General features: G+C 41.2%; 1 protein-coding gene across 1 annotated transcript; it reads left to right on the top strand.

The window, feature by feature from the left end:
- The first annotated feature begins 33,956 nt into the window (after window positions 1-33,956).
- LOC136875571 (uncharacterized) lies at window positions 33,957-67,583 on the top strand. Its single transcript, XM_068228245.1, has 4 exons — window positions 33,957-33,985; window positions 46,331-46,656; window positions 60,911-61,283; window positions 67,387-67,583. The coding sequence occupies exons 1-4, from the start codon at window positions 33,957-33,959 to the stop codon at window positions 67,517-67,519; spliced, it is 861 nt and encodes a 286-aa protein (XP_068084346.1). The 3' UTR covers window positions 67,520-67,583.
- Window positions 67,584-72,089: the final 4,506 nt, after the last annotated feature.

Raw genomic sequence — 72,089 nt, 5'->3', positions numbered from 1 at the left:
GAAGATTTTCAGCCCTAGAGGTTGCGCCAAGATGTATTCTGGCTGTTGTTTGATTTTTGGCAGAATTTTTTACGACCGGATGCCCTTCCTGACGTCAACCCTCCTCCGTTACCTGGGATTGTGACCAGCAACAACAGTTAATCAGCTACTCAATCCATCCATTAACTGCTGCAGGCGGAGTTATTATTATTATTATTATTATTATTATTATTATTATTATTATTATTATTATTATTGTACCGGGAGGTACACCCCAACGGCACGCATTTATATATTGCGCCTAAAAGAACTCCTCTACTGGAGAAACCGTGAACTTGAAATTAAACCTAGATGTCACCACTGATATCTGATGGAATTTTGTTATTTTGGAGTTTCCTGGACTGTGTGAATTTCTACTTGTTTTGTCAACCATTCATCAAGAAGTTTGCACATTCTTCCCTAGATGTCACTGCTGAAAAACTATGATCATGCACCCAGGTGCGAAGTGAAAGAACTTTTGATTTAAAGTAGTTGTGTATCCATAAGTTTTTTTTACTAATTGATGCTCATTTATTTTTGGGTTGGCAATATTTATCTTTTCTTTCCACCAGTTTTGAATCCAGCCAATCCCAAATTTCTGTCCTTAATTTTGAACCTATCACAGCTGTTGAAGATTATGACCATGTACAAATTAGAGAATTTTACTTTTGTATGTTGACAGTTGATATAGATAATGACGAAACAGTTGACAGTAGATTATTATATTGTATGTTCACGAGACGTAATAAAACATCACGATCAATTAGTTTTGTAATAAACACGCTTTCAATTAACACCCGTAAAATATATCAACAGCCTTCTTCTTCGATTTTGTGTGTAACTTTAAAATCCACCAATAAAATTGAGAGGGTGTGGCTAGTTTATTCGTGAAAGGTCTCAAACTTTCCCCGAGGGTTTATAAACTGCGGATTTTCACATCTCTTGGCCAACTGATCGTCATCTAAGTGTGTGTGTCAAGCAGGTGGCGGGAGGCGCCTCTTTCATCAGACAACAGTACACCGACAAGGTAATGGCCACTTAACATCTTTATTTCTTGCTAGCTCTGCAGTTTAACCCGAGGGAGAGGTCCGAAACTTTAACTACGTAACCTACTTCGCCAAATGTAGGCTAACTTTCTGCCGGCTAATGTAAGACTTCATAAAATCTTTAACTGTAAATCGGGGATAGAGAGTGATGTGCCCTCTCGAGCTCCCCTTCATATTGGTTTGAGGTGATTACGTTTTATAACTGGTTTTCTTCCTTTCCGTAATGTCTTAATTTATTCTTATACGAGTCACCTCCATAGTTTTGGAATAGCCCCTGTTTCATCGGCCTAGCGCCCTTTAGGTTTTCAGAATTTATTTCTAGGAGTGCAAGTACACGCCTCCATTCAATTAGTGTTTCGGGCCATTTACTTAACCCGATTCTTTCCGCAACGGCCCAATAGGTTGGGTATTAGGTACCTCTGTTTCAAATTTGTAGGTTGTGCCTTGATGGCGAGTGATTGTAATTTTCTGATATCGCCTTGAATAGGGTTGGAAAATTAAGAGCACTTCAGCTCTTTTCTAGTGTTATAAAAGTGCCTCTGGGAGGCTTGATATTGTGAGTAGGGAGCAATTACTCCATGTATTGAGGGATTTCTGCTCTTGAGTAAATTTGTGCTTTTTGTAAATTTGAGCTAGGAGCTCAAGAACTGTAAAGCGAAGGGATTGAAGACCAGTTTTTTTTAAACAGTCACTAAATTTTGTATTTCTTGTCTTGTCTAGAATTTGTCAGTGTACCTGACATTTCATTGTTATGAAAATTTTGTTATTTAAGAAAATATAACCTTCAGTTTAAGTTTTAAATTTAAATTCTTTACTTGACATTATAGTTAGACCCATTCATCCCGGCACCTTCTTTCACCTCTGTTGGTCCACGAAAACCCCGCAACAATTATTATTATTATTATTATTATTATTATTATTATTATTATTATTATTATCTGTCAGGTACACTAAAGCGACAGTGTAAATTTGCTACCAGTAGCTAGTGAAAATGTGACGTTTCTGTGTAAATTATTGTTAAATGTTCCTTGGTTTCTTTTTATTTGTGTGTGTACTGAACACTGTTAATAACATAAGTCAAAATTAATTCAATTACAAATGACAAATTTTACTAAATAACAGAAGATATCCTTCTATTTCTTATATGAGAAGTCGGAAGAAAATTTATCTTTATTGAAAAATGGGAAGTTTGCATGGGTTCTGTAGATATTCTTCGGAGTGGGAATTCAACCATGAAAGGTAGAAGACATGAAACTTCGGTTGGATGAGGTCATTCAATGTGGAAGAAGAAATACTTTTGTGATCTATGGGTTGCGGAGGTTCAAAATAAATACCCAGTAGAAATGGTTATAAATGTTGAGCGAGGCTTAGATATTTGCTAGCTGATGTACCCGTGCTTCGCTACGGGATTCTCAGAAAGACTGTCTTTGTGGTTTTCCTAACTACAGTTAACTTAGGCCATTACAAAAACGTCAGTAGTAATGTATGGATTAAAAGCAATGCTATCATATAAAATACTCGCTCAAATGAAAAACCGCACATTTTCTCACTTTTAACGAGCAGTAATGCGATTCCGACCTAACAGTTCAATATGTGTTCCAGTGCTGGAATGACCAGGCCGCAGACAGGCGTGAACACTCCTCTGCCACTGTTCCGCTAAATATACACACTGCTCATTCCAATCAGTGCCTCGGGGTAGGGATTGAATAGCTCGAATGATATGGTGAATCAGTTTGTTACGCACCAGTAGTATCAGAAAATTTATGAACCAGAGGAATGGCATGCTTAAGAAGTTATCTAACTCCCGAGCTACTTCCCGCCAATATTCAGGCAGGCTGTTATACTCGGTACGACCGGGCGAGTTGGCCGTGCGGTTAGGCGCGCGCAGCTGTAAGTTTGCATCCGGGAGGTAATGGGTTCGAAAATCACTGTCGACAGCCCTGATGATGGTTTTCCGTGGTCCCCCATTTTCACACCAGGAAAATGTTGGGGCTGTACCATAATTAACGCCAGGGTCGCTTCCTTTCCACTCCTAGCCCTTTCCTATCCCATCTTCGCCATAAGACCTATCAGTGTCGGTGCGACGTAAAGCAATTTTTTTTAAAATCTCGGTATACAGCAGTAATCGCATCTGTCGGGCATGACTGGCAACAGGAGACGCGAAGCACATCACAACAAACAATGGTGAATGTAATATATGTTGTTCAATGTTATGAGCTTTCTGTATTGTAGGCCTTCACATTTCGTTTTCTTTCGATTCTGTGATATTAGGGCGTCTTACGAAATTATTTATAGCGTAGACTGTAGTTCCTTATTCCCCGACTTTACATAACGATTTTCACTAAATTCTGTTTACCGATTTTCTCGTAACTTGGCGCTGATATGGACTTAGCAACAAAAATCCGAATTCATGAACATCAATGTAATCATAGCCGGTACGGTAAAAATGTGTAAGACATAAATGATCGGAAATTTAATGCTATATAACTTTAGTAATGTAGCATTGGTCGATAGGACCACTAATAACACAAATACCGCATTTGATAATTACATTTTAGGCCTTCCTCTAAACTACCATTCCACTCAGCGTGAATAAAATTGTTTATGGCCTAGATTGTAGCGACTTATTCCCGGACACTACATACCGATTTTCAATAAATTCTCTTCAGCCGTTTTCTCGTGACGCGTGTACAGACAGACAGACAGACAGACAGACAGACAGACAGACAGACAGACAGACAGACATTACGAAAAATTAAAAAGTACATCTCCTTGCTACTATGTACCGAAGAAAAGGTTTTATAAAACAAAAATCTTATCCATGTTAGCACACCAAACGTATTATTTTCTTTATTAAAGTTGAAACAATGTCACAGAAAGCGAAATAAGTTTTCAGAACATCTATATATATAAAATAAGAGTTTTGTCTGTACATTGCTCAGAATTTGAAAATAATGGTATTTCTGTATCGGTCATGTCCATAGTAACAAGAAAATGCATTTTTTACTTTTCCGTAATTTCTGTCTGTCTGTCTGTCTGTCTGTCTGTCTGTCTGTCTGTATGTATGTATGTACACGCATCACGAGAAAACGGTTGAAGAGAATTTAATGAAAATCGGTATGTGAAGTCGGGGGATGAGCCTCTACAATCTAGGCTATAAATCATTTTGCTCACGCTGAGTGAAATGGTAGTTTAGGGGAAGGCCTACAATTGAATTCTCAGCTATTTATGTTATTAGTGGTCTAATGAAAATCGGTACGTGAAGTCGGAGGATGAGCCTCTACAATGTAGGCTATAAATCATTTTACTCACGCTGAGTGAAATGGTAGTTTAGGGGAAGGCCTAAAATTTAATACTAAACTATTTATGTCATTAGTGGTCGTATTTTAAAGAAAATGGGTAGGCAAAGTTGGGGAATAAGTTGCTACAATCTAAGCTATCAATAATTGGATTCACGCTGAGAAAAATGGTAGTTTAGGGGAAGGGCTAAAATTTAATTCTCAAATATTGTTGTTATTAGTAGTTCTATCTTGATGAAAATCGGTATGCAAAGTCAGGAAATAAGTCGCTATAGTCTAGGCTGTAAATTATTTTATTCACGCTGAGTGAAATGGTAGTTTAGGGGAAGGCCTAAAATGTAATTCTCAAATATTTCTTATTAGAGGTGTAATCGATGAATGCTACATAACTAAGGTTATATAGTATTAAATTTCCTATTATTCATGTCTTATACATTGTTACCGTACTGGCTATGATCACAAAGATATTCATGAATTTGGGTTTTTGTTACTAACTCCATATCAGCGCCGAGTAACGAGAAAATGGGTAAACAGTATTTAATGAAAATCGGTATGTAAAGTCGGAGAATAAGAAACTACAGTTTATGGTATAAAATATTTTACAAATCACAGAGTCGAAAGAAAACTAAATGTGAAGGCCTACAATATAGAAAGCTCATAACATTGATCAACAATAACATTACATTGACCATTGTTTGTCGTGATGTGCTTTGTGTCTTCTGTTGCCCCTCATCTCCGGTAGATAGGATTACTGCTACGTACAGAGTATTTTTATTTGATTTACGCTGCACGGACATAGATAGGTTTTGTGGCGACGATGGGATAGGAAAGGGCTAGGAGTGCCTTAGGCCTTAATTAAGGTACAGGCCCAGCATTTGACTGGTGTGAAAGTGGGAAACCACGGAATACCATCTTCAGCGCTGCCGACAATGGGGTTCGAATCCACTATCTCTCGGATGCAAGCTCACAGCTGCGCACCGCTAACCACACGGTCAACTCGCCCAGTCGTACAGAGTGTAACAGCCTGTCTGAATATTGATGGGAAGTAACTGGAGAGTTAGATGACTTTCTTCTTTAGCATGCCATTCCCCTGGTTTATAAATTTTCTGATACTACTGGTACGTAACACACTGGATCATCACTGGTCATCCCAGCTCTGGAACTTTGGACTATTATATTGGCACCGCAATATAACCACAGCACTGTGCGTTAAAAGTGATAAAACGTGCGGCTTTCCATTTGATCGAGTATTTTATATGATAGCATTGCTTTTAATCGCTACATTCATACTTACGTTTTTGTAATGACCTATGTTGATTTCAGCTTAGGAAAACCACAAAGTCAGTCTTTCTGAGAATCCCGTAGCGAAGCACGGGTACATCAGCTAGTAATTTTATAAAATGTAAACACAGAAGATAATGTAAAACTCTGATCAAATATGGTTATAGAGCATACATTGGCGAATCTAGAAAATACTGAAACTAATTTTGATGATGATTGATAATGCTTGTTGTTTAAAGGGGCCTAACATCTACGTCATCAGCCCGTAATGGTACGAAATGAGAAGAAATGCAATGACAATTTAAAAGCCCAAAAGCATCCACTGACCAGAATTCAAAACGTTATGACGAAGAATAAATGCTTGAATATGAATTTTAAACAATCAGTGGATTCGACCCGCAATGCCCCACATTCCCAGAAACCATCGTAAACCAATTAGTATTAGTGACCAAGGGACTGCTTCTAAAGCACAATCCTGAATCGATGATGCTTGTTATCTAAAGGGGGCCAAAATCCAAGTCATCGGCCCCTCATAATGGTACTTATCGCTAGTAAACTAGAATCATGGTATTTGTCATGTTGCGGTACCGATCGTACGTAGAGTAGACTCGCGGTATTCCACACATTATGGTACTACTCACAGGTAATGTAATACGCACATATAACCCACACCTATGGTGTTTCTCACATTGCGGCGCCACTTACAAGTAACGCAAACCTATGATGTTCCTCACATAGGTGTATCCCGTGGTGTTCCTCACATAGCGGGTACTAATCAGGCAACGCAGACCCACGGTGTCACTCATATCATGGTACTAATCACAGGCAACACCCAGACCAGTGGTGTTTCTCGCATAATGGTACTAATTACAGGCAACTTAAGACCGTGTTGTTCTGCATGTAGTGGTACTAATCACGGGTACAGTAAAACCCATCCTGATTCACACACTGTTGCTACTAATCACAAACCTATTGTGTACCTAACACAGCGGTATTACTCGCAAGTAAAGGTGAACCATGGCATTCCCCGCGTGTTGATACTAATTACAAGTAGTCTCACGGTCCTAATCCGATCATCCCTTGGTCGCCCCTTTTAGTCGCCTCTTACGACAGGCAGGGGATACCGTGGGTGTACTCTTCGTCTGCATCCCCCACCCACAGGGGGTTGTGTGTTTGGTCCTCGAGAACTATTTTATTTCGCTCAAGTCCGCTGGCAAGGCGGTTAGGACCCCCCTATCTGCCACCTGGGAGTATCACCTCTCCTCCTGCTACGCCAGCGTAGTAGGTTCACGGTACTGAAATTTCATTAAATGCGGAATGAAGAGAAATATGATTCCAAATTAATTGGCATTTAATGGAACACCATAAATTTAAAGGAAATCCCAGAAAACTGTGCTGAGATTTTAAGATGTTTTCACTCAGACAAAGCATCTTCTTACTTTATTACCAAGGCTAATTGCTAATATATAGTATTAGCGAGTATCGGGAAGCAATTACAAATATTAAACCCAGTATGTCATGTGGACCTTATGGTACACCTGTGCATATATTAAAATGATTTCTAGGGCCGATGACCTAGCTGTTAGGCCCAGTAGCATGCACTGAACTACATCTACCCCAGCGCTGCTGGGGCGAAGAATTTTGTATCTACATTTTCTTATTATTCCTTAGAACGCTTTTTGTCAAGTTTAAAAAGCTGCAAACAGCTAAGTCAAAGTGCAGCTCTTTCTGCAATTGGCTCGCTCTCCTGCCCTGAAGATGGTTTTCCGTGGTTTCCCATGTTCACACCAGGCAAATGCTGGGGCTGTACCTTAATTAAGGCCACGGCCGCTTCCTTCCCACTCCTAGGTCTTTCCTATACCATCGTCGCCATAAGAACTATCTGTGTCCTCGCTCTCCAGCAGTTCAGCGAGCTGGATTTCTTCGCCGGCACGAAAGAGAGCTACCCCAGCGAAATTCAAGTGCTTGTGGACGCATGCGCCTGGTAGCCTCCTTGTCTTGAGGGGTGTGGACTGTGGGCTACTCTCGAGATTCATAACGTCTACTGCAACAGACTAGCTAGCTTGGGAAATGTTAGTTGTATTAGTTAACACTCGAAATGTTCAGGGCCACGCATCAGAGGTTTACGAGAAAAATATAAATAGTTCAACAGTATAGCCACTTGCACATCGTTTTGCTAAAAAATATAGAGCTATTTTATGAAAGCAATTGTAATTTAAGTATATAACTTATTATTATATTCGGCATGCAGTTTTTTTATTATTCATTGATGGCACATGTAGAGGATATGTTTTCAATACGTTCAGGAAAACATTTAGGCTGGCCAGCATGAACATAGAGCCAAGCGCGAAGAACAAGAATTTTCTATTGTGTTTGCTGTGCACCCGTGGGTTTGCCTGTAATGGTGGTAGAGACAGAATATTTTAGTGTTATTCGTATGTTATGGGTGAACCTTCCCTCGTCTGTCGTCGCTGTAGCTACACTCAGTAAGCGAGTCAAACTGTAAAATATCGTCTAACTTCTGCTCACTCACAAGGGAACATCGGCAATGGGTAAGTCGCCGATCGCGATGAAACTTGGAAAACACATGGAGGTACACGTAAAAACGATGTCGGCATGAATTTTGGGTGCCAACATTCATTAGGGCGTTAACTACGGGGCCTAACAGTTGCGACATTTCAAATTCCGTGCGATCAGCGATGAATACCTGCTAGCCAATGCTAAGCTGGCACACTGCGTACCTGGAGACACGCCTCTGCACCTCCTCCCTTCCACGCTCCAATTGGTTCGCCACCGCACGTTTCCCTTCTCCCCGCGCTTGCCGGCTGCGGTGGCGAACCAATTGGTGCGGGGAGGGCAGGAGATGCAGAGGCGTGTCTCCAAGTACGTAGTGTGCCAGCTTAGCATTGGCCAGCAGGTATTCATCGCTGATCGCGCGGAATTTGAAATGTCGCAAATTTAGGCCCCATAGTTAACGTCCTAATGAATGTTGGCACCCAAAATTGATCCCGACATCATTTTTACGTGTACTTCAATGTGTCTTCCAAGTTTCATCGTGATCGGAGACTTACCCATTGCCGATGTTTCCTTGTCAGTATAGGTTAGGATTTTAAGTTTTAAAAAACTCCCGGTACAGTACATTCATGTGAAAAGCATGAGTGTACGATTGCAATGCGTCACTGGCTGTAGTTTGATGATGATGATGATGCTTGTCGTTTTAAGGGGCCTAACATCTAGGTCATCGGTCCCTGATGGTACGAAATGAGACGAAATGCAATGACAAAATAAAAATTCAAAATCCTCCACTGACCAGGATTCAAAGCGTGAGGACGAAAAATGAACGGATGGATATGAAGTAAAAACAATCAGTGGAGATGACCCGCAATGCCTCAGTCTCAGAAACTGACGGAAAACAATAGTAATAGTGACCAAGGGAGTGCTTCTATAGTTCAATACTGAATCGATGATGTTTGCAAGCTAAAGGAGTCCAACATATAGGTCATCGGCCTCTCATAATGGTACTTATCGCTTGGAAAGTAGAGCCATGGTATTTGACATGGTGCGGTGCTAATCAAAAGTATCGTAGACTCGCGGTATACCACACATTATGGTACTACTCACAGGTAATGAAATTCGCACATGTAATACAGACCTATGGTGTTTCACACATAGCGGCGCCATTTACAGGCAACGCAAACCTATGGTTTTCATCACGTAAGTGTACTAACCACAGGGACTCGTACTATCCCGTGGTGTTCCTTATATAGTGGGTACTAATCATAGGAAAGCCAGAACCCTGGTGTCGCTCATATAGTGCCACTAATTTCAGGTACCGTAAAAGCCTGACCGCACGGTGCTCCTGATTGCTACTAATCAAAAACCTATTTGGTACCTAACGTAGTAATACGCGCAAGTAATAGCGACCCATGGTGTTCCCCACGTGGTGGTACTAATCACAAGTAGTTTCAAGGTTCTAATCCAATCATCCCTTGGTCACCCCTTTTAGTCGCCTCTTACGACAGGCAGGGGATACCGTCGGTGTATTCTTCGTCTGCGTACCCCACCCACAGGGGTGCTGTAGTTTGTGTTATGATGCTGCCGCGAACACAAATTTGGAAATAGCAATGTGGTGGAGCTGTGATTTTTTTCCTTTTTCTTTTGCAGCTGGGGTAACGAACATGTTCACCGCACGCCACTGGATAGGCCCCTTTAAACATCAAACATCAAACATCAAATATCAAATATCAAACATCAAAATGATTTCTGATATACTGATGACACCTGTCTTGTACAATATATAATTCAGCAACATTTATAAAGGGTTCTGTAGAAATGATGTTCATGAATGTATTTAATAGGAGCTTTATTGTGTGTTGTCGCAGTTCATTGCCTGTATAGCAAGCTGCCTCTGTGGAGCCCAAGATAGCGGGTTCAAACCCGGATGACGAAGTCGAAATTTTGAAGAGGGGAAATTATTCGCAGGGCACACCATATCGTACGATGTCGGCATGTAAGATATCTTTGGTGACATTAGGTGTTCACGCGGAAAATATTATTAAAATTCAGCCTAGTCGCCAAGAGAGGTTCGGGTCTCTTCCATCTAGCAGGTGTAGAGCAAAACGGAATGTTGAAAGTGACGATTAGACAGCCAGAAGGCGTAAAATTAAATTGTCTGCACACGATAGATGAGACCATTCTTCTTCTTCTTCTTCTTCTTCTTCTTCTTCTTCTTCTTCTTATTATTATTATTATTATTATTATTATTATTATTATTATTATTATTTATAGAAGAAGCCGGCAGATGTTTCACTTACACCAATACTATCAGACGTATTTCTGAGTTCTGTCACAGCTTCATATGGCCCATATAACTTACTTTCATTCGTCATAAATACATTAATGTATGAAAGGAACTTGGGTCTGTGTCGTTGCAGTTCATTACCTCAGCCAGGTCCGACTCGTTGGCTGAACGGTCAGTGTACTGGCCTTCAGTTCAGAGGGTCCCGGGTTCGATTCCAGGCCGGGTCGGGGATTTTAACCTTAATTGGTTAATTCCAATGGCACGGGGGCTGGGTGTATGTGTTGTCTTCATCATAATTTCATCCTCATCACAACGCGCAGGTCACCTACGGGTGTCAAATAGAAAGACCTGCACCTGGCGAGCCGAACCCGTCCTGGGATATCCCGGCACTAAAAGCCATACGACATTTCATTTTACCTCAGCCAGTTTAGATCATCTCTCTGTTACATCATCCTTACTATAATTATTACCTTGTGACACATCATTTCGAAGTATGTACGATATAATTTGATAAGATGTGTGCTATTTTACTAGGCTAGGGATTTGGGAAAATTTGGAGCCTAAACCTCATTCTCTCCATCCATCTATCGGATAACACGTCATTTCAGATTTTCCGGGCACCGGTTGCAGAGTGGATAAATGCTCTATTCCGTATGAATCAACATTCTGTTACGGGATTCAGTTTTCTGGGCTCAGGAGAAAAAAAAACATTCCGAAATATGATTAAATGTGGATTTACGTAGACCGCAATGCCAAAATGTAAGGAAATATTAGGATTTTGACTGGACATCACAGCCCAAATCATAACATCCATGGGGTTGTCACTTATTGCTCAGAATTGTTCGATTTCTGGCTGGGAACTAGAAGACTTGGAACTGCAAACTTTCAAATGCTTGCTGTTTTATGACAGGGTACACAGCAATATTATGGAACCCGGTATTGCCAAATGTACTGTTGTGTGGTACCCTTTAGTCCATTCACACTGTTCCCTGTGTTTCAAGCTGCCTACACTTGCTATTCACCTTCTTCTTCCTGGGATTTTCTAAGTTACCATGGACCGGAAATTTTTATGGATTCGGTCGAATTTTTGACGGCCGGATACCTTTTCTGACGCCAACCTTGTGTGGAGGGTTGTATTCACTATCGTTTAATATAATAATAATTTCGTGTGGCTATTACTAGCCGAGTGCAGCCCTTGTAAGGCAGATCCTCCGATGAGGATGGGGGGCATGTGCCATGTGTGGGTAACTGCGTGTTATTGTGGTGGAGGATAGTGTTGTGTGTGGTGTGTGAGTTGCAGGGATGTTTGGGACAGCACAAACACCCAGCCCTCGGACCATTGGAATTAACCAATGAAGGTTAAAATCCCCGACCCGGCCGGGAATCGAACCCGGGATCCTCTGAACTGAAGGCCAGTACGCTGACCATTCAGCCAACGAGTCGGACATCTTTTAATGATGATGACGACATCGATTTCAACATATGTGTGGGACAATTCGCCGAACACTGAAAGGAAAAGTAAGAGAAGATACTCAAATTCTATAAGACTATGGCTGTACCGACTTTGTTGGTATGGAAGTGAGACATGGGTGGACGAAACAAGCTATAGGAATAAAATACAATCATCTGAAATGTGATTCCTAAGATCAGTGAAAGGATACTCCCTAAATGATAAAATACGAAATGAAGAGAGTAGACAACAATTAAATATATTCTCAGTGAATGAAATAATATTACAAAACAGGATAAATTGGAAAAACCACGTCCTGAGGATAGATAACAACAGAATCCCTAAACTTGCCGTGGAATACCATCCTACGGAAAGAAGAGATATTGGTCGTCCTATGAAGAGATGGAATGAAATCTGAGATCGGAACAGGCTATTAGCCTAATCCATGAAGAGGAAGTAAGTAAGTAAGCTTCTTTCTGTGGTGCTTTGTATTCTGATGATGAAGATGTGTATTGAGTCAAACATACCATTCAGTCCTCTAATCTAAAGAATTAACTATACGCAGTCTAAATACTCGATCAAGTCGCGAATGTAGCCCACAGCCTTCTGAATTGAGGGCCAGTACGCTGAAAATTAATCCAAGGAGGCGGGCGAACAACAATTGTTATATTAGGTAAGTAATGTATATAATTTTTCGACAGTCGAGTAGTGGCGAACAAGTAGACAATCACCAGCCTGGCTTCCTAATTCGGCTCAGTTACGAGAATCGAAATTTATTAATGTCTGAAGATATTTCAGTTTGGAAACCACAGCTGGTTATTTAATGTTGAAACATACTAGCGTTGTAATCCACATTTTGTTTTGTGACATGTGTACATCGATATATACTGTAGAAGCGGTAGCGGGGGGAGGGGGGGGGGTAAAGGACTTTTTGCGAGCCAAAATAGACTCTCTTCATAATACATGAAGTTTACTCTGTTCATAAAATATATATTTGTTTTATAGAGACATTAATAAAGTACGCATTCGTCTTGCAATAAAGGATATTAAAAGATATTTATCTCTGCTTTTTAGGTGCAGGTATCGAATTTTCATTTAAAGGTTTATAAATTGTTCCATTATCATAAATTCCCTACTACTTCAGCTGAGAATGAATAATCTGAATGCATTGCGTATTGATTTCCATTTTCTCTGATGGAGGGATGGTTGAGAGCTGAAAGTTCAGACCAACTGGGGCTTTCATAGGGGAAAGAATCCATAGAACAAAGGGATGTATTCCATATTTGGGATAAGTGTTGTTCTGTTATTACTAGCAGTCGTGAACTGTGAGCGAAGTGTCATAGTGCCAGCCGGACTCGTTGAATCAGTGCAGAATAAATTCAACGCTAAATGCTTGTTCATCGTTTACGATAGCGAGGAGAGCAACGAACTGACAGCACATCACAGCTTATGGAAGTCGCTTTCTTCTCACTTTCTTATCTTGTCATTTTTGCCATATTATTCGTTCCTTCACCAGCGATGGACTATCTCGTGCATTCACAGACCACTCTATGTTTTACTAGAAAGCTTCCGCTCGTATTCTCTCCTGTACTCAATTAGCAACCATTCTTCTTGGGGTTTCGGTGGATTCAGGAAATACTTCGATCCAGGTCAGTCCCTTCCTGTCTGGCTTCATTTTGCTTCCCCAAATAGCTCTTACAATTTGGGACTGCATTTGATGTATTTTCCAATAGATTCACAATTTCTTTCAGTCTCTACGCCTAGTAACGTCTTTGATAGCACATATTACATTTGGGAAGTGTACAGCGTTGGCCAGAAGTGGGAGGATCATCGGCAAATTGTACTACTGTGGGGAAAGTGGAGGAATGGCTCAGGACTGCAGTGCGATAATACCTATTTCTACAAGCGAAGGAATAATCTTCAGCATACTCATCTCAAAGGAGTTTCCTTCAACAATCCCCCATACACATCGTTAAATAACAATAATCGGTATGAAGTTTCTGGTTTTGTGGGGAATGTTTGGCAAATGTTGGAAGAAGAAATGAATTTCACCTACAGCGTAAGACGTACTCGGGATACAGCAGGCGGTGTTATCTTTTCCTTAAAAAATCAAGATGACGAGATCGCCATTGCGGATTTTCATATAGGTAATGGAATCATTATTTTCGACTTTTCCACACCATTATACACTTCCAGCTTGCGTCTGTACATCCGTCAGCCACCGGGGATTTCGCCAGATGTGGCTACGCTCCTCGAGCCCTTTACTTCTTCATTGTTTCTGACTACCATAGTAGTGATCATCTTCATAACATGCTTGTTGACAATTTTCAGCTACTGTATTTCACATCTTCTGGAGAATGTTACTGGTAAAGATGAACGTTTTAAGTTGTGTTTTAGTGCTCTTTACGTTTTTGGTGTTTTTTGCAACCAGAGCCACTCAGTGACACCGAGCAGTGCCGCTTGTCGCTTAGCATGCTTCACTGGTTACATCACAGCCTTTGTAGTGGTCGTAGCGTATTCTGCAAAACTTACATCTTTACTAGCCGTGCAGAGAATCAAGATGCCCTTCGAGGACGTTCAAGGTTTACTGGCAAGTAAGGAGTATTCTTTGGGATTTATAGATTTTTCTTCCGAAAATTTACTCCTCATGTATTCAGAAGATCAACAACTGACTGACCTTTACCATATGATATACAAAGACGGTGGCTTCAACTATGATTTGCTCTTCAAGGACAGTTCGACGAGTCTGGAGAAGATGTGCACTGAGAAGATTGCTGTGCTTCTCCAAAGTGACCACATCCTCAGCAGCGAACAGGACCTTCCCTGCACTGCTGTACCTCTCCCACAATTTTCCCACAAGATATCCGCTGGTCTCTGTTCCACCAAGCGTAATCCTTACCTGGGCCACATCAACTACAATCTGATGCGTTTTCGACGCGCGGGTTTGCTTCTGAGATTGTTCAAAGCAGCTAAACGTATTTCAGTGGATCAGCAGCATAGCGCCTATCATCGCTCGGTGACCTTCGCTGATATCTACTACCTCGTCATATTACTAGGTATAGCTGTTTTCATGGCGACAATCGTGCTCCTCTGTGAAATTATGATTACCCGTTGCCGATATCAGCGAATCTCGGTTGTTCGAATACGTGTTTAATAGCACTTGAGCATGAAACCTGAACGTTCTAAGGCTCATTTTGTAGGTTCGTGTCTAATGGTTGCTACACACACCAGGTGTTCCTGCTGGTTGTGCCCCAGCTAGAACTCTGTAATGTAAGTCTAGGTATGTGCATAGTACTAAGAGCTCTCTAACGGTGCACAGCTGAAGCTCTTGAAAGCGTCTCCAAGGAGAGCAACAATAAGCAGATACTACAAGGCCTGTGCATCGTTCTGCGCTGTACGCTTCATTTTCTGTAGTTCCGACGTCACCGCTAGATATCATTTTTTTGGCAGTTTACGTTGGGATATACGTCAGTTAGGACATTAGTAGAGTTATTGACTTAGAAAGAGCTTGCAACTATCGTCCTTTTCATGTGTACATTTGAAACGTTACGTTTTTTCCTATGAGCATATCTGATTGTTAAAAATTGAAAACATTTATTATTATTATTATTATTATTATTATTATTATTATTATTATTATTATTATTATTATCTGTCATGTACTCGAGAGTGGTCATGTACTTGTGCTCCCAGTTGCTAATTAAAATGTGAGGTTTCTGTGCTGTGTAAGTTATTGTAATATATTCCCTGGTTCTTATTTTTGTGTGTGCTGAATACTCTTTATAACATATAAGTCAAAATAAATTCCACAAAAATGACACATTTATCTATGGAACGGAAACATCTTTTTATTTCTTACATGATAAGTCGAAAGAAAATTAATCTTTATTGAAACATCAGATCGAAAAATTGGAAGAATTCATGGACCTCTGTAGGTAGGAGTGGAGATACAGCCGTGAAGCGAGAGGTTGAAGACCTGAAGTTTCAGTTAGATGATCTCAATCACAATGGATGGAGAAATATTGTTGAGATGTATAGTTTGCCGGAGGATCAAAATAAAGTCCTTGTAGAAATGGTAATTAATGTTGGGCGAAACCTAGATGTCCATGTCACTTTATAAATGATTGATATGTGTCGCTGCTCGAAGAAATCTGAGAATATGGCAAGTATGGGTGTTACAGTGCAATTGCTTAGGAGGGTTGGAAAGAAAATTTTATGCTGAAGCTGAAGAGGACTCTAAATACAGGTGTGATTGGTTTTCAAAACGAGTGAGTCTGTATTTTCCAACCAAAGGTTTACATGTTGTAGGAAGGGAATATTTGCCGAGGCCAGAAATGTTACGGGGAACGGGAACTTTATAGATCCTTTTATAGATAAGCCTGGTAATACTAACTTACAGAAGCTGGAAAGTGACAGATATGTATGTCTAATTGTAGAGAGTCTCTAATGAACGAAATTAAGGATAGTTTATTCATATAATAGGGGCTACCTGGGCGAGGCGGTGAAGGCGTGTCGGTTCACCCGGAAGGATGTGGGTTCGATTCCCCGTCAGAAGGTCCAAAAAATTAAGAAACGGGAATTCCACTTTCGGAGGTGCATATAGCCCTGAGGTTCATTCATCCTACACCAAAAATGAGTATCAGGTTAATTCCTGCCGAGGTCACGGATAGTGGAAGCCTTTAACCTTCCACTCTTCTAAGGGCCTTCATGGCCTGTATGGAGATGGCTTTGTTTTACTTTCTTCTTTATTCATATATCAGGTAGATCAGAAGGTTAGGGGGTTAAACACAAAATTTACCGAAATATATGCGAGTTTTCCTGCAACTGAAATCAATATTCTGGTGTTAACTGAGTCTCGCATTCACAGTGGTGTAAGTACCATGTTTTACGGCGGAACCGAAAAAATAAAAGGGAGGTGCTGTTCTAATTGCTATTTTGAAATACACTGTTCACCGTTAATATTGATTTGAAATTATGTCAAGTAGAAGCAATCTACGTCAAAATTTCAATAATACAAAAGGAGTGGGCCCTACATTATACCAGCAACATTCTTTCCACCCAATTCTAAATATTATGGATTTTTATGATAGATTTGTTAACTTGGACCAACTCTTGTACAGAAACACATAGATTTTTGGCAAATTTAATCTTTCTTTAATAAATTATAGTTTTGATGTGTTACAAGTAGCCCCTAGTTACAAAATCCTATCAAATTTTGTAAAATATACAAAGTAGGATCTGTTATGTCCGTGTATAATTCATTAATTCAACTCCATACGTAATTTTAACAAGTTTGGCTAGTATCACAAATATAACCAGTGAATATCTTCCTTTAATACAGGGTTATTCTAAATGATTGTCGGGGTTTCGTGATTTTTTTTTTGAAAACGTACAAAACGTACCATCGCTAACCGTCATTTTGTTAAACACTGCTATTACTGCCATCTGGTGGTAACTTATGTACTACAGTTGATGCAAAACAAAACTTTGAGAGTTTGTCTAACCGTTATTGCAACAATAAAAATGGTACGTTTTCCACGTTTTCAAAAAAATTCACGAAACCCCGACAATCATTTAGAATAACCCTGTACTTAAAGACACTTACCAACCTGCTCTGTCGGTTGAATTGCCTATTAAGTGAACCAAAACTTCCATTAAAACACAACTATTTGAAAGTTACATTTTTATAAGGCTAATTTTTGTATACTCTATGTTCAACTGCCAGACAAAGCGTGGGACGAATTAGACAAACAAACTTGTTTCTACGGAGTAATTACTTCGGTGATGGAGGATGCTGTACCAAAGAAAAGGTTTTATAAGAAAATAACTTATTCATGTTGGTACACCAAAGATTTCTTCTTTAAAGCTGCACGAATATCACGCAAAAGCGACCTTAATTTTTCAGAACATCATTTTAAGAAATGCAAACGCAGAATATAATATACATTTCTGATCAATATGCACATACATTTTACATGACCTAATCTGGAAAATATTGAAATTAATCCTGAATTTACTGGAATTTCTTTAATTGCCGAATGAAGGGCAATATGCTACCATATGTAATTACATTTAATGGAACACCATATATCTAAAGTAAGGAGATTCCAGACTACTATACTGAGTTTTAAAAATATTTTCATTCAGACCAAGCATTTTCTTACCTTTTTACCGAGGCAGATCAATTGGAAGTATCTCACGTCTTGAGTACCGAGCAAAACAAGTGGGCCTTTTGATATACCTATGTACGTATTAAAAGGATTTCGGAAATACTGATGAAAACTATGTACAATAAATTGTATAATTTAATTACAAGTATACAGTTATTTCCTGATTTATGGACGATGTGCACCCTCTCTTCTAGTGATACTGCGAAGGTGGACAATTATATAACTGTATCAGTATTGTGTTCTCCGGCTAAGTTGTTCGAACATAATATATTACCGAATTATTTAGTTTATTTTCCGGGTTGAACCGTGTTTTTGTTTTCTGTATATTACGAACAGTTTGCCGACGTTTCGAACTCACTGCAGTATTCTTTGTTAAGGCGACTGAAATACCCCTACTCGATCCGAGGTAATCAGTCTCCCAGGCAGCAATCACACTACAAGGGTGATTCCTGACCTTGGTCTTTTGTATCCTAGCCTTTCTGGCTGACGGAAGCCCCCTGGCTGTCTCGAAAGAATTCTAGAAGGTATGTGTCACAGCCAGGTACTTGGGCTTGCCCGCACTGTTATGTAATTGCGGGTTCGGCCTGCGTGTTAATGTTGTGGTCTGTATGTCTTAAACTATGAATGACAGGCATCCAAGAATTACTGATTTTATATCATTCTTCTAAATTCATATGGTTCGGATGTTTCTTGATTTCGATAGCCTCGCTGATTTTCCTTTCCAGATTCCAAGGGATAGCTGCTAGGATCCTGGTCTTGTCAAATTATATTCCGTGTCTTGTTTCGTAGGAATGCTTAGCTACCGCTGAAATATCTGTGTTTTGGTTCTTGGTCAGACATTCTGTTTCACCAACATAACATGTTCCGCATCTACATTCAGTATGGTATACTCCAGGAGCCTGTAGGCCTATTGTATCTTTTACTGGTGGTAGATAACGGGCTAGCTTCCAGCATGGTTTATAGATGGTTTTTATGTCTTATTTGTCCAGCATCTTGCCAATGTCAGACTTTTGAAAGACATCAGGGGTAATTCCACCTCCTTTGGAGGAAAAGTTATTGTTCTGGGTGGAGATTTTGGCAGGTTTTGCCTGTTCTTCCGCATGCTTCCAAACAAACTGTTATACAGAACTGTATTAAATTTTCTCCTCTTTGGTCAGAATTTAAAATGTTTCATCTCTTTAAAAATATGCGAGCAAGATCAGAAGGATTAGACTTCGCTGACTTTTTGCTGACAATTGGTAATGGAGATTATCCTTCAGTGAATCATGAATCGCTAGGGAATTCCGTTATTGATTTGCCATCCTCTATCATCGCGAAGGAAGACATCGTCTCGGAAATTTACGGGAATAAATTTGAATCTCCAGAAGACGCTATAAGTTTGTCCAACATTCCTATTCTTGCCCCTAAAAACGAACACTGTGCTCATATCAATTTTAAAGATATGGATCTTCTACCGGGAACGGCCAGAACGTACATAACTTAAATACTAAAGATGAAAGTGGAACTCTACAATTTCCCATAGAGTTTCTGAACAGCTTAGAATTAAGTAGCTTGCCTCCTCACCAGTGGCGTATCCTGGAATCTCCACTGAGGCATGCAACTAGTAACCATGCAGTTAACACAATGTATTAAGTAAATTTCAATTCTACTCACCCTAATTACATGTAAGTGAACTCGAGCCAAACAGTTTTACTGTAAGTTCCTGGATTGAACGTGCGTACACAATTCTTGTTTTCTATTTTTAAATTTACGAGAGTCCGCCTCTGTGGTGTAGTGGTTAGTGTGATTAGCTGCCACCCCCGGAGGTCCGGGTTCGATTCCCGGCTCTGCCACGAAATTTGAAAAGTGGTACGAGGGCTGGAACGGGGTTCACTCAGCCTCGGGAGGTCAACTGAGTAGAGGTGGGTTCGATTCCTACCTCAGCCATTCTGGAAGTGGTTTTCCGTGGTTTCCCACTTCTCCAGGCAAAAGCCGGGATGGTACCTAACTTCAGGCCACGGCCGCTTCCTTCCCTCTATCCCTTCCAATATTCCCATTCCCCGCAAGGCCCCTGTTCAGCATAGCAGGTGAGGCCGCCTGGGCGAGGTACTGGTCATCCTCCCCAGTTTTGTCCCCGACGCAGAGTCTGAAGCTCCAGGACACTGCCCTTGAGGCGATACAGGTGGGATCCCTCGCTGAGTCCGAAAAGCCGAGGGAAAAGCCAACCCTGGAGGGTAAGCAGATTAAGAAGAAGGAGAAGAAGATTTTTTTTGCTACGGGCTTTACGTCGCACCGACACAGATAGGTCTTATGGCGACGATGGGATAGGAAAGGCCTAGGAGTTGGAAGGAAGCGGCCGTGGCCTTAATTAAGGTACAGCCCCAGCATTTGCCTGGTGTGAAAATGGGAAACCACGGAAAACCATCTTCAGGGCTGCCGATAGTGGGATTCGAACCTACTATCTCCCGGATGCAAGCTCACAGCCGCGCGCCTCTACACGCACGGCCAACTCACCCGGTAAAGAAGAAATATACGAGGGAAGGTAGAGGTCTCCCGGCTTGAACTATTTGAATCTCTTCATCAAACGAACGGCCAGTAAACTGATTTACAATTATATCCGTTTTAGACTCATCCATCGTTAATACCACAATAAGCGCAAAATATAATAAAAGACCGAAAACGACGAATAGCACAGGAACAGCACACACAGAATGAACTCACTAATCAGCAAAACACACAATGAATTAACTCACTAGTTAGCCACAACTGAAGCACTGGAGGAAAGTCACCTCAGTGGCATTGGTCAGTTTCGTCACGTTGGGTTCTCGCTGGGGGATAATCTGTGGGTCCCGTTCGCTGTAAACATGTCGACTTTCTCCAAGTTGCTAACAGATGGCAGAGGGTAGCACGAGTATGGGGTGACAAATTCTGACCAAGTTTCAATTGCAGCGACATCGTTCGGAGGGTTTCAGAACTACGTCTGCTACCGAATGCAATTTTAAGATTGAATGCCTTGCATCCTTAACTCCGCCATGCTGTCTCTTTCTTCCTAGAGAAGAGTAGACGGCGAGACTACACCAGCACCACACGTAGTCAAGCAACGGAACTAGTACAGTTGCGCGGACCTTTTGAACTTCTGAGAGATGAAATCGTTAATATTTGACTTAAAACAACCTAAAATCGTACATCAGACAGTTCTTTGTGTTATCATAACGCATGCAGTGAATGCCTTGCATTCAAGGAGAATACGCCCCTGCTCCTCACGTCCTTAAATTAAAACCTGGAGCAATCGTAATGTTATTAAGAAACTTAGATGTTTCACAGGGGCTTCTAAACGGAACAAGATTAATTGTACGAAATATGCACGACTGTTGTTTGGATCTCGAAATCATTACGGGATTAAGTGTTGGACAGGGAGTTTTGATTCCTAGATTTGATTTAACACTATCCGACAGTAATCTTCCATTTAATTTTAGAAGACGCCTATTTCCTATTCGCCTTGCATTCAGAATGACGATTAATAAAGCTCAAGGACAGATCGTGTTGGTGTTTATTTGCCCCAGCCTGTTTTTAGCCATGGCCAGCTGTACGTAGCAATGTCTCGAGTTCGTTCACTTGCCAGTTTAAAATTACTAATAGTGCCAGCGAGCCATAAGACAATAAACGTAGTGTTTAAAGAGGTGCTCTAACAGCAAGACATTCGACCTGAATTTCTCTGCATGAAAGGTACTACACACTTCAGTCCGTAAGTTAATTCCTGGAGGCAGTTTTTAGCCACGGCAAACTACATAGCAAATCCAGTTACTCACCGGTTTTTAAGTACCAGAAAAATATGTCTTACCAAACCATAAACTTAGTATTCCGTTGAATTTCAATGGGTTCTGCCTAGTATATATAATAATGTCCGTGTCACTAGTAATGTTCTGGCCAGGTTGTCAACAGAGAATCGAGAGCTTACTCCTTTAGTACACGATTCTGTTTGGTTTTGAAGAGATGATAGGGAACGAAGATGTCTGTTTCATGCTGGGCATTTGCTGTTGTGCGAAGGCGACAGAATATGGAGCGTTGCTGGAGTGTTAGGCGCACACGGGTAATGTGGAATAGTGGTATTTCGGATCCTACGTGGATGAACATGCAACGGGAAATGAGGTAACAAAGACGTGCATATAGGAGTACTATTAAAATTCTACCGGGTGAGCAGAATAAAGCGGCACCGCTCCATCCTGTGCGCGGGAATTCCTGAGTGAGTGAGTCGGCCGGTGTCGAAATACAGTGCCAGATGTACTCAAGACCGCGCTACTGCACCAGGTTTCAGTCTTTGTTAAACGTTTGCAAACGTGCCACGTGTTTCGTTGGTAACATTAGTACAGTGTGTGGATTCAGTGAAATGGCTCAGGTGACTCAATCGGGTATCGATATTCTATTCCCCAAAGAGTATTCATTGACGATTCATACGTCCGTACAAAAAGTTCGAGGGCCGTAAGAAGATTATTGAAAGAGAAGTTTCCTGATGTTAAAGTTCCAGGTCGGACTTTGATTCATAGATAAGTAAATAAATTACGTAAGACGGGAAGTCTTCTTGATAAGAAACGTAATAAACCACGTACATTACTCACACAAGAAACTGTAGGTAATATTGGTAACGCTCTGGAAAGGTCTCTTACAAAATCACTTCGACGACTTGCTCAGGAAATGGAAATTTTCTATGGTACTATTCGAACTGGTACAGAGTTAATAATAATAATAATAATAATAATAATAATAATAATAATAATAATAATAATAATAATAATAATAATAATAATAATAAATAATACTATCGTATGGTCTCAGCTACCGTGTGCAGACATTTCGATTTGACGCCATCTGGCTGTCTGCTCGTCAATTTTGAAGTTCTGTTCTACCCTAGGCCTACTAGAAGACAGACTGAGTAAACCGAAACTCTCTTGGGCATCTATCGGCCGAGATTTAATGAATTTTGTCGGGTAAACACCAAATGTGTCCTCAGAGATCTTCTACATGCCGACATCATACGACATGGAGTGTCGCATTGACTTTTTTCCGCCCTTCAAAAATCCGACTACCTCTGCCGTGTTTGAACCCGCTATCTTGGGATCCGGAGGCCGACACTCTACCACTGATCCACAGAAGCAGCTTACAGAGTTACTAAAGGGTAATGACCACTTTCCTAAGCACGTGCCAGAAATGCTTGAACAACGAAGGGAGGCAGTTTCAACATCTTCTGGCGTGATATATATGCGAGTACTTTTATTTCTGTGTTGTTTGTTTGTTTGTTTGTTTGTTAGAAATACTGTAGCTTACGCGACAATGTATTTACTGCGGACTTCCTGTAACGCACGCACCTCCCGTGTGCAGGTCGCGCTGCCGGGTTGCGTGACTGGTTCCACTTTATGTTGCTCACCCTGTATGAAGAAAGCAGACGTACTGTAGATGTTTACACAGGTCCAATATACTGAAATATGATAGAATTTGGTTGATACTATACTCTCTCAGGCAATGGTTAGACTTTCACAATGTACGCAAAGAATGAGAATACGCCGTTAATTTTATTGACATTTGTGGGGGCAGGCTGAAGCAGAAATCAATTATACCGGGCGAGTTGGCCGTGCGATAAGGGGCGCGCAGCTATGAGCTTGCATCCGGGAGATAGTGGGTTCGAACCGCACTGTCGGGAGCGCTGAAGATGATTTTCCTATGTTTCCCATTTTCACACCAGGCAAATGTTGGGGCTGTACATTAATTAAGGCCACGCTCGCTTCCTTGCCACTCCTAGGCCTTTCCTGTGCCATCGTCGCCACAAGACCTGTCTGTATCGGTTCGATGCTAAGCAAAGTGTAAAAAATCAATTACAAGAGGAAAATAAGTATAGAAGTACAATTTAAGTGCATTTAAGTCACGAATTTCAGAGTGAAATTTAGTTTTCTATCATGACTTATTCCAAGTTCTTTGACCTGAGCAACAGTCTTCAGAGCAGTGCCGTTTATTTCACACCTGTCAGTAAGCTCACGTTCATGTCGGCAGATCGATATTTTTCAGCATTAATTTTCAGTTTACATCTAGTTAACCAGTTGTAGCCCGAGTAGAAAGCATTTTGAATGCTATCACAATGTTTTAGAGTATGTTTAGATCATCTGCGTATAGCAATATGGAACATGGGGTGTTCTTCATTTCATCTGTGAGGTCATCTACAAAGAGAGAAACAATAGAGATGTTTAGATTCCTCCTTGAGGGACACCAGACGAGACATTCAGCCATGAGTAGATAGAACCAGAAAGTAAGACTCGTTGTTGACGATTGAGAAGATAGATAGGGATGGTAAATTTTATGAGTGTTAAAAGAATATTATACTGTATCTGTGGGACAGTTTGTACATGAGCAGATTATGGTGTATGGAGTCAAATGCTTTAGCTAGGTCAATGCAAATGACAACGAAACAAATAACGAACAAAAATGGCATACCATCTACTATTCTTCAGACATCTATCAGTTGTGTTTCAGTAAATCCCTAAAGATCTTGTCTTAGACATCGAAGTACTAAAGCGTCACCGTTCTGAAACTTGTCATTTTCTTAGGCTAATATCTTTGTTTATTCGTGATAGATCAGGAATATTGCTTTCCAATCCGAGCTGTTGAAGGAAAACTATTTAAAACACTTTTGCTATTGTAGAATGAATGTGCACAATGTTTTCCCAATTTGAAAGATGGATGAACTTCTATAAATAAGCATGCTTGCAGTTGGTCATTTTAATTGTATTTCAGTTAGCTCTTCATAAGTCACCCGGTAAAGTTGAAAGTACTGTATGCTCAAACTCTTCCTCCGTCCCACTGCCCCACCTGATGTCTATTGTGCACCGCTACAGCAGCCGCCACTGCTGTCATGTAACTAGAACAATCAGTCACCGGATTCTGGAATCCAGGAAAAACAAAATACTAAATACAATAGGAAACAATAGATTTCCTGTCACGGTTAAGCGATTCGATTAGAAAAATTGACGAAACTGACCTATATTTACTTCAACTTAAGAAAAGTTTCCCATGGACTAAGACACGTGTGTGTATCATGGCATGACTGTTCCACCCAGTTGGCCGTGTTAACCTCAAAGCGGATCATTTTGCATGGGAGATCAATAACAAAAGCAGCACGTTGAGCGTAACTTCATCGATCTTTTCACAAAAACACATAACGTTGTGAACGAATTTGTTGTAGGCGATCCGGAATGATGTGCCACATTGTGGTACTCCCCTTTGACCTCTTATTACCAATTCACTACAGTTGTATATTTATGTTCAGTGAACCAATAGATAAATGTTACTTACTCGCTCCAGTAGACTTGACAGGATGTAATCTTTCACAATATTGTAGTATATAGGCTAGTCGATATCTGCGAACAAAGAAACCGACGTCTCAATTTATAATTTGCATTTTCTAAGTATATTTCTTCTATCATCAGGATATACAGTCGAAATTCAGTCTGATTCATATGCATGAATATGGATTATGTTATTCAATTAATAATAATAATAATAATAATAATAATAATAATAATAATAATAATAATAATAATAATAATAATAATAATAATAATAATAATAATAATAATAATTTCCTTCCACAAGTTGTTTCCAAAGAGTCCCTGGCTTTTCAAGTGTAGTGGGACTCCGTCACTCCCATAGGTCCGAGGCTTGCTTAAGACGTTCTGAGCGTGCTCTGTAAATTTCCTGTGAAAGCAGGTTGCTACTTTAAGTACACAGAGCCTAGTGAGAATCTCTCCTCTAAAGGGCTAGGGCCCACCAGTAAATTGTATAGTAACAATAATGATAATGCTATTTGCTTTACGTCCCACTAACTACTTTTACGGTTTTCCGAGACGCCGAGTTGCCGGAATTTAGTCCCAAAGAAGTTATTTTACGGGTCAGTTAATCTACCGGCGAGACTGATGTATTTGAGCACCTTCAAGTACCACCGTACTAAGCCAGGATCGTACCTGCCAAGTTGGGGTCAGAAGGCCAGCGCCTCAACCGTCGGAGTCACTAAGACCGACCGGATTGTATAGTCCTAGTCACCTAAGCACATGACTTGAGGTCGAACTATCCATGTTAGATTTGGCCTAATTTGAATGCTTGATGCCCTTCCAGACATTAAGCCTATATAAAGGGATAAGTATCACCATTGCATTCCTAAGCACATGACTCAGAATGCGTTTGAGATGTCCACTCCCAGTCCACAGCAACTGCTATTCCGACTCTCAGAACTTCTTATAAAGCCACTCAACCGTTGCCCATGGTTCACGAGCTACGATGTTATACAGTACCCTAAACCACACTCGGCCATAGATGATAAGAAGAGTATAGGGCGACCAAGGCGGCGTTGATTAGTCTCGGTTCTTAATTATTCAAGAAGCTTGGAACTTTTACAATAAACTACCGAAGGACATCAAATTTGCCCCCAAAATAAAAACATTTGAAAGACTATTAAAGGCATATCTGGCATAATATTGTAGAGTAATATTTAAAAAGGTCGTAAATTTTATTCAATGATGTAATTACAAGATTAAAATATAAAATGTGCATAACAACTTGTTATAAGGAATGATTTATTGGTTGATAATGATTTACTTCTTGTACATCATGATTTATTTCCTGTACATAATGATTTATTTGTTTTATATTATAGATCTATGACGTATCCAATATTTACTTTGTATACAAGTATTTGATTTGATGGAAGAATAAATATACTATATAAGTTCACATAGCCAGTTTGAAATAGAGGATTGTGGGGACGAGTAGTTAATTCACAGTGACTTGCAGACTGAACGTTGAAAAGCACAACATTCTATAATGAAGATGTATTTATGTTTAAACTTCTTCTTCTTCTGCTTCTTACTTTTCTTCTTTTTCTTCTTCTTCTTCTTCTTCTTCCTCTTCTTCTTCAAGGCCCTTTCCCGTTTTCTTGAGGTCGAATTTCTCCATGTTAGATTTGGCCTAATTTGAAGGCCTGATGCACTTCCAGACATTGAGCCTATATAAAGGGATATGTATCACTATTGCATTCCTTTTCGTGATGATTGGTGGTGTAGTATGCTGTACGTAGATAAAGATACGTGTATTAACCCTCAAATGATGAGTTGAAACTTTATGTAAGTTACGTATATGGTGAGGTGGAATCAAAACTGGCACCAACATAAAATACTCGTTGAAATGTGTGTAAAACGACCAAAGAAATGTTCACAGTGACACCCTCAGAAGTTATTACACAGCCCATGTGAATGTGTTAACAAATTTGGTATATTAATGTACAAAACGATATTCTTCCACCAAACTCGAGTAGTAATTGCAAGATCCTAAAATGTACTATTTTTAATCTTTAAAGAAGACAAGTGATTCCTAAACTTATCTTGAGAAATCTATATAACCCTATCAGAGACTAGAAATTCAGACATGAGAAATATCTTCTTCGACTTTTCTTTGATTTTGCAAGCGGTGAAACTACTTCACAATCTGTTCTCTGGACATTCGCTGCAAGGAACGGAACGGCATTTTTGGCGCACTGGACGGCTGCAACACGAAATACGAACTAAATGAAGGGAATTTGTCTTGTTAACAATAACTTCTTGTGCACCAGTTCTTTTTAGATCACGCTTGATAGAAATATTCTGCAAATGATACTATTGAGGTTATGGACACAGCATTCAAACGATGTTTAAAATCAGAGAGTAATATTTTTTTCGGTATAAAAGTTCCGCCATGTCTGTATCATTAATAGCTTGGCCTTCGATTAGTTTCCTAAGGGTAAATATGATTTTTGCTGTTTCAAGAGGCCAAACTTCGAGACACAGGCCACTAGGTCCACTAGACCGGTGGGTTCTCATCATACGCTATTACTAATTTTTCATCTTAAAGGACATGGAAATGGCATACGCAAGGGGGTTTACGAGATTTAATCCCCTCCACTTGAACATTTGAACTTCTCTCTTTTCAACTGAAACATAAAATTTCTCTTTTGTTGGTTGGTGTTTGTTTAATGTCCCCCTAACACATCGTAGGTTTTCGGCGACATGATGGGAAAGGGCTAGGACTGGGAAGGTAACGGCAGTGGCTAGGCGTGAAAATGGGAAATCACGGAAAACTACCTTCAAGGCTGCCGGCGGTGGGATTCGAAACCACTATCTCCCGAATGCAAGCTCACAGCTGCGTGACCCTAACCGCACGGCCAACTCGCTCGGTAAAAGATCACTTTATATAAAAATTAAATGACATCTGTCTTTGGAAAGACATCACGTTTAAACCACTGGGTGGAATTTCAAGAAATTTGGCACAGAATTCTCGGAGGGATCTGTTACATAACTTTCTTTCAGTTCAAAATAAAGACCTGAAAATTATTTGCAAAATTGTTCGGGAAAAAATCGTATAATAGTTCACACCCGGAACAGGTACCATGGTTACGCGAGGATAGAAATCCATATGAAGGCGATAGCCGACATATTGATAGTCTGTGATATGCTGAGCATGGTGGAAGTATTACTTCGGCCTGTGTAGAGATTACATCAAAAAATATGTTTTAGTAATTTATCTTTTATAATTTGCCTCAGATTTATAACAGGGCAACTTCAAGAACACTAAAATCTCCAAAGATAGCCAAAAGTCTGGTAGAAATGAAACTCAAATTTACTACTTCCGTTATATTTTTAGTTTATCATTTTAAAAGCAAAACAAATTTGAAATTCGAACCATAGTACATTAAATTTGGAAAATAATGATACCACATACCTGTAGGATTTAAAACAACCCCAATTTAAAAGGTTACAATAAACGTTGCACAAACATTTACAGATTTTGGCTTGTCTTTTCATATACCTACAAGTGGCTACTGAACGATCGGACGAAACTATCTTTACGTGGTTTTGTTTTCAGACCGACTTCGTTGTACGGGAGTGAAAGCTGGATGAACTCAGGATATCTCATCTATAAGTTAGAAGAAATGGATATGAAAAAAACTGAGAATGGTTGCTGGTACAAACAGGGGGAAGAAGCGTGAAATGAGGAGATAAGACTGTTAGGAATAAAATCTATTAATGAAGCTGTATGTACCAACTGACCTCGAAGGTGGGTCAGATGAGGTGGATAGAGGAGGACAGACAGATTTCCTAAGAGAATAATGAACTGGGCCTTGGCGGTTAAGGTAAGTAGAGGGTGTCCTAGACGATGATGGTTAGACTCAGTTATTTTATTATTTAATTGTAGGAGATGTGGAAGGGGCTGCCTGGCCGAGGCGGTAAAGGCGTGCTCGGTTCGCCCGGAAGGACGTGGGTTCGAATCCCCATCAGGAAGTCGTAAAATTTAAGGAACGGGATTTCCACTTCCGGAGGTGCATATGGCCCTGAGGTTCACTCAGCCTACACCAAAAATGAGTACCAGGTTAATTCCTGGGGGCAAAGGCGGCCGGGCGTAGAGCTAACTACTCTACCCCATCACTTGCCGAGGTTAATAATGGTGGAAGCCTTTACCTTCCACTCCTCCAAGGGCCTTCATGACCTGTACGGAGGTGACTTTGCTTTGCTTTTTAGGAGATGTGGAACTAAACGACGGGTATATTCTGGTAGGTTTTATTTCAAGATATATATCTCTAAATATAATACGGTATTTTAAAAATTGCGTAATGGTTTGAAATGAGCCTTATGCAGTTTCATTGTAAGTCTAATGGTTCTCCAGGAAATTCGGCTTTTTTGCGTTAAAGCACGCGTTCCAGAGCACCTACCAGTAGACCGCTATAGGCTTGATATTTAGCCGGTTCTTGGAAGGACCTGCTAATTCAGACTGGACACCAAAATGTGCGAAGGCTGATGCTTAAAAATTACTCGTCAACGAAGTGTAGAAACAGAAGTGGGTGACATCGCCAGCTATCGGTCCGTCAACGACGAGTACGTTCGTTTAGTCTATAATAAATATTATTAGTTGAATCGCTTTGTTAGCTCCTCATATTCGAAGTTAACAAATGCGAACGGAAATAACAATGGCTTTTTGTTTTTGCTTTTTATTATTTGCTTTACGTCGCAATGACACAGATAGGTCTTATGGCGATGATGGGATAGGAAAGATCTAGGAGTGAGAAGGAAGCAGCCGTCGCTATAACTAAGGTAATCCTAGCACATACCTGGTGTGAAATTGGGGAAACACGGAAAACCAGTTTCTGAGTTTCCGACAATGGGGGTCGAACCCACTATCTCCCGAATGCAAGCTCACATCAGGAAGTCTTAAAACAAATATTATTAATATTATTATTAAACCGCTTTTGAGTAACTACTCTTAAAAATGATGCCCCCTCAACGAAATTCGGCGTATGTCACGGCTTAGCAGGCGCAATTAATGCAAAAGCTAAGTAATAATGACTTATGAAGTAATTAGGAAGTTGCACGGCTGTGACCTTGCATCCGGGAGACCGTGGGTTCGAGCCCCACTGTCGGCAGCCCTGAAGATGGTTTTCCGTGGTTTCCCATTTTCACACCAGGCAAATGCTGGGGCTGTACCTTAATAAAGGCCACGGCCGCTTCCTTCCCACTCCTAGCCCTTCCTTGTCCCATCGTCGCCATAAGACCTATCTGTATAGGTGCGACGTAAAGCAGCTAGCAAAAAAAAAAAAAAAAAAAAAAAAAAAAAAAAAAAATTGGAAGTTACCTCTGTGGATCAGTGGTAGTTTCGGCCTCCGGATACCAAGATTGTCGGTTCCTTCCCAGCAGAGGTAGCTGAAATTTTGAAGACCAGAAAAATGTCCATTTGACATTCTATGTCGCACGATGTCGGGATGTAAAAGATCTCTTTCGATACATTTGGTGTTCACAAAAAAAAAAAAAAAAAAAAAAAAATCGGCCATATGTCTCCCAAGAGACTTCTGGTTTCTTTTCTATTTGGTAGTAAAATGGAAAGTCGAAATTGACTGGCAGGCAGCCTAAATAGTGTCGAATAAAAATGCTTGCTCAGTGTTGCCGATGTCATAAGAATTAAATTGTATAATTTCTTTTACTTCGCATTGACTCAGATAGGTTTTATGGTGATGATGAGATAGGAAAAGGCTAGGACTGGAAAGGAAGGCAACCGTTGCCTTAATTAAGGCGAGAGCCTGATGTAAAAATGGGAGACCATAGAAAACCATCTTCAGAACTGCCGACAGTTCGGTTCGAACTCACTATCTCCCGAATGCAGGCTGACAGATAGGTTACCCAAACCGCGTAGCCACTCGGTGGTCATTAATTTTTTTCACAGGCTATTTAAAAGTTAAGTGGTACTATTTCTCTTTCAAAATTAGATCACGTAGACTTATGTGTTTCTGGGATCAAGCTGCATTACTGTTAAACGTATACCTTCCCATTCAAGAAAGGAACATCAAAGCGAATAATGATGAATGGAAGAGGTGATTGGTTTCTCACCTGTACAGATCGAATTCTGACATTCCAGGTCACGCGTTGTTCCCCACGGACTACTTTTCTGCTGATTAACAGTCTCTTCCTACGACTGGGAATTCAATGTAATAAAAACATGGAAGTTATCATGAGCTGCAGAATACAAAGAATTGAGGTTTCTTTGTAGATCTCAGAGTCTTTGAGAATTTGCAATAGTGATCCAGTTCATTGTCATACGTCAAGGTCAATTATACACATGACAGAGGAAGAAAAAAGTACGTTAGTTTTATTTTTAAGGATGTAGTGTTAAACTTCCTGACATAGTCAGCAATCCTCCATGGAAGTTACACTACGTGAATCATTACATTCTGGCTATTTGTGCCAGTCATTGTTGCTGCTAATCAGAGCTGTAGTCGAGGGTATACGCGGGTATACACCGTATGCCCTCTGCTTAACTCCACTCATTAGGGTATGCCTTCTGATTCCTTGGGTATACCTTCTACTCTGGTTGCTTTCCTTTCTAATTTCGCCATTTTGTCAGTGAGTTTTATCTCTCCAGCTACGCTCGCAATCGTGAACATCGAAGGTTCAACTTGGTGAACAACATTATCAGACACCACTTATTTGATGTCATCACTGTTCGTTGCTAATCTCCCCAGCCTTATGTCCATACAATAAAATGCCTCACCAGTTGACGGATTTAAGACTGAGAAATATACGAAGATGTCGCTGAAAAACCACCGTACTGCAACATACACCGATTAAAGAGTTTGTTCCAGTGAAAAGTGTGATCGCAAATCAAGAGGCACCTTGGAATGTGTTTTAAGAAATAGCTGGAATTAGGTGTAATATAAAACTACTGTATGAACATTTTTTTTGCTAGGGGCTTTACGTCGCACCGACACAGATAGGTCTTATGGCGACGGTGGGATAGGAAAGGCCTAGGAGTTGGAAGGAAGCTGCCGTGGCCTTAATTAAGGTACAGCCCCAGCATTTGCCTGGTGTGAAAATGGGAAAGCACGGAAAACCATCTTCAGGGCTGCCGATAATGGGATTCGAACCTACTATCTCCCGGATGCAAGCTCACAGCCCCGCGCCTCTACGCGCACGGCCAACTCGCCCGGTATGAACAATTTTTTCAAACTAGTGCATTAAAATATGGATTTCTTCTTTGTCATAAAATGTCTTCTATATGCCTCATTTATGCCGAATTCAGAGAAGTTTGTGTAACTACCTGTAACCAACCAATTTTAAATGCCAAGGTGAACTGGCATCCGGGACTTGTCATGCCCTGACTAGAGTATACCCTGTGAGAATGTTGGGACTACAGCGCTCTAGTCAGCCTGCGTTGTGCGAAGGAAAACGTCTCCTTCAGCAGTGGTTTCCAAACTGGAGGAGTGAGATGTTTATGAAAGGTAGGAGGAGGGTAAAGACAAACTTCAAAAGAAAAATCTCGCTTGATTAATAGAGAAATACCGCGACATTAAAACTTGTGAGTGTGATTTATTTTTATATAGACGTGGTAGACTGTCTTGACCGTACCCTTGAATTAAACAGTGACTCGAGTACCAAAGAGTAGTTTCGAGTAATATAAATATAAATATAAATACGGGTATTTCTGGGTCAGATCCCTTCTTGTATACCCGAGAGTACAATTCTCATCCACTCTTTGTGAGACAGGATTTTTATAACAATCCAACACCATTGTCGTTTGAACGGGAATTAAACCTCACGCGTGCTTTAATCAACTTCACACTGACCAAGAAGGAGGTCATGAAAGAAAAACAATGTTGTCCATCCCATTGAGGTTCTGTATTCTTGTCAGATTGAAAAACAAACGAAAATATTTGCTAAGGATGTATAAGGTTGTTCTCGTGCACTGCATTTCAATTCGTCATCATCATCCTCATCATGATCCTGCCAAGTATCAGACCATGTGGTCCCTTATGGCCTCAGTCCATCTTTTCACAGGGCATGTCGTAAGTCTTCTCCCAGTAGCCACACACATTTCAGAACTTGTTTCGATTTACTCTTATATACGTAAAGCACATCACACTGCCACCCATCATAGAGACATGGGATGGAGAACACATCTCTCCATATTGTTTCAGCGTGAGTAAGGACATTCGGCCGCAAAACAGTGCCAACCTCAAATAACTAGGAAATGCCAAGAATGAAAAAAGAAAAATAGTGTTGATCAGGTCTCTATAATATTTTTTTAAATTTTTACAATGTGTTTATCGTCGCCCGACATAGATCTTACGGCGACGATAAGGGATTTGCCTGTTATGAAAATGGGGAAATCTCATGGAACAATCTTCAGCGCTGCCCTCAGTAGACTTCGAATTCTCCAGCTCTGGAATGCAAGCTGACAGCTACGAAATAATAATAATAATAATAATAATAATAATAATAATAATAATAATAATAATAATAATAATAATAATAATAACATGGTTAGAAAGGAAGCTGGGATTGATGAGGCAGTTTGGGCATGGATGGAGCCAACAAGGACTGCTTACTGTATGTTAATTTTGAGAAATATATGGCATGAAAACGGATGGTGGAAAGGTCAAGACCAAGGTGGACATTGCAAACCGGGGAAGAACTCTGGAGGACGTCATTAACAGCAGGAATTATCTCAAGAAGACAGAGTGGGAGAGGCTCGCCAGCAGTACCCGGGAAACTGGAACTGTAAAATAATAATAATAATAATAATAATAATAATAGTAATAATAATGTTACTGTTTTTACGTCCAACTAACTACTTTCTTGACGGTTTCGGAGACGCCGAGGTGCCGGAATTTTGTCCCGAAGGAGTTCTTTTACTTGCCGATGATGATGATGATGATTATGATGTTATTTTAAGGGGCCTAACATCGAAGGTCATCGGCCCCTCTTTTACGTGCCAGTGAATCTACCAACACGAGGCTGACGTATTTGAGTACGTTCAAATACCACCGGAATGAGCCGGGATCGAACCTGCCAAGTTGGGGTAAGAAGGCTAGCGTCTGAACCGTCTGAGCCACTCAGCTCGGCGATGGTGATGATGATGATGATGATGATGATGATGAGGATAATGATGATAATGATGAGGATAATGATGATGATGATGATGAATAATCGTATGGCCTCAACTACTGTGTACAGACATTTTATTTTGACGCCATCTGGCTGCCTGCTCGTCAATTTCGACGTTCCGTTTTACTCCAAGCCTACTAGAAGGCAGAGCAAACCGAATCTCTCTTGGGCGTCTGTGGCTGAGTTTTAATTAATTTTGCCGGATAAACACCAAATATGTGACCAGAGATCTTTTACATACTGACATCGCATGACATGGAGTGTAGAATGGACTATTTTTCCACCTTTCAAAAATTCGACTACCCTTGTTGGGTTTGAACCCGTCATCTCGGGATTCACAGAAGCAGACGACAGCTACGTGACGCAAACGATGTAGCCACTCGCTCGGTACAAGTAATTCGTATTTTTATCTATTTAAATATATCGGATCTAATAACAGATAGACTTATAAAAATAAACAAAAGCCTTATCCTCAGCAACAAATCATATAAATGGCTTTTGCAACGTTTCCTGTACTGAAATTGGAAACATTCTCGAATTTAATGTTGTATGGCCCCAGGGGAGGTCTGGTGCAGTTCTTTCAAACTGACATCTATAGGTGATCTGCGCGTCAGTGAGGATGGGATCCTACATACGATAAAATCTAATGCTGCAGACGGCAAACATGCCCAGTCTCCTATCCGGAGAAATTAACCAATGAAGGTTAAAATAAATCCCCAACCCGGCCGAGAATCGAACCTGGACCCTTACAATGGAGCCGAACAGATTTTCGCTAAGACCTACGGACTTCACCCTGAAATCTCTGAATAGTTGCAGATTTTACTTTACGACAAGCCTGCTGAAGTTTTTTCATCACAAACAACATATTGCTTGCATTGTTACTGTTGTTAACCTACTTGTCAAGTTCACACTTGAAGAACTAGCAATAAGCCCAACTTGACTTGTTGACCTGTATACAGATGACGTTTTGCGTTTCAGATTCGTAGTGCGTGAATTACAGAACGAAGTCAACAAGGCATACATGCTCGAACAGTAGAGGTGAGAACTTTCACTTAGCTCGAGTAAGGCATTGGCCTCGCGACAGTGCACGTAGGTACTTGACTGCCGGTTCAAGACCATCCATGTTCTTAACTGTATCCAAATATCAGTTATTTTCGTTATCATGGCTCATGCCGTCAGTTCTGAACCATGCTTGTTTTTGGTCCAAGAAGTACCGGGTTCGATTCCTGGCTTGGTAAGGATACTTAACCTTCATTGGTATTTACCTCTGGCTCAGGGAGTGGATGTTTGAGGCGTTTTCAACATTAGATTTAATCTTAGATAGGATGCGCAGGTCGCCCATTGGAGTCAACTTGAAAGATCTGAACCAGGACTTTGCGGAGTTCACATATTATTGACATTTTAAGTAAAGATAACGTGAGAAAAATCCAGGTAAACCGTAATATGGTAGTTAGTTAGCAGGACGTAGAAGCACTAATTATTAATTACGTTACTCAGCCACTCTTCTAACTTCCATGAATTACTTCAGGTCACCTTCCTCTCTAACCTCCTTGTGCTGGATAAAGCGGCCAACCCTTTCATTTTGGTACGGTTTTGTTCATTCCACATCACATTCGATGTCCTTATAATTCCTAGACATTCTATTTTGTTTACAACTTCTAGTTCTGCACCCTCTAACCTCCAGCTTCCCTCATTTTTCTTTAATTTATTTCCTTATTTTACATATCATTACACTACATTACATATCTATACTATTCTACGTCAGGTCATGGCAGCATTCGCGACTGAGGGGTGCAAGTCTGGGTAACAAAGTAGCCTTTTCCTGATTTAGGGCTGGGAATGAGGCGAGATGAAATTATATGGCATATTTTTGTGGCCAACCACAATTGAGGGTCTAATGAAGATTAAATGAATTATAGTCAATGACATTCGGTAAGGAATCGACTGTGGCCTATGAATAGGTACTGTCCCGGTATTTGCCCAGAAGTAGAAATTAGAAACCACAGGAAACCATTCTCATGACAGCCGACGGTGGGATAGTCGTTGCTACGAATTCCCAAGTTTTACGTTGACCCAAACCATAAGATTTGATTTTGGTTTCAAAATTCCCACATATATTGGACATTGGACCACAGCTGATTTAGCGAAAAGACATAGACAGTCGCTACTAAACCTATCATTCCACCTATCTCCGAAATGCAGAGTAGGACTTGATTTTAATTCCCCGGGCATCATTATTGTTTCTAAATCTGAATAATGTTACAAATGGGCATATAGCAATAGCAAGTGAACTTGGAATGTTTCATGATATATACAGGCGATCATAAATGGGGATGGGGGCTGAAGCCTTATATGAAAATTAACTATAGGAATGTGCTTTCCCGCTTCGAAAATCCTGCGTTCCTTGATCGAAGCTCGAACTAATGGGTGCTTTATTGAAAGATTCTTGGCCGAGTCTCTGAACTGTCATACGCGTACCATATGACACTACAATAACGAAGGTATGGGATACTATGTGACATACCGAGTGGTTTGGTCGTGCGGTTAAGTTCACGCAGCTGTGAGCTTGCATTCGGAAGATAGTGGGTTCGTATCATACTGTCGGCAGCCCTGAAAATTCTGGGGCTGTACCTTAATTAAGACCACGGTCGCTGCCTTCGTAATTCTAGCTCTTCCCCGTCCTTCTGTCACCGAGAACGACGTTAAACAAGTAGCAGAAAACAAAACAGAAAACTATATTACGTAAGTACACGCGTTTGACGACTGACGTACTAATCGATACACGGATAGACAGCATGTTGTTGTGATAACTATGCGGTGGCGGCCTGTAAAAATAGGACAGGGAGGGCTGAATGGCAGGTATTTACAATCTGCAGCACCGAACTTCGGCCTTCTTTAACCTTTAGGAAGCACCATTTGATGTATTTAACTTCCGTTTACTTGTCGGTAAATATCATCATCATCATCATCATCATCATCATCATGAGGTCTTTATTTCCATGGCGTGGGTGAGACTAAGAAGCCTGCTCTTCTGCTTAGCCATATATTCTAACACTGCAGTGAAATACAGGTAATCTCCGTGGTTCAGACGGCAGCGCGTCGCCCTCTCACCTCCGGGTTCCCTGGTTCAAATCCCGGTAACACCATGTGAGATTTATGCTGGACAAAGCGAAGGCGGGACAGATTTTTCTCCGGGTACTCCGGTTTTCCCTGACATCTTTCATTCCAGCAACCCTGCACTATCATTTGATTTCATCTGTCAGTCATTGATCATTGCCCCAGAGGAGTGCGACAGGCTTCGACAGTCGGCACAATTCCTACCCTCGCCGCAAGATGGGGGATTCATTCATTCCATCCCTGACCCGGTCGCTGACTGGAAAACAGGTTGTAGGTTTTAATTTTCAGTACAATGAAATACAGATTACCAATATATTACAGTAGCCGTGCTGAAACACCGGATCCCGTGAGATCTCCGAAGTTAAGCAACATTGCGCGTGGTCGAGATTTCGATGGGTTGCCATGCGTTGTTGGTGGGAGGTAAGGGAATGGTGGAGCGGAAAGTAACTGGCCATCCTACCGCACGTAAACTCCAGCTCAGGCACACTTCTGCGGATGATCGGACCTGCCTTCGGGCAGAATACACCTTTAATTTACCTTAGGGTATATATTATACATAGTACATACACATTGTAACACCAAACTGTACATGGCCTAGTTGTAAAAAACACAGTAAATAAAAACTTATTTAAAATGACGTAGAATGAAGAAAGTTGCCTGAATTTGTCAATAAAAATAAATTTTCCACGAAGATTAGTATCACACGGAGTGAAATAACAGAATTAAGGTATTTGCACTCTACTTAATCCGTCCAATTACCGCTGCCAACATTTCCTTTTAGATACCGAATCAGGTATGATGTCCCGGGTCAAACGAATTCTGTGTGTGATTTTGTTTGAAGAGAGGGAGGGTCTGCTTGTAGCTTAATTTGCGGAGTAGAAACAAAGAGTGACAGCTACGATACGAAGCTGGCATATCTGAGTGACTCAAACACCACGTGAGAGATTTTGGCTGCCACTGTAAGAAACCGTTTCCAGGGCAAAATTTGAAACGTCTTGGAAGACCAACAGTAGTTGAAGTGACAGTAAACATGTAAAGATATTATTGATATTATTATTCCTCCAAAGAAACCTGTGAGTACGTCCCTCTACATAAGATCGGCGTCAAAAGGCATCCGTCCGTATTACTGAGTCAAAACCGCATCAAATGCCGACCCTAATAAATTAGGCAAAGGCCATAAAATTAGGAAAAGGCCATGATGATGATGATGATGATATATTCCAGCACAGAAACATGCAATAGTGAACACATCCATCCCTATATCGTTGACGTCAGGAATAGCATCCTGCCGCAAAACTTTATCAAATCCATATACGTGCCAATCCCAATAAACTGGGGAAAGTCCGGCTCCATGGATAAATGGTTAGCGTGCTGGCATTTGGTAACAGGGGTCCCGGGGTCCACCTCCCGGCAGAGTTGGGAATTTTAACCATAATTGGTTAATTCTCCTGACACGGGAACTGGGTGTATGTGTCGTCTTCATCATTTCATCCTCATCACGACGCGCAGGTCGCCTACGGGAGTCAAATCAAAAGACCTGCACCTGGCGAGCCGAAGTCCTCGGACATATCCCGGCACTAAAAGCCATACGCCATTTCATTTCAACTGGGGAAAGGTCCAGGAAGAGCTGGGCTGCGTAGCTCAGATGGTAGGTCGCTGCCCTTCTGACTCCAAGTTGGCATGGTTTTTTCCTTGCAAACTGCTTTACGTCACACCGACACGGATAGGTCATGTGGCGACGATAGGATATGAAAGGCCTAGGAGTGGGAAGGAAGTGGTCGGGAGCCTGGTGGGGATACAAATCGGATGGAGAACCTATACCCCGCTCAGGCAGCCATGTGGGGGATGAGAAGATTGGAAGGGGTAGACAAGGAAGGGGAAAGAAGCGACCGTGGTCTTAATTTAGGGACCATCCTGGCATTGGCCTGGAGGAGAAGTGGGAAACCACGGAAAATCACTTCAAGGTTGGGTGAGATGGGACCTCAGCTGACCTACCGAGGCTGAAGGGTCCCTTTTCCATCCCTCGTACCACTTTTCAAATTTGGTGGCAGAGCCTTGAATCGAACCCAGACCTCAGGGGGTGGCAGTTAATCACACTAACCACTATTCCACAGAGGCGGGACGCCGACGTCTCCGGAAACCGTAAAAATTGATAGTAGAACGTAAGATTATTATTATTATTATTATTATTATTATTATTATTATTATTATTATTATTATTATTATTATTATTATTATTATTTATCAGAAGATAGAAAGTAAATAAATGCTCCACCTGCGACATTATGTCTTGATCCGACTTGGTCGAACAGCGTTTCGCTTTCCCCTACTTGGTGTCAACTCGTCTTCTCATTACTGTTTTCTTTTGCCACACCTCAGCTGCCTCAATAACAACAGAGCTCTATATAAAAACATGAGGTCACAAGTGTGGGGACAGATTCCAGTGTGTCACACGTCTTGGACTATCAACTTCTTACTCTCGTTTTGAAACAGGTAGAGTAACATTGTGTTAGATAGTGTTAAAGGTTATGGATATTTGCCACTTTTGAACAAGAAACGAGTGCAGTGTCGTGAACGGTATGTGTTTCCCAATGTGTACGAAATTTAATAGGATGTATATACAAAAAAATTATGATATGGAATGTGTTTGTGACGTAGACAAAGTACGGCAAAATGAGGGACATATTTGTCAAAAGAACGTTTGTTGTTTTACGTGTTTGTTAATGTCCGAATCATGGACACGGTATCTCCAGATTTTTGTGTAAAAATAAGCAAGGAATCTTGTAGTTTTATGTAACTGTTCACATCGTGTTCACAGCCAAGGGATATCCCATTTTAAGTGTAAACTGAACGACAGAGACGTGACTAATTGTACATGCATTGGCCAGAATTGGAACTGCGATCACCTTAGTAATAATCCAGTGACCGAGACATTTAATTACGATGAACGTTATAATGTGATTAACAGGCATTTTTACGGTCGCGACAGTGGCTTTCCCATTTACTTTTAGGGTTGCTGTAGCCACCTAGGCTCATATTGGTTTTGGCCGAGGGTTTAAGGTCGAATACCCTTCCTGACTCTACGTGATTTTAACGTGAATATTTCAACTCAGGATCGACCAGGATTCGAACCTCAGCCCTGTGGATGGAAATCTAGCAGTCAATCCAATGAGCTAATCACGTTTCCCTGAATACGGTTAATAATAATAATAATAATAATAATAATAATAATAATAATAATAATAATAATAATATGATCTCGGGTACCGTGAGCTCTCATTTAGGCTGCCTGCGTCCCAATTTCGATGTTACATTTTACTTTAACCAATGCCAAAGTAAACTGGATCTCTCTTAGGCAACCTATGACTTAGTTTTTAAATTTTGTCGGTTGAACACCAAATGTGTCACGTCATTGTACAACATGGAGTGTTGAATGGACATTTTTTCTGCTCTTCAAAAATCACACTACCCCTGTTGGGTATGAACCAGTGAATTCGGATTCCTGGGGCGTAATCATGTGGTAAGATTAGAGGAAGCATATTAAGTAACATCATCTTCTTCCTGGCGTTTTCCCTATTTCCTGGTATTGGCATTTTGTATGGATTAGTCCAGTTTTGTGGACGGATTTATTTTAAATTTTTCTCCATTTCATTTGTTCAGAGAGGATTATTACCTCGTTGTACTTCCTCATAAAACGACAATCACCACCACCATTCCTGATCCAAACCTACGTGGAGGGATGTATTGACTATCACGTGTTTCTGTGGTGGTTTGTAGTTTCATGTAGAGAGAGTTAATCTGCCTGATAGCCGGAACTATTATGGAGTCAAAAGACCGCTCTCCTAATCAGTTCATATGAACAATATTTATACAGTATTATATGATGTTTGGATTAAGCAGGGCTTGAGTCACAACTCAAGATTAAAACTGCCACCATCAGGCAGATTGTCTCTTCCAGATTTTATTTGAAAAAGAAAATCCAATACATGGTACTTCAAGTTAGAGAGTACAAATGAAGTAAAGACGAGCACCGACAGTCAGTGCCCGAGCTACAGGAATTAACCAGATACAGTTAAAATACTCGACCCGACTGGAATCGAACCGGGGCCTTCTGAACCGAAGATCAGTACGCTGATTATTCAGCCAAGGAGCTTGATGAAAGGTTATTATTTACTTTATACTTTGCTTTACGTTGCACCAACACAGATAGGTCTTGTGGGATAGGAAATGCCTAGGAATGGGAAGGAAGCGGTCGTGGCCTTAAGGTACAGCCCCTCGCATTTTCCTGTTGTGAAAATGGGAACCCACGGAAAACAATCTTCAGGGCTGCCGACATTAGGGTTCGAACCTACTATCTCCCGAATGCAAGCTCACAGCTGTGCGCCCCAAACCACACGGCCAACTCGCCCGCTCATTATTCAAAATATGCTAAGATTAAATGGAAAATATTACATTGCATATTAGGTCAACAATATATTAGAAAGGAGACCTGTTTCGGATGGACCAGACAGATTAAAATGAAACAAGGATGAATGATCAATTAACAAATCCTAATAATTTTGCCACAAACATGAACGGTAGTGCTACGAGTGGTGCTGGTGATGATTATTGTTTTAAGAGGAAGTACAACACTATAACACTAATCAGAGAGAATAAATGGAAGCGATCCGTCACTTCGAAAAATGAAGGTATCCGCCAAAGGAATAAAAGGGCCACGAAGGGCGTGAAAATGAAAGACTCCCTAGGCCTCGAGTACTCTATTACCGTCGGAGTCGCAAAAGAACAAGAGTTGACCAAAGGGAGGTCGGATAGGATAGATGGAAGTGAGGAGCGTGGCACAAGTGGAAGCAATGCCAGAACCCAGCTAAGGGCCCCGTGGTTGCCAACCCAAGCTCCAGACTTCAGAGCCCTTGAGGCCCCTCTTACGATAGGCAGAGGATACCTTGGGTGTATTCTACCGCCCCGCCACCCACAGGGGGAGGTAGTGTTACGATTATAGACCTTGGATGTTTAGGTATTAATAGGTTTTATAAATGCTATTTGTTCGGGGCGACGACCTATAGAGATCTTTTGCAACTTATTAACAGGTTAGAATGCGAAATAGTTTGGTTGTCGTCTAGTGCGCTCTTCCGTACTATGGCAAGAGTGACATACATTCTAGGGGTTCTGATGGGCCGTACTCCTAATGCTTATGCAAATCTCCTAGCATAACCGTTGTGCAGGCTAGGGTATACTCGTCACTCGCTTTAGTAAGTTTGCATTCCAGCCTCTTTCTGCTTAAAAATACAGCCTCTGTTTACGATTCATTGGTGAAACGTAGCAGGGTGGCTCGGAGTAGTTAGCTGAAGATGACGTAGGCACTAGAAACATATAGCGATAATGAAAATTACTGCACATAAAACATTTTATACTGAAAATGAAATTTGGATATCACGAACATAATTTTACTGTCTACAAAACTATTTTACGAACACGTACAGTACAGGGACATATCAAAATATTAGGGGTTTAGTTTCATTTATATTGTTTGTAATGGAAGCTAAGATTAACGGATGCATATTAGGTTGTGCGTTACCATCAACGAAATGCTTGGCTCAATGATCAGCGTAGCGACCATTACTTCAGATGATGCCAGGTTCGATTCTCGGGCTGCATATTTTAGTTTCGTCTGATATATTCCTCTAGCTTGGGAAGCGAATGTTCGTGTGTGTGCCTTAACACATCTTTTCATGCATCAGGAGGGCATCCGGCTGTAACACTGCGCGAAGTTCATGTGTATGACTCAGACTGGATCCGTGACCCCAGCGAGGGTGTGGTAAAAGTGGAAAAGAAAGAAGAATGAAAGTAAATTATCTTGTTGTTGCAGTTGTTATTGTTGTTCTTTGTTGCTAATAGATAATGTAATAGGTTTCCGATATCGTGATGAACAGTCTCATGTACTCTTTCTCTGTATGTGTGTGTGTGTGTGTGTGTGGGGGGGGGGATTGGGGGTTGTATCTGCTATTATTAAAGAGACGTGGTAGCCGAGTAACATCGTCGCTTACTTCTCACAAAATCGTTCGCCGTTCCAAACGCAGTCAATGAATTGGGGAATTTTGAAACAAAAAGTACATCTCTGTGGTTTGCATTCCACGCGACATTGAACGTCCAATGGCTATGACTTCGATGTAGTCACATAAAACTACAAGCTTGCTTGCTTGCTTCCTTTTTTCTTTTTTTTTTTTTTTTTTTACATTCTGCTTTACGTCGCACCGATACAGATAGGTCTTATGGCGACGATGGTACAGGAAAGGGCTAGGAGTGTGAAGGAAGCGGCGTGGCCTTTGTTAAGGTACAGCCCCAGCATTTACCTGATGTGAAAATGAGAAACTAAGGAAAACCAGCTTCACGGCTGCCGACAGTTGGGTTCGAACCCACTATCTCCCGAATGCAAGCTCAAAGCTGCGCGGCGCTAATCGCACCGTCAGTTCGCTCGGTCCACCTTTTACTATTACGAGGGTTAGAATGAAAGAAAGTACTGTAGTCGTAAAGCTATTGCACTTGGTATCTTCCCAACATCGTCTAGGATAGAATTATTAAGCCCCAGAAATTAATTTGTTAATCATCCCTGGTGTTGGATGAATGAACCCTAGGACAATGCGACTTTCCAGCACCGAACATCGCATTTCTAAATGTATCGGCTTCCTCAAGAGGAATCGAGCACCGCTTTTGTTAGACAGGCACTCTAGGATCTGATTTGTGTTTTGGAATGACAATCAACATCACTACAAGACCAGAGCAATTGGAACATTATAAGCTTAATGGTAACATTCATCCGGCTTCATTGACAATGCACCTCATAATACAGCTTACGACAAGCATAACGCAGTTATTCTTGTGATTGTAAGTTAGGTAACGAACTTTAATTCAGAAAATCTCCATGTATTGGCCTGGAATCGAACTGCAAATTTATACACCTGTAACTTCGAAATCTCCTCCCCTATGAAGAAAAACACGCAAGATGTAATGGAATCACTGGAGGTGGGAAAGAGTGTGATTTCAAAACATACGCACGAGAGGAGTTTATAAATCAATAAATAAATAAATAAATAAATAAATAAATAAATAAATAAATAAATAAATAAATAAATAAATAAATAGATAAATAAATAAATAAATAAATAAATAAATAAATAAATAAATAAATGTTAGGATTTACTATGTTTGAGAGGGCATTCCATCTCCCCTTAAATAACCGGTAAATCTATTGATACGGGTCATACGTATTTGAACATGCTTCAAAGCTAGCCAACTGCACCAGGATTCCACTCCAGATATTATTTAAATAAGGAATGTGAATTAAGTGGTGGCATCGTAATCCAGACACTCGGGCATGCGCAAATAGGATACGGGAGCGGTAAAGTGGCGCTGTTGTCGTTGTTTAGTGTACATTTGTCGGGCAGTCAGTTGGGAGTGGTGTTGTTGTGTGGCGATGAAGTGAAGAGTGTCTATTTCAGCGCTCTAAAGCATGTTTTCCAAAGCTGATCAGGGTTCATGGACTAAAATCAGAGTTTCCCGTAGCAAAAATGCATCAGAATGTTATCGAAGATTACGTGAAGCCTGTGGCGAGAATGCATTACCGAATAGGACGGTTACACTATGGGTCAAGGCGTTTCATGCGGGTCGGAGTGAGACTGCGTAGACCATCGATGGGGCCCATAAAGGTTGGTCTCACTCAACGGACGGTGTGGCAAATTCTTACGAAATGTCTTAAAACGAGAAAAATTGTGTTCCGTTGATTTCCACATCAACTCACCGACGTACAGATATGCCACTGGTTGGCATCCACCTGAACAGGTACTGTAACGAAAGAGACGCATTTCTGCAGCGTATTGTCGCCAGTGATGAGACGTGGACATGAGCCTACGAGCTTAAATTGAAGCGTCAATCTAATGAATGGCGTCACCCAGATTCGCCAGGTCCACAGAAATTTCGACAGGAACCCAATCGGGTGAGGCTTATGCCGATTGTAGCATATGATTACGATGGTGTTATTCTTACGCATGCTATGCCTGAACGACAAACCGTCAACAGAGACTACTATTGGCGATTTCTGGAGCAACATCTGCGTCCGACTTTGTTGCCCAATCGTCCACGTTAATTACGAGACGAACGCCCTATCGTGTTGCACGACAGCGCATGCTGTCATGTCGCAAGCAATGTCAAGCTCTTATTGCAACTGTGGCACTGGGAGATCATAGATCACCCTCCGTACTCACCAGAAACGAGTCCATGTGACTTCTACCTGTTTCTGAAGTTGAAGGAACCCTCCGAGGCCGCCGATTTCCTGACGTGACATCTGTACTCCACGCACTAGGGCGCTTCGTCGCTGTCATCAACAGAGACCGCCTTGCTAACGGTCCCCAACGGCTTCCCCACATTTGGCAAAAGATAATAGACTTTGCGGATGACTACATTGAAGGAATGTAATGCAACTGTACTTGCTAGTTCATTGAATATTGTGTACCATCAATATTGCCACTACTTTATACACAGCCCTCGTAGATGAACAGTGTCCAACCAATTTTATTCAAATTAGAGGACATGCATTTGTAACATGAATTATTTCGTGTTTACGTCTATTTCCTTTTTCCTTATGACCTTATTTATTTTTATTTTCTTATTTTACAGAAATAATATGAAGGATTCAGCTAACCGGCGGCAAGGTCACTACATCTCAATTTTCATAGTCTTCATCGTACCAACTTTGCGAGCAGAAGAGTACTCCTACAAGGCTGGCAACATTTCTCGGATCATGACAGGTAGCAGCGGTCGTCAGGGTCCCATCATGGGTTATGGTCCTTACTCAGGAGGGTACCAAGAACCAATGTATTACCCTGCCACAGGAAGTTCCGGAGGAAGTGAATACGAGCTGGGGTACCCGTATCCCAACTACCAGTACCCCAGTTATCAACGACCAGATGTTCATCATCCACAAGAGAAACCTCCCACGCACGGTAAGCCAATTTTATAAATAGCTGAGGTATACTTGGGGACAAAGCATGCCGACCTCGCTTCACACCTCTACTCTCCAGTGGCAGCCCTTATCTATCAGCGGCTTATAGGATTTACTACCTCTACTGTAGCCGCCAAATCGTCTACGACACTCGGCACGAAGAAAGGGTAAAGACAAGAAAGAGTTTTGGCAACCTCTCCACACCAAACAAAGATCACTTAGAACTCCTTTACTCTGCGGGGTGCAGAGTGTGATTGACTGTTGGCTTCCAGCTCGCTTCCAGGAACTGAGGCAATCATGTTTTTTCTCCAAGTATATCTGCCATTGATGGCTTTGTTTCAGTACCGTTAGAGCAATAATACCGCCTAGCGTAGGTGAGTGGCAGCGAGAGGGAGCACTAGTTAGTCAGTGTAATGAAGTTGCTAATCAGGCTCTTAGCACAATGCAGTTCATCACCCCCCCCCCCCCCTGCACTTGAGCATATCGAACTGTGTATGATATCCTGTGTTGTTGGTGTTGACTCTAGTAGTGTGAGTGTTGCAACTGCAGTAATTAAGGATAAGGAATGGAGTGGGTTCAAACCCACTATATCCCGGATGCAAGCTCACAGCCGCGCACCCCTAACCGCACGGCCAACTCGCTCGATGAAATAATGTTTAGGGTAAGGTCAATGACCACGCCTAGAGTGTTCAGCGTCCTTCCCAGGCTTCCCGTGTAAACTGCGCTACGGTAGCTGCCTCAGCCGAACTTACGTCACGCGCGACCGCGCTGCGTGTATACAGTCTTATATGAAATCTTCATCATCATCATCATCATCATCATCATCATCATCATCATCATCATCATCTGTTTAATCTCCAGGTTCGGCTTTTCCCTCGGACTCAGCGAGGGATCCCACCTCTACCGCCTCAAGGGCAGTGTCCTGGAGCTTCAGACACTTGGTCGGGGATACAAGTGGGGAGAATGACCAGTACCTCGCCCAGGCGGCCTCACCTGCTATGCTGATCAGGGGCCTTGTGGAGGGATGGGAAGATTGGAAGGGATAGACAAGGAATAGGGAAGGAAGCGGCCGTGGCCTTAAGTTAGGTACCATCCCGGCATTAGCCTGGAGGAGAAGTGGGAAACTACGGAAAATCACTTTGAGGATGGCTGAGGTGGGAATCGAACCCACCTCTATTCAGTTGACCTCCCGAGGCTGAGTGGACCCCGTTCCAGCCCTCGTACCACTTTTCAAATTTTCGTGGCAGAGCCGGGAATCGAACCCGGACCTACGGAGTGGCAGCTAATCACGCTAACCACTACAGCACAGAGGCGGACATATGAAATCTTACCTTATAAAAAGATGCTGGAAGTTTCGTCCTTCCTGGGTTATACAGGCATTGTATCTGGTAACCACATTCTGGCTAACGCGAGTGAGTTCTACCACTGTAATGTTTCTGATTTCATTCCTAGTGTTTTCTTTCAGTTCCTCCAATGTGTAAGGATTTGTTCAATACACTTTTTCTTTCAGTTTACCCCACAAGTAAAAATCACACACTGTTAGATCTGGAGAACGAGGGAGAATTAGACCAGCACTGATCACTCTGTCTGCAAACACTTCCGAGATTGTAAGAAGGGAATCTTCTGCTGTATGAACTTCATATTGTTGAAACCACCCACGCGATTTTTCTTCTTCCGTTAACTAATGAAGAATGGCGTCAAAATGTCATCTTGGTACCTCTCTGCATTTACGGTCGTCTCGAATAAAATAGGCCCAGTTATTCGTCTTGCACTAACAGCACACCAAACACCAATTATTATTGGTATATCGTCGTTGCGCCTCGAAATATAGTTAATGTTGAGGGGTTAAATACTGACCCGCAGCACACGTCTCACTCACAAGGGGTCATTCCCTACTCGTCACCACCGATTTCGCTCAAATTTATAGAACATGCAAGGCATGGCTAGAAATGAAAGTACCCGAAGTGGGAACTCCAGATAGCCAAGCGTATAGAAAATCAAAATAAAAATAAAAATGTTGACGCGGCTCTCACACTGTATAAGCCACTTACGTTAGTGCGCACGCCGAGCAGTTGTTGGCGTAGCGGTAAGAGCTTGGACTAGAAATTCGATGGTCGTGGGTTCGGCTCCTCGTGTGGACATTTTTTTCCCTGTCAACTTTTATATTATTCATTTTCCAATTACGCAAAGAGGTGTAGAATTCATTTTATTTATTTATTTATTTATACGCAAAAGGCACAGAAAAGGTAAAAAATTGGTATTTCATTGTCAGGCTTTTTTCTACCTGTGCCAAGAATATATTATTTGTGTACAGCCCCCAGGAGCAACCTTCACTTGTCAGGTGAAAACGAATCTTACAGCGAAATGACTATTCACGTTTATGGCACATTCCCCAACGAGAGGAGATAGCCAATAAAGGAGAACACGTTTGAACACGTCGGCAAAGTTCGCAACTCCAAATTTTCTACAATTATGCGCTCATTAAAAAAATGACTTCCTGTATGCCTTATACATATAAATAAATAAAATAAATTGAAATAAATAAATAATATAAAAATTGAGAAAAATATTCTCCACACCGAGAGCCGAACCCACGACCATCGAATTGCTAGTCCAAGCTCTTACCGCTACGCCAACAACTGCTCGGGGTACGCACTAACGTAAGTGGCTTATACGGTGCGAGAGCCACGTCAACATTCTTATGTTCATTTTTATTTTCTATACGCTTGGCCATCTGGAGTTCCCACTTCGGGTACTTTCATTTCTAGCCATGCCCTGCATGTTCTATAAATTTGAGCGAAATCGGTGGTGACGTGTAGGGAATGACCCCTTTTTAGATCGAAAACTCGTTGATACAGTTCGTTCAATACTGAACCTTAGATGACGATTTTTGTGCTCACTAATAATAATAATGCCATTGGCTTTATGTCCCACTAGCTAGTTTTACGATTTTCGGAGACGCCAAGGTGCCGGAATTTAGTCCCGCAGCAGTTCTTTACCTGCCATTAAATCTATAGACACGAGGCTGGCAAATTTGAACACCTTCAAATACTACCAGACTGAGCCAGGATCAAACCTGGCAAGTTGGTGTCAGAAGGCCAGCGCCTCAACCGTCTGACCCACTCAGCCCAGCTCTTTCTGGTCAAAATCCTAAGATGAAATATTATCACATAGCGGGTTTTCTATGCGTAACAACGATAGATATATACAGTTGGTACCAATGAAATGTATACATACTTTGACAGGAGATATCTACTTAATGTATTACAAAGATGGACCGAAAAACAACAGTAATGTGTAGTTTTGTAATCGGTTATACTGTATTTTGAGGTATATGTATAAAATTAGGAATTTACTTCACGTCAATTAATGTGAAATTCAAACAGCACGTGGGTATTTCAATCAATCAATCAATCAATCAATCAATCAATCAATCAATCAATCAATCAATCAATCAATCAATCAATCAATCAATCAATCAATCAATCAATCAATCAATCAATCAATCAATCCTGATCTGCATTTAGGGCAGTCGCCCAGGTGGTAGATTCCCTATCTGTTGTTTTCCTAGCCTTTTCTTAAATGATCGCAAAGAAATTGGAAAATTAATGAACATTTCCCTTGGTAAGTTATTCCAATCCCTAACTCCCCTTCCTATAAACGAATATTTGCCCCAATTTGTCCTCTTGAATTCCAATTTTATCTTCATATTGTGATCTTTCCTACTTTTAAAGACACCACTCAAACTTATTCGTCTACTGATGTTCTCCCACGCTATCTCTCCTCTGACAGCTCGGAACATACCATTTAATCGAGCAGCTCGTCTCCTTTCTTCCAAATCTTCCCAGCCCAAACTTCGCAACATGTTTGTAACGCTACTCTTTTGTCGGAAATCACCCAGAACAAATCGAGCTGCTTTTGTTCGGATTTTTTCCAGTTTTTGAATCAAGTAGGGCCTAATCCTGGTGAGGGTCCCATACACTGGAACCATACTCTAGTTGGGGTCTTACCAGAGACTTGTATGCCCTCTCCTTTACATCCTTACTACAACCCCTAAATACCCTCATAACCATGTGCAGAGATCTGTACCCTATATTAACAATCATATTTATGTGATTACCCCAATGAAGGTCTTTCCTTATATTAACACCTAGGTACTTACAATGATCCCCAAAAGGAACTTTCACCCCATCAACGCAGTAATTAAAACTGAGAGGATTTTTCCTATTTGTGAAACTCACAACCTGACTTTTAACCCCGTTTATCATCATGCCATTGTCCACCGTCCATCTCACAACACTATCGAGATCACCCTGAAGCCGCTCACAATCTTGTAACTTATTTATTACTCTGTACAGAATAACATCATCTGCAAACAGCCTTATCTCTGATTCCACTTCTTTACACATACAGTGCATAACAGTCTTGTTTGTACACCAACTCATTGCAACGAAATAACTGTTAAACTTTTGTATACAATTATTGTGATGTATTTTATTACCCATATCGTAATAGATACACTAATAAACATTGTAAATAATAAAAAACTGATCTGTGATCTTACAATTTAACACAAATTCAAGCAATGTACAAAAACCGGGAGTTTCATCATGCAACAATCTTGTTTGTACACTTACAGAAGATAACAAAATGTTCACACAAAAACACTCGTTAATACCCCGATGAGTATCCTCTGGCCTTGAGAACTGCTTTGCACCTTCGCTGCGTCGAATGAACCAGTTTCTCACATATTTTTGGGTCGGTTTTACCCCATTCTTCGTTGACTATACTTCTTAAATGTTCTAGTGTTTGAGGTTTCCTTGCATGAACCCTTCTTTATAGATCGACCCACAGATGTTCTATGGGATTCAAGTCAGGGGATTGGGCAGGAGTTCGCAGTTGCGATGGTACGTTCCATATCAGCCACTGCTTGCAAATATCAGCTGTGTGCTTGGGATCATTATCTTGCTAAAATATGTAGTAAGACCCCAACCCCATTTTTACTGCACTCTGACATTGTTCTTTAAAATGTTTAAATAACCCCATCTGTCCATGATGCCACTGATAAGTTCTATATTTCCCACTCCACAAGACGACATGCACCCCCAAATCATAATTGATCCACCTCCATGTTTTACGGTGGGTAGCGTATTTGCAGGTTTATTGGCTGTATTAACTTTTCTCCATACATAATTGTTTCCATCCGAACCGTATAGAGATATTTTGGTCTCATCTGACCAAATAACTTTGTTCCAGAATTTGCAATCCTTGTTTTCATACTCTCTGCAAAATTTCATTCTGGCTTGTCGATTTTTCTTAGTAACAAACGGCCTTTTCCGTGGTCGTCTACCGTGATAATCATATTTCCACAATACCCTACGAATTGTCTGACTTGACATTTTCTTCTTCGTACTTTATTCCAGCATTACGCGGATCTTATGCGCACTTAATTGTGGATCCTGTTTTACTTGTTTCACGATATAACGTTCATCTCGCATATTCAGTATCTTTTCTTTGGCTTTCCTTGGCAAATTCTTTGTGGTTCCTCTATATCTGAATTTATTCAACACATAGTGTATTGTGGAATGAGGTTTATTTACTTTGCGTCCAATTTCACGCAAAGAATACCCTTGCATTCCGAAAGATACAAGTGAATTTTTTAGTTCGTCACTTAACTCTGTTCTTTTACCCATTAGGCCTATGTAACACACGGTCTGGTGCACTAACTGCGAAACTATACACACTAGCACAGCACAGATACACACCAGCTAGCTAGGAGTGTTCCCGAGCGACGAGGTAGCTAACGTGTACAAACAAGACTGTTGCAAGCAAATAGGCCACTACACAACATATACCACTCATATTTTTTTTTTAAATGGTGTACCGAGACTTTTGATCGCTAACATCAAGTTCTCAACACCTTGTGCAATAACTTATCCATGTCTTGTGCACTGGTTATGTACTATTTAGAAATTATAAAGATATTATATCTGCTAAGTGGGGTGGACAATCAAGACTGTTATGCACTGTATATTTCCTCTGTTGCGTGCCATGCTCCGCGCCAGCTAACGCTACTGTATAGCATTGCTTTGTTACTGCATTCAGACAGAAGATCGTGTTGTTTTGTAGTTAATCTACAGTAGTAGCCGCGAGGCGTCTCAGTGATAGAAGATGGGGCAAAAAGGGCAGGCACGTTATGCTAGTGTTGCTACGCGACAGGCAACAACGATCAGATGAAGCTAAGATTACCGTATGATGTTCTGTAAGCAGATGTGACTCACAGGACATTATGCTAGCTTTGCTGGAACCAAGATTATCGTCTGAACAACGGGAAGTAATTTTGAAGAAGTATTGGAAAATAGAGAATGTTGTTGAAATTCAACGGCTATGGAGACGTGTGTACAGAACAGAACCGCCAAAGCGAGTGACAATTGTACACAATCGAGACAAATTTGAGACTCATAGTACCATATGTGCGATGTTTACAAGGGCAGATCTGGGAGACCTCGCACAGTAACGAGCCCCGCGTCCTCAGCTATGGTTTTAGAACGCTTTGAGCACTCACCGCAGACATCCACAAAGCAATGTGCGGGTGAGACTGGGATTAGCAGAACCAGCGTGCGCCGTATTATTAAAAAAGAAACGTTGAAAGTTTTCATCCCATGAATTAAATGAAGATGACCCTGATCGGAGAATATAGTACTGTGAGTGGTTTCGGAACATGGTATAAGAGGATGAGTTCGTAAGGAAAGTTGTTTGGTCCGATGAGACACAATTTAAGTTAAACGGAACTGTTAACCGGCATAACTGCGCTTATTGGTGTGCAAACAATCCACATATTTTTGTGGAAAAGGCTGTTTTTTCTTTTGCCTGGAGTTAATGTTTGGTGCGGATGTCATCTAGGGGTCTAATTGGACGATTCTTTTTTGAAGAAAGAGTAACTGGCCAAGAGTACCTGAACATGATACGCACATCCATCTTACCCGCTATTCGCAGACTCTATGGAAATGAGGAATTTTATTTCCAACAGGATGGTGCACCACCACATTACTACCGAGATGTCCCCGCATACCTTGATGAGGTCCGATTGAATTTCCACCGCGTTCTCCGGATCTAACTCCGATGGACTTCTGTCTATATACGGAAATCTTAAGGATGTTGTACCGGGCGTGTTAGCCGTGCGGATAGGGGCGCGTAGCTGTGAGCTTGCATCCGGGAGATAGCGGGTTAGAGCCCCATTGTCGGCAGCCCTAAATGTGGTTTTCCGTGGTATCCCATTTTCACGCCAGGTAAATGCTGGGGCAGTACCTTAATTAAGGCCACGGCCTTTCCTATCCCATCATCGCCATAAGACCTACCTGTGTCAGTACGACGTAAAACAAAGTCTAAGAAATAGATGTTGCATATCGTAGAAAACACCTGGCAGCACTTCTGGAGGAAATTGTAACTGCATGTGCTGCAACCGCCGAGGACACTTAAGCAAACGTCGCTCAATAAGTAGTTAAACGTACTCAGAAGTGATGGTGGGCATTTTAAGCAAATGCTGTAACTGGAAAACTGGAGAAGTTGATGATTAGCTGCTCATCATTTTCTGTTTGTGTGAATTCAGCTTCGTTAGGTTAACACAGATTTTGCTTTGCTTGAAATGTGTATACATTTTATTGGCACCCTCTGTATATACACCTCTCTGTAAAACCAATAACCCGCTGGCTGGTTAGAACCACCAAGAGTTATGCAGTTATACAGAAACCGCTAAACCGACCTCGATAGATGCAGTCGCTTAAGTGCGGCCAGTGTCCAGTAATCGGGAGATAGTGGGTTCAAGCCCCACTGTCGGCAGCCCTAAAGATGGTCTTCCGTGGTTTCCCATTTTCACACCAGGCAAATGCCGGGGCTGTACCTTAATTAAGGCCACGGCTGCTTCCTTCCAATTTCTGGGCCTTTCCTATCCCATTGTCGCCATAAGACATATCTGCGTCCGTGCGACGTAAAGCAAATAGCAGAAACCGCTAAATGCAAATGCGGCACAAAGTGAGGCTTATTAGACAAGATGAGGAGTGAGTGAACATAGCTAGCAGGTACTGTGTCATCTTCAGAGTTCACCGTGCCCTTTATTAGTAGTCGGTGCATTTATGTAGATTCAGTTAATACGTTTGGTAAGCAAGAGAATTAAGAATGAGTGGGGCGGTACAATGGAGGGTAGTTTTTCAGGTGTGCTAGTAACTCATTTATATACACACACACTTATTTTCATCACTTGTACTATACAGTAGCTGCACTTAGACTATTGACGCAGACAAATTAGAAGAAGGTACGTTTCTGTGCTGTGGATGGAGATAAAGGGCGCTAATAATGTAGAGGAAATTGTATTCATTTTAACGGCCTCACAGATGATACAAAAACTTCCAAAGGAAGTAAACCGTATAAAATATTACGTGATAAAAGACCCCAAACATTTGAAGTGCTAGACTACGCTACGATCATAACTTCATTAAACCTGACGTACGACATGGGAAGATGTGGAAACTTATGTGATATTTTGGCATCATTAACCAGTAATATAACGAAGGAGTATTTATTTATTTATTTATTTATTTATTTATTTATCGTATGCATATATACAGAAACAGGAAAGCAAGTACATTATATTTTAATGTCCAAAGTTGTTATCCATTCTAGAGACTCTGTATTGGCGTCTAGAAAATCAAACCAATCTCCAGGGTAGGCTTTTCTGCTACACTCCTTTACAATGTGTTCGATGGTTTGAAAAGGAGCACCACAGTCAGACTTTGGGGATTGTATATTTCCTCATTTATACAGGGACGCAGCACAGACTCCATGACCACATCGAATCCTATTAAGGATGGACCAAGTTCTTCTTGGGAGATCAGACCTCGAATTAGGTGGGAAGAAAGGCCAGAGATGTTCACCTGTTTTTGAGATCCATTCTTCCTTCCTTTGGGGATAGGGGTTGAAATTGTCTTCTGTGAAGTTCTGAGCGAACTTAACTGGCGGACGTCTAGATTTCAAGCGGTTCCTCTGAAGGTCAGGAATATTGGAGTGGATGGGCAAGTCAGGGTTCTCATTTATCTCGGAGTATTCTCTCAATAATGTTTGTACTCTACGTAATGAAGGAGGCATGATGTTGCTCAAGACAGGAAGCCAGTGGGTAGGAGTTGATCTTATTACGCCTGAAATAATCCTCATTGTGTTGTTGAGTTGAGTGTCCACAAGTTTCACATGTCAGCTGGTGATCCACACAGTAGCACAATATTCTGCCGCAGAGAAAACTAAACCAAGGGCAGAATATCTCAAGGTAGTTGCAGAAGCACCCTAGGTTGTACCGCACAACTTCTGCAGAATGTTGTTACGACTCGTAATCTTTGCTGCTGTATTTACCAAATGTTGCCTGAAGGAGAGTGTCCGATCTAATGTTATACCTAAGTACTTTGGGTAGTTATTGTGTCTGAGGAGCTTACCGTTAAAAGACACTTGGAGAGTTCAGTTTGCCATTTTGTTATTTAGATGAAAGCAGAACAGGGGGTATACTGTTGCTTCACGTCCGTAGGTTAAACCTTAAAAAGCCCTACACGTGATCCCTGGGTGGTGCTAAGGAAGCAACAACATTGGCTGCTGTACCTATCTTCTAAAGATCTCCCAACAAGTATGCAAACTGTACGAAGTAACGAAGGAGTAATTAGGTGTATCACGTCTTAATATCCATTAACCAAGATTGAAACGATTTTAAAAATGGATCCTATGATTCACTTTAATATCCCTTATCGTAATTTTTTTTCATCATAAAGGCGGCTTGTCGAATTCTTACTGAATATGGAAAAGGGGAGTGCTTAAGAAAACTCTCTTTACCTCTTATTCGCTTCCTTGATTATTATCCTAGGAGAGTTCAAGGCTCTGCTGTTGTTTATCTATGCATCGGGCTACCTGTCTAGAATGCACTGAATTCTTGTAATTAGAATCATTCTTGTAATGTTTCCGTAATTCAATAGTACCATAAAAATCACTTAGAATGAAACACCACTAAGTACATAGGAAGCAGCTAAAACGAGAATAGGATCCAGATGTAGAAATAAGAAGCAGATTCGAAATTAAAAGAGGTGTGTTTTAGAAATGAAAATATGTTTTCTGCGACCACGTCTTCATGTGTGAAACTCGTTGGCAAGTTATATGCGCTATCGGTGCTGTTCTACGGTGTCGAAGGCGGATCACTAAGAACTTCGTTAATAAATCGTCTGCTGGCTTCCGATATGTGAGTGTATCACAGGATGTTCATCTTTACCCAGGGGTGTAACGGATGTGATACGGGCCCGGCTGCAAAATGAAAATTCGGACCCGCTCAAATACAATGTAAAATAAATTTATATGAATTTAATTACAGCAAGTGGAAGTAATGCTATATATTATCAAGTTATTGAACAAAGAGATTTTTCGTTGTTTTAATATTATTAAAAATAATGTTCAAATAAGTTTTATTTGACAGCCTGCGTGGGTTAGCGACTAAGATACTGAACTGACAACCATAAACCACTTAGATGTTCGTACCCAACTTCAATTGGTTTCATTTCTCAGTAACTTCAGAACTGTCCGGCCCTGTGGTGTAGGGAGCAACGCGTCCGCCTGATACCCGGCGGCCCCGGGTTCGATTCCCGGGGGGGTCAGGGGTTTTTAATTGTAAATTATTAATATCCCTGGCCTGGTCCCTAATGTTTCCTCACATTTAACACTACACTTCTGCAATTACATAGACTGTCATATGGTGCAAGTAGTGGCAAAAATCCACAGGGTTCGGCGCCACGAATAATATAATTTATTTTTAAACTACAGAACTATTCTCTGTAACAGATACCAAAGTCACTCTTATAATAATTTATTCCATTAAAAGACGGAAAAATATACGAACAAAATTAAATCAAAAAGTGTTCAAATAAAGTTTGAAAAATATCAAATCGCACAACTGATAAGCCCATTATTAACTTCACGAAAATATAGTTCCTTCGAAACTGAGTTGACTCATCGGTACTACACCAGATTCTTATTGGCATTATATACTGTTGTCCAAGAAATGTGTGACAAAATTTAAATGATTTGCAAAATTTGTGCCTAATACTGTCTCAAGTGCACTACACATCAAGGAAGTATTATTTCTTAACTCACGTGTGATATTTTTGTATCAATGTTCATTGCTGTAATTATTTTAAAATAATTTCGTGTAGGTCTTCTGGAGGGGGGGGGTGATTAGCTCAGTGGCTTATCTGCTGGCTTCCCACCCAGATGGCTGAGGTTCGAATCCTGGTCAATCCTGGGTCGAGATTTTCATCTCAAGAATCACGTGACGCCAGGAAGGGCATCCGGCCTTAAGCCCCCGGTCATAACCAAAATAAGCCTGGATGGCTCTAGCGACCCCAGAAATAACTGGGATAAGCTGAAGAAACATTTTTTTCCTAATTTCGTGCAGGTCATTTCAGAGGAACTTGTCACAGCGTTGCGAGAATTTGCAAGAAGTACTTTTACAACCATGTGGCAATTCCTCTACGTGCAAATTGTAAAATACAAACTATTTCTACTGATTCTCCAAAACCGCCCAGACCATTTCCATGCAGAGTAACATTAGGCTTAGGAATATTATTCTTTTGCGAAGAGTCTGCGGGGCCCTTTAAAGACTCGGGCCCGTCTGCATTACAGGTCCTAACGTTACGCCGCTGTCTTTACCAACACGCAGGTACACCGTCGTGCTGGGAAATCACGTTGAAGTCCTAAAACTCGCAAAACGTAGAAAAGCAGTCTATTTCACATACCTCTTACGAAATGACAGATACGGACTGATTCAAGTTATCATAGAAGGCAAGATAGAAATGCGTGGGCAGAGAATACTTCCTGTGGTCGGAATCTCTCAGAGATTCCACTGAAGCTTAAACTGTACAATTGCAGCAAGATATAGAACAAATTTTCGATTCAGTATGTCAAATGGACTGTATCGCGATTGACTTATCTAAGGCATTTGATAGGGTAGATCATGGGAGACTAATGGCAAAAATGAGTGCAATTGGACTAGACAAAGGAGTGACTGAATGGGTGGCTGTATTACTAGAAGATAGAACTCAAATAATTAGAGTAGGCGAAGCTTTAACTGACACTGTGTTGATTAAGGGGAGAATTCCTCAAGGCAGTATCATTGGACCTTTATGTTATCTTTTATATATAAATTATGAGTAAGAAGTGGAACCAGAGATAAGGCTTTTTACAGATGATATTCTGTATAGTGTAACAAATAAGTTACAAGATTGTGAAAATTGCAAAATGACTTCAATAATGTTGTGAGAAGGACAGTAGGCAATGGTATGATGATAAACCGGGTTAAAAGTCAGGTTGTGAGTTTTACAAATAGGAAAAGTCCTCTCACTTTTAGTTACTGCGTTAATAGAGTGAAAGTTCCGTTTGGGGATCATTGTACGTACCTATGTTTTAATATAAGGAAAGATCTCCATTCGGGTAATCACATAAATGGGATTGTAAATAAAGGGTAAAGATCTCTGCATATTGTTGTGAGGGTATAGCGTATGGGACCCTCACCAGGATTACTTGATTCAAGAACAGGAAAATATCCACACACAAAAACAGCTCGATTTTTTTTGGGTGATTTCCGACAAGAGAGTAGTGTTAAAAAATGTTTGCAAGGTTTAGACTGGGAAGACTTGGGAGAAAGGAGAAGAGCTGCTCGACTAAGTGATATGTTCCAAGCCGTCAGCGGAAAGATGGCGTGGAATGACATTAGTAGACGAATATGTTTGAGTGGTGTCTTTAAAAGTGGGAAAGATCACAATCTGAAGATATTGGAATTCAAGAGGACAAATCGGGGCAAATATGTGAGAGGGAGTTAGGGATTGGAGTTACAAAGGGAAACGTTCAATAAATTTCCTATGCCTTTGCAATCATTTCAGATAATCTGCCACCTGGGCGACTGCCCTACATGCAGATCAGTGGTGATTTATTGTTGATTCAACATCCACGATACGGAAACTCTAATAACTAACGTGAAGCAGAAGAATAGGAAAAAATACTCCATGTTGGTCACCAACATTCTATGAAGAAAATGCACTACAAAACGAGGAGGAGGAGGAGGAGGAGGAGGAGGAGGAGGAGGAGGAGGAGGAGGAGAAGGAGAAGGAGAAGCAGAAGAAGGAGTATTCTTATTGGTTTTTATGTCCCAGTAACTACTTTTACGGTTTTTGGAGCCGCCGATGTGCTAGAATTGTGTCGCAAAGGAGTTCTTTTAAGTGCCAGTAAATCTACCGACACGAGGCTGACGTATTTGAGCACCTTCAAATACCACCGGAGTGAGCCAGGATCGAACCTGCCAAGTTGGACTCAGAAGGTCAGTGCTCTACAGTCCGAGCTACTCCATCCGGAGTGAAGAAGTAGACAAAGGAAGCAATAGAATTCAATGACACTGGCTACTTCCTTGTTTGACAACAATTATTTGGCATGTCAAGAGAACAAATGAAGCAGACAAGGAGAAAGGACGTATATGCCAACAGAATAGCAACGTATTCAGCGTATTTTGATAAACCAAAGACGACGTTACCCTTCGTATTCACTTTCGAATAGTGTATGTAGGTCAGAGTTAATTTTTCCAACTTTTGTTACAATTGTCCCCATACTTGAGAGGAAAAATCTTTGGAACAGCGACGTCCAATCAATCTATTACCTACTACAATTAAAAAGGCAACCGGACATTATTTTTTGCTAGGAGCTTTACGTCGCGCCGGCACAGATAGGTCTTATGGCGACCATGGGATAGGAAAGGCCTAGGAGTTGGAAGGAAGCGGCCGTGGCCTTAATTAAGGTACAGCCCCAGCATTTGCCTGGTGTGAAAATGGGAAACCATGGAAAACCATTTTCAGGGCTGCCGATAGTGGGATTCGAACCTACTATCTCCCGGATGCAAGCTCACAGCCGCGCGCCTCTACGCGCACGGCCAACTCGCCAACCGGACATTAGAAGCTCACTTTTGTCTCATCGAAGTGATTAGTGATGGAGTAATACGGTTGCTATTTTAATTTTTTTCAATTAGTGCACTTAAATCTTTCATGTCGCCTTATTTTAGGGTGTAAACACTTTCCACAGGTGGAGAGCGAAGTTGGTAGCATTATGTTTTTTGATTCAGCCTCAGTATGTTGGGTTTAGAATAGAGATTATTGCATTCTGAAATCTAATACTCTATTGATTTCTTTTTTCAGCCACATTTGTACCTACAGAGAAGTTTTCGTGGTTGTCTGGTCTATTGAAGGCAGGTTTAGCGATCCTCGGCGCTAAGCTTTTACTGAAAATACCCCTTTTTTTGCTGAAGCTAGTTCTAGCTCCTGTCACTCTATTGTTCTTTGGAGCACCGATGTTACCTCTTATAACCGCCTACTACCTGCCTTCCGGCACCATCACTGTGACCACCAGCAATAGTACCAGCAACTCCACAACAACTACCACCACAACCACGGCACAACCTGCAACGAGGAGACGCCGTAAAGGACGGCAGTGGTCACCATGTGCTGCAAGGGTAGCCTGCCATCTCGGGGAGACTGCCGCTGGTTTCGAGTTCGGAGATATCGTTACCAGGTACGTGACGTCCTGTTCTTTCACACATATTTGTTAGCCGAGCTGAGTGGCTCAGATGGTTGAGTGCTTTCTTTCTGACCCCAAGCTGACGGGTTCGATCCCAACTCAGTTTGGTGGTAATTGAAGGTGCTCAAATGCACCAGCGTCACGTCGGTGGACTTACAGCCACGTAATAGAAATCATGCGGGACAAAATCCCTGCACCTCAGCGTCTCCAAAAACCCTAACAGTAATTATTGGGACGTAAATAACAAGAATACATTATTGATTCAGTAGTTACTTAACTGTACTACATTAGTGCTCGTAATTTTTACTGCGGAGGGATAATATTCTCTAGTAAAAGATATATCCGAATAAATTTCAATTGAGAAACAATTTTAAAATCCAACTCCTTGGATGAATTTTCATCATTGAGGCCTTCAGCTCAGTGGGTCCCGAGTTCGATTCCCGGCGGGCTCGGGCATTTTAGTCGGGTCTGGTTAATTCCACTGACTCGGGGATGAGGATCCTTGTGTTTGTTCCAACACACTCCTCTTCATATTCACACACCACACTACGACCCATCACGGAAACGCACAATATACTAATATAATAAAGAGAGTGTGCGAATTTTGTGAGTTTGTGTATATCTGGAGGGAAATCTCAGAAAATACCGGAGCGATTCTAGAAAATCTTTCACTAATAGAAAGATAAATTATACCTTAATGCTACAGGCTATATTTTATATTGTTAAGTATAAGTTATCATCGACTCCCAAAGGCGCTTAAGGGGTGAGGCAGAAAAAAGGCCCTTTGGCACATTAATATAGGCGAGATATTCAATTTGTCGTGCAAGGACAAGACAAAGCTCATTTTAAGCCTCACGAAGAGTAGAACAAAACTCGTAGGGCCCTATGGGCCCCGAAAATCATGTTTTAAGGGCCTAAAACCAACCGTTTTGGAGATATTGGCATCGAACTACCCCACTCTATGAATTGGATGAAGAAATGACCAGCAGTAACCATGGCAACGTCAGCTCAAGGATTCTGCAGTAGAATACAGGTCAGGTGTTCGAAGTAGGCACGTGCGTGAATGTAGGTTAGGCCAAGGAGAGATTCTGTTACACATATGCCTGTCTCGAAAAAAGCACTGTCGGGGTAAGCCACCCCTAGGGGTTGTGGTCGGAAGTGGGTGGCTTATATAAATATAATTGAAAATAGTGCCGAAACCATAGTTTTCGGGGTCGCTGAGATGAACAGTGACACTCCAGATGTCGTTTAAGTCCAAGTTCACCCGCATCGGCACGGGGGTGAGAATGGGTGAAAAAGAAAATATCCACAATAGCGGAGATTATGGATGAATGCATGTTCCAGCATAGCTTTCAAACAAGCAAACAAACAAACAATGACTGTGGGGGCAGAACTCCCCTAACACCGTGAGACTTTGGATGCCATTTAAGTCGTACTTCAGGTCCAATCGGAATGGAGGCTGAGAAGGGCTGGAAAAAAAAGAATGTCCAAAATGACCGAGATTGTGAATGTATGTGTTATATTCTAGCATACCTCTCAACTAAAATTGGTGCACACATGACTTACTATACTATTTGGAAAAAAATTATGTGGGTTAAGACACCCACATCCCCTGGCGAAGGGGATATTACTAAAAATAATCGAAAAAACTAATATTACTGTCGAATCCATAGTTGTTGGGGTCGCTTAGATGAATACTGACACTCTGGATGCCTTTAAGTTGAATGTCATACCCCATCACAGCTCTCAACCAAACTCGGTATGGGTATAAAGTTACTATCTCGAAAATATACTGTAATGGTAAGACACCACTGGGGGAGGGGTGACATGTAAAATAATCGAAAACAGCTGATATTAGTGTCGAATCCATAGTTTCCGGGGACGCTGACATGAATAGTGACACTCCAGATGTCGTTTAAGTCCAAATTCAGCACCAATTGGCATGGTGATTCAAAAGGGATGATAAAGAAAATGACCAAATTCACCGAGATTCATGTTCTTTACACAGTTTTCGGTGTTGCTCGGCTGATTAGTGACATTCCCAGTGACAGTTGGGATCGTGCACATCATATCTATAATACGACGCGTAAATACATTACGTTATAACTTATCGTTATTATTGTTTGAAGTGATCAACTACTTCCCAGACAATCTGGGCTGCCACAATGAAATACTTTAAGAAAAACAAAATAATTTCAAGCTAAAATGTAAAATTGTACGCATAACAATATTTTTAACTTTATAAAAGCGTTTATAAACAATCAATCAACGTCACAATTAAGAAAACTAAAAAATAAAACACTTGAAGCAGGTAATACAATTCCTACAAGTAAAAGGTGTGAAAGAGAAAATTACCAAAGTTGTAGATGTACGTGTGTCCAGTATCTTAAAGAATATCTCTCAACAAAACTTCGTAGAGATACGAAGTATATTTCGAAAATACAATGGAGGAGTAAAACTCCTTCTAGCAAACTTAGGGGAGGTAATGGCGTAAAGAAAATTGAAAACTACCAATATTAACGTCCGATACATACGTTCCGCGGTTCTGAGTTGTAATATGTCACTCTAGATGCCGTTTAAGCACCAGTTCAGTTGCGGAGGTATGGCGAAAAGTGGTGATGAAGAAAGTGTCCAAACTTACCGAGATTAGTTTGATTAACGAGAAACAGCATAATCTATAAGACTTGAAATTAAACACACAACAATAACTTCTTAACTACTAAATAGTTCTTAATCAGTCAACGTCAAAATAAAGAAATCTACAAAAATTCCCTTCACAAATAATTAACAGGTAATAAAATACCTTAAAGTAAACAATCAATAAAATGCCCCACTGCCGGTTTCAGATCAACAAGAATATGTGACCGAGGGGTAAGGAGAACTACGCACAACTTCGGGCCAGGAAGTGAACTGTTCAAAAAACTCTGTGATCTTCCTCATTCTCCCTCCACTTCGTTCAGCTTTATCGTACTTCATGTTTCTGCCACGTGCTTTCGTAGAAGAATGTCTCTTTAACATGCCTCATAACGTTTAAATGCAGGCATGTAACTTCGCATAAATTCATGAAGGAATCGTGAATCGATTACCAAATCCCGTACGAAGGACGGGTACATATGCTAGTTGTGAATATATCCCTTCACATATTGTTAGTGTCAGGAAGAGCATGCGACCATAAAACAGAATTAAGTCCACATGTGATGCACAGTTCGCACCCACCAGGGTGTGGGAAAGGCGGAATAATAAGAAGGAGACGTTTTTAAATTAACTCAACCAGTCTAGAACAGTCTCAAAATTGAGCCGTGACAGCCAGCCGAGTCACATAGTCATTAGTGTTTCACCAATGTGACCACACTTCGAATCTCGGCCAATAGTGTGGGATTTTAAAACTGATGATGACGATAATCCTTGTTGTTGAAAGGGGCATAACATCTAGGTAATCGGCCCCTAATAGTACGAGATGAGACGAAATGTAATGACAACATTCCAAAATTCATCCAATGACCAGAATGCAGAACATGATGATTTTTTTCAAGTTGCTTTACGTCGCACCGACACAGATAGGTCTTATGGCGACGATTTGACAGGAAAGGATTAGGAGTAGGAAGGAAATAGCCATGGCCTCAATTAAGGTACAGCCTCAGCATTTGCATGTTATGAAAATGGGAAACCACGGAAAACCATCTTTAAGGCTGCCAACAGTGGGGTTCGAACCCACTATCTACCAAATGCAAGTTCATAGCTGCGCGCCACTAACAGCAAAGCCAAATCGCTTGGCAAACGACAAATAAGAAGATACTGTAAAATCATACATCTCTTACTTCTCACATCATTCATCAATGTTCAATAAAATCTTGATAATTTATTGCTAAAAAATTTGCAAATGAAAATTTAAGTGAATAAATAAATGTATGTAAAAATTACAATTTGTTTATCATTTACGCAGTCATTACAATACACGAGAGACGTTCCACGTTCATAACTCTAGCGACTGTACCTGGTACAGCCTACCACGTGTTTGAAAGGACTGTAAGTCATGCTATTACAGTAGAAGCTCGACTTAACGCGGTTGTCGGGAGACATGTTTTGCCCCGCGTTATGGCTTAACCGCGGTGAATGGGAAATGTCCTATCCGACGACACAAGACTGGAAAAAATGATATACTACAAGAGAACACAATTTTATGAAAGGCACTGTACTAAAATGCACAGATTCGGCATTCCATTCTGCACACAAGCGATTAGATTCAATTTATCGTCCACAGAGTACGCTTTTCTTCTTTGTGACATCACATCACCGGCACCAAACTCAAGAATTAGCTAGAACATAGTCTGTCAGTAGCTAAAACCCAACACCGTCACTTATTTTTTAAGCGCGAAAGCAAGTATTTTAGGAGGACGGTGTAAGATTAATTTAACTTTCTCCTGTATACACACAAGCTTGACCACGTGTTCATGTTCCATTATTTCTCTGAATAGACAGGCGTGCAATATCTGAAACCATACCCAGTCATACCTTGACGTTCTATTTACCGCAGAGTCGGTAACAGTTATAGATTGTAATCCCCCTATGCAGTTACTTACTACATTAAAAATGTAAAATTGTAACGATGACTTTTTTTTTGTTTTTGTTATTTGCTTTACGTCGCACCGACACAGATACGTCTTATGTCGACGATGGGGCAGGAAGGGGCTAGGAGTGAGAAGGAAGCGGCCGTGGCCTTAATTAAGGTACAGCCCCAGCATTTGCCTGGTATGAAAATGGGAAACCACGGAAAACCATCTTCAGGGCTGCCGAAAGTGGGGTTCGAACCCACGATCTCCCGAATACTGGATACTGGCCGCACTTAAGCGACTGCAGCTATCGAGCTCGGTACGATGACTTTTCCGAGACATATTGTGTGCCTCGTTCATTCCGAATCCGCGTTGAATCGGACCACGTTTAAACGGGCTTCCACTATATATGGACAATCTGTAAATCCAGGATATTAGTTTGTTATATCTAATAGTACGGTATTTTGTTTTCACAACCGATTTTCTGTTGCTCTGGGAGATAAGACTGATTCCCATTTAGAGCTCATGACAAATGATAATCAATTATAAATGGTCCCTTATTGGACATTATACATTCTCCAGCTAACTCATTCTTGGTTGCCAGCGTTTCACCCCAGTGAGCCAATTTGGGCTCACCAATTGGTAAATAGAACACCTACCATGATGCATGGATAGTGCATATAGTGGAGGCCACAGCGTAGGCTACTTGGAGCCACAGGCTACCAAGAATGAGTCAGCCGGAAAATGTATTATTTTCAATTACGGACCATTCATATTGGAATTTACTCATTCAGGATAAATATTTCAGGTTCCCTATGGGAATCAGTATCTATATCACATGATAAATGATAGTTATTAAAAAGCGTTTTTGACGTTACGTTTCTTGATTACCAGAATGTTTAAGAAATCTAGGAACTGATTTATATGTATGGAAAAATTTGCAGTTAGTGGGTGAATAATATTATTGGTTTTACCCCCCGATAACTCTATGCTGTTTTCGGGGTCACCGAGGGGGTGGGGGTGCGAAATGCTGTCTCGCACGAGTTCTTATACTTGCTAGTAAATCTATCGGCATGAGGCTGTCTTACATTTAGTACCTTTAAATCTGTACTGGGATCGAACCGATCAACGGGGTCCCAGAAAGGTAGTGCTCTACCATTGTAACCACTCAGCCCATTGGCTCTAAACGTCGCGTCTTTAGGAATTTCTCTTTGGATATTATCGTTGAAAATACATCTTTCAGCATTGAGGCAAAATAGCCTTTTCTTGCGTTTGATAACATATATTTTTGTCCAGTCCATTGTAATAGACATAACTATAGAAAATTAATATTAAAGCTGGGATAAAAGTTTTGAAACTATTCATGTATATTTCCCTGTATTTTCTAAAGAAAACGCCATTCAGATTGTAGAATTCCAACTTTTAATATGCAATCAATGCAGCTTCCTTTCGGATCATTGAGTGTGAGTTAAACTCTCTTTTCTTAGGATAACTAGAGTATTCTTCAAAACTATATGAGTGTATTTCAACAACTATACCTTTTACAGACTTCTGGAAGAGCTGCAGAGTGGAGTTCCCGAGACGTATCGCACTGACCTAGCGACACTGCAAGAAGCGTACTTATCAGGCGCAACTCTCCGTAACTGTAGTCAACTTACGCATTTCTGCCCTGACCTCTAATTCTCCAGCAGCCATTAAATGAATGAAATTAACATTATTTATGCAAAAATTAACCCCCCGTATGTACGTGTAGAATTTATTGGTAAGTTGTCAATAAATAATTTGATATTCTATTTTTTCCAATAACAATCATTTCCTCACAAAATTCACAGCTTACCTGAGAAGGCTGCCAATATTTCAGTGATGATGATGATGATGATGATGATGATTGTGCTTGTTGTTTAAAGGGGCCTAACATCTAGGTCATCGGCCCCTAATGGTACGAAATGAGACTAAATGTAATGCCAATTTAAAAGCCCAAAATTCATCCACTGATCAGAATTCAAAACGTGATGATAAGAATGAATGGATGAATATGAATTTAAAATAATCAGTGAATCCAACTCACAATACTGAAAAACTAATTCCAAAATCGACCCACTGAATAGAATTCTAAAATACGACGATGAACAATGATTATGAACTTAAAACTATCAGTGGAACCGACCTGCAATTACTGACCAAGGGAAAAACACAATCCTGGATCGACCAAGCTCGATAGCTGCAGTCACTTAAGTGCGGCCAGTATCCAGTATTCGGGAGATAGTTGGTTCGAGCCCCACTGTCGCCAGCCCTGAAGATGGTTTTCCGTGGTTTCCCATTTTCACACCAGGCAAATGCTGGGGCTGTACCTTAAATAAGGCCACGGCTACTTTCTTCCCACTTCTAGCCCTTTCCTGTCCCATCGTCGCCGTAAGACCTAACTGTGTCGGTGCGACGTAAAGCAACTTGCGAAAAAAAAAATCCTGGATCGATAATGCTTGTTGTCTAAAGGGGTCCAAAATCCAGGTCAACGGCCCCTCATAATGGTAGTAAAGTAGAAATGGTATTTCTCATGTACCGGTACTAAACGAAAGTAACGTAGACTCACGGTGTTGCACACATTATGGTAGTACTCACAAGTATTGTACGTCGCATAGGTAACGCAGACCTATGGTGTTTCTCAAGTAATGGCGCCACTCATAGGCAACGCAAACCCACGGTGTTCCTCACATAGGTGTACTAATCACAGGTATCCGAATTATCCCGTGGTGTTCCTCACATAGTGGGTACTAATCACAGGCAATGCAGACCCACGGTGTCGCTCACATAGTTGTACTAATCACAGGCAACGTAAGCCCGTGGTATTCCGCATATAGTGGTACTAATCACAAGTACTGTAAACCCACAGTGAAGCACTCTCTGCCGCTATTAATCATAAACCTATTGTGTACCTAACATAGTGGTACTACTCGCAAGTAAAAGCGACCCATGGCTCTCCCCGCGTGATGGTACTAATCACAAGTAGTTTCATAGTTCTAATTAAGTCATCCCTTGGTCGCCCCTTTTAGTCACCTCTTACGACAGGCAGGGGATATCGTGGGTGTATTCTTCGCCTGCGCCCCCACCTACAGTGGGTAGAGAGAGAGAGAGAGAGAAATAAAGTAACAGACGAAGAAAGGCAAGGGCCACGACGGGCGTGAAAATGAAAGACTCCCTAGGCCTCGAATGCTCTAAAACCTTCGAGGACGAAAAAGAACAAGAGTTGACCAAAGGAAGTCGGACAGAATAGACTAAAGTGAGGAGCCTGGTACAAGTAAGTGGGAGCAATGCCAGGACTCAGGTAAGGGCCACGTGGTCGCCAACTCACGCTCCCAAGTTGAGAGCCCCTGGAAAGCCTTTTAGTCACCTCTTAAGACAGGCAGAGGATACCGTGTGTGTATTCTTCATCAGCGTCCCCCACCCACAGGGAGTGCCAAGAATTCAATACTAGGTCGAAAGTGTTATCTGTGAAAAAAATTACAGTCTCCTGCAGAAGAAGAAAATTTTAATAGGCTACAATTAAAATTATATTTTGAAATAATGCCCTCCAACGGAGGTAGCCAATCGGACTCAGTATACACTCATAAATATATTACGGAATAATGTAGATTTAATAGTATGTGCAATTTATAGTTATCTGCACTTAAAATGATCGTAAAATTAAATTAAATGATGTATGGGTAGCGTGCCTGCCTCTTACCCGGAGACCCTGCGTTCGATTCCCGGCCAGGTCAGAGATATTTACCTGGACCTGAGGACTGGTTCGAGGCCCACTCAGCTTACGTGACTAGAATTGAGGAGGTATCTGACGGTCAGATTGCGGCCTCGGTCCAGAAAGCCAAGAATAACGGCCGAGAGGATTCGTCATGCTGATCACACGACACCTCGTAGTCTTCAGGCCTTCGGGCTGAGCAGCGGTCGCTTGGTAGGCCATGACCCTTCAAGGGCTGTAGTGCCATGGGTTTTTTAAACTCTGAATTAGAATGTTTTAGAGTTTATTTCTCCTTTTATATTCTGAATATGTCTTTAAGAATATATAAAGTCACCCATTTGTACCCAACATCTAGGCTTATTCGTCAACACATCTCCATCTTAATTATCAAAGGGTGGTCAGAAACAATGTGGACCGGATGTATGTGTGTTACAGGGTTGGTCATACTGATACATAATTTTTAAAAAACAATTGGATATCTCGCACTGTTGTCATTTTATCAGCTACTGAAGTTAACCGATCGGATCACTTCGCGGGTGGATTCAAATCGGCTTTGTGAGTCGGTGTTGCTAAATCTGCAAGCGACTTGAGACCGGCTTGTGAGTAAAAGTCGAAGAAGGTTTGCGTTGCAGTGTGAGTCTATGCAATCCTGTTTGCTCGGAGGTCCATGTTCACATTCCCCCCCACCCCCCCCCCCCCTCCTGCGCCTGCCTAAAGTTTTTCCTTCGACTGGTGCTCTCAGGTGGTCATAAGCCGCGTGGAAATGTAGCAACACCGCCTCGCAAAGCCCAATTGTATTCGCTCGCGAAGCGATCCGATTGGTTAACTACAGTAGCTGATAAAATGACGACGGTGCGAGATGTCGATTATTTTTCGAATTATTTCTCAGTATGACCAACCTTCTAACGCTTATATATATCCAGATCACGTTGTTTCCGACCATCCTGTATAGCTTTAGTGAAGTGTTAACCAGGTGAGAGATTACGGTTGGCACGCCGCACTGTATCCTGGAGGCATGACACTCCATTGAACACAGCGCGAAGTATTTCCTCTCCGGACGTGACGTAAGCATGGCACGCACACTCCAACAATGGCCTGGACTCGGACTGGTATTTTCTGCCTATTATCATCAATTGAATAGAAGTAAGAAAGAGCACAGGCTTCACTCACCAAGTGCGACAGAAAACGTTCATCTTCTGCAGCAGTGGGCCGTCGTAAGAATGATGGAGAATTACAAGGAAGCAATTTGTCTTACGCTTCCTCGTATCATCGTCTTCATCATCTTTGTTGTCTCGAACGAATAATTACGCATTCACAACTACTCCGAATAAACTACTAATGCATACATTACGGTATTTATCTGATGTAATAAACGGTTTGTTAAGTACACTGAAAACATCAAGAACACAATGCGGAAACAAAGGCTGAAATTCTACGAACACCTAGTAAGAATGGATGACAAACGATTGACCAAATACATCCCACTTCCAAGTGGGAGAAGAGGTCAAGAGGGTTGCAGAAAAAGTTGGAATTACACTTCAGATGATCTATAATAGAAGAGTTCAGAAGAAGAATCGAGATTCTAAAAATCATTTGAAAAGAAACCACTAAAACGGAGGCCCAAACGAATCTTTTGCGAAGACGAGAGAAAGATGAGAAGCAGAAGAATGGAGAGGTTTTGAGAAGAGAAGAGAACGCAGGTCAAGAATTCTTTCTATGTGGTCCATATTTGGCGAAATTCGAAAAAAGAAAAAAAAAACCTGTTCCTTAACACAGTTTTCGTTAGATTCAGGTTTTCTATCCTAGATACTGAAGACGCTTTAAACTTCATTTAATGAGGAAATGAAACCGAGGTACGGGCTATTGGTGTTAAACAACGCTTTTAAATCGTATTTCGGTAGATTTAGCCTACTGCAAAATAAAACGTCCTTGAGGGACAAATTCCGCTATCACAGAAAACATTCATTTTGATAAGTTTGTGTTACGTGTGGAAGGCATCGTCTCTAATGTTCGAGATACATTCCGCTGCAAAACTGTCTATTGCATGTATCGAAAAGTACCGATGTAACTGATACTACCCAGTTACTAATTTCTGTTCGAGGTATCCATGATCATTTGAATGTGACTGAGGAGTTGGCACAATGGATAGTATGCACAGAACAACTACTGGCGCAGATCTCTTCGAAGCCGTACCATCTCTGTTAGAAGTTAGTGAATTCAAATGAAACCAGCTATGCGGTTTGACTACTGATGGGGATCCTTCGATGATTGGTTCGAAACCTGGTTTAGTTCGATTAATTAGCAGCAGGATGAGACAGGAAGGTGGATCGGTCATTAAACTCCACTGCTTCGTTCATCAACAGGCCTTGTCAGCAAATAACTAAAAATGATGCGGACAGTAGGTTGTTGTTTTGTTTTTTTTTGCTATGGGCTTTACGTCGCACCGACACAGATAGGTCTTATGGCGACGATTGGGATAGGAAAGGCCTAGGAGTTGGAAGGAATCGGCCGTGGCCT

This window comes from Anabrus simplex, chromosome 6, assembly GCF_040414725.1.
Source record: "Anabrus simplex isolate iqAnaSimp1 chromosome 6, ASM4041472v1, whole genome shotgun sequence".
NCBI lineage: Eukaryota > Metazoa > Arthropoda > Insecta > Orthoptera > Tettigoniidae > Anabrus > Anabrus simplex.
The sequence above is the reverse complement of the archived record's forward strand: the minus strand, read 5'-3'. Positions and strand labels throughout refer to the sequence as shown.

What these genes read in the sequence shown, in the direction of transcription:
- LOC136875571 (XM_068228245.1), top strand. Translation starts at nt 33,957, where the DNA reads ATGGATGGAGCCAACAAGGACTGCTTACT. An exon ending in GCCAACAAGGACTGCTTACT is followed by an intron (nt 33,986 to 46,330) that starts GTATGTTAATTT and finishes CTTATTTTACAG; the next exon opens with AAATAATATGAAGGATTCAG. An exon ending in TTCGGAGATATCGTTACCAG is followed by an intron (nt 61,284 to 67,386) that starts GTACGTGACGTC and finishes TACCTTTTACAG; the next exon opens with ACTTCTGGAAGAGCTGCAGA.